This window comes from Pseudophryne corroboree, chromosome 3 (genome assembly GCF_028390025.1).
Source record: "Pseudophryne corroboree isolate aPseCor3 chromosome 3, aPseCor3.hap2, whole genome shotgun sequence".
In the NCBI taxonomy this organism is placed as follows: Eukaryota; Metazoa; Chordata; class Amphibia; order Anura; family Myobatrachidae; genus Pseudophryne; species Pseudophryne corroboree.
In genome coordinates, this window is record NC_086446.1 from 64755032 (window position 1) to 64827120 (window position 72089).

At 45.4% G+C, this 72089-nt stretch overlaps 1 protein-coding gene across 2 annotated transcripts; it reads left to right on the top strand.

Moving 5' to 3' along the window:
• Positions 1-1124: 1124 nt before the first annotated feature.
• On the top strand, positions 1125-59194 carry LOC135054733 (NACHT, LRR and PYD domains-containing protein 3-like). Of its 2 annotated transcripts, none has more exons than XM_063958028.1 (12): positions 1125-1242; positions 11067-11108; positions 12180-12464; positions 13018-13056; positions 21735-23409; positions 26366-26464; positions 27186-27356; positions 43241-43408; positions 45729-45899; positions 48591-48761; positions 51053-51211; positions 57769-59194. In XM_063958028.1, exons 2-12 carry the CDS (start codon positions 11087-11089, stop codon positions 57824-57826), a joined length of 3018 nt encoding a protein of 1005 aa, XP_063814098.1. In that variant the 5' UTR covers positions 1125-1242; positions 11067-11086; the 3' UTR covers positions 57827-59194. The 2 variants fall into 2 exon arrangements, with proteins under 2 accessions (XP_063814098.1, XP_063814097.1); XM_063958027.1 differs by lacking the exon at positions 1125-1242 and adding an exon at positions 1272-1502.
• The last annotated feature ends 12895 nt before the right edge of the window (positions 59195-72089 follow it).

Consider the following 72089-nt stretch of genomic DNA (forward strand, 5'->3'; position numbering starts at 1 on the left):
TAAAGGGGGCGTGGCCATACCCGCTTTCATATACTTTCAATGGAAGGTACTGTACCTGCTAAAAAGGTACAGTTTGAGGGTATGGAGATACAGGTTGAGTCTCCCTTATCCAAAATGCTTGGGACCAGAGGTATTTTGGATATCGGATTTTTCCGTATTTTGGAATAATTGCATACCATAATGAGATATCATGGTGATGGGACCTAAATCTAAGCACAGAATGCATTTATGTTACATATACACCTTATACACACAGCCTGAAGGTCATTTTAGCCAATATTTTTTATAACTTTGTGCATTAAATAAAGTGTGTCTACATTCACACAATTCATTTATGTTTCATATACACCTTATACACACAGCCTGAAGGTCATTTAATACAATATTTTTAATAACTTTGTGTATTAAACAAAGTTTGTGTACATTGAGCCATCAAAAAACAAAGGTTTCACTATCTCACTCTCACTCAAAAAAGTCCGTATTTCGGAATATTCCGTATTTCGGAATATTTGGATATGGGATACTCAACCTGTAGTACCAAGCAATCAGCTCCTGCCAAGTGTAAAGTGACAGGAGGTGTGTGTGTATAGCCCCTATTAGGCTTACCATATTCATACCTCCCAACTTTTCATTTTGGAAAGAGGGACACACGCACGACAAAGCCGCATGCTCCCCCACAAAAGTGGGGGGGCCTAATAAAAAGGGTGCGTGGCTTCGCGGGAGGACCCGCGATCGCGAACTACTCCTCTGTTTTCGTCACTGAGGGGGCATGCCCAGCGCTCTGTGAGCCGCTGGCATGCCCCCTCTCCCTCTGACTCACAGCATCTATTCACCGATGATCTGCTCTGAACTGAGCAGAGCAGCGAGTGTCTGGAGAGCCTCCCAACTGCTCCCAATCACCGCGGGACACTGTGGCCCGCGGGTGGGACAATGAGTCAGTCCACAAAAAATGGGACTGTACCGCGAAAATCGGGACAGTTGGGAGGTATGCCATATTATCCCTTTAAACTGGGACACTCATGAATTACACAGGTTCTGTGGCTGGCTGACTACAAGCCTGCATGTTACCTGGTTTTAATCAGCCACAGAACCTGTGTAATTCATGAGGGTGAGAAAGCTGCCTGACAGACTGTGTGTGTGAGACGCATGCTGCAATGTTACACTGTACAGTGGCTGCAGTTTCCAGGAAGTGGAACACAGACATAACCTACACAGGCTGCAGCTGAGTCACCCAGGGGTACTGTAAGTATAGCAGCTTGGAGTTAGGGAGTGTCAGCCAGTAAGTAGAGGAAGGAGGGGGGAGGTGGTTCAGGCCATACTAGGGTCACAGGCGTAGCAGGAAGCTGAGGGCCTGGCTGCCTTACAGAGGGTGTGCAGTTGCTGTTTGGGCCTGAGCTGCAAATCTAGAGGAAGAGCAATAACATTGCTGTCCCCCTATGCGATGTAACCCACGCAGGGACAGAGAGAGACTACAGTGCAGGAAGGTTACTCCGCTGCAGGAGGTAATATCACACCTGTCACATATTGTATATCTAATACACATCATGCACTGTCAGTTATACACGCAGCTATGTAACAACCGATCCTTATTGTTATTATGCTGTATTACATCACTAATACCTAGTGTTATGAAAGGATTTGACCTTATTTTCTTTAACCCTTCGATGTGATGGCCTCACAGACGTCTGGAGTGTAAACCCTTACGCTATCAGTTACATGCACAAACACAAGCAGTAAAAGTTCACACTGTTTATTTAATAAATTACAGAGTACTATATAGAAAAGAAACATGGGTGTATACAATATGTGCAAGCATATGATTGGATAAATAGAAGTAGCATACGACATTACATGCAGGATATTTTAGTAACACACAGAAGTAACAGTTTTGATCTGGTATGTAATTGTCCTTGAAGATAAGACACACACAAGCCTTATATTATATGAACAGACAAAGGCATCTTGTAGAGAGTGCGTACGTGTCTATTCAAACACATAACAATTCATATAGCATGTTTAACCCTTCATTAGGGAGGTAGAAATATTCACTTTTACACTATACTTATTATAAGGAAATTGATCATATAAAAAGTAATATTTACAAAGCACAGAAGAGGTAACCCTTCAATCCCCTCTTAGAATCATGATTATTATATGACATGATTCTTGAGTGAGGCTCCTTTCTTGTTCCTCCAGTTCTTGAGATATTGGACATAATCGTCGGGTCCTTTACTATCAGAGGAGGTGACAGGACTGGTGGTTATGTCATAATACATCAGGGCCTTATCAATGCCTTTGGAGGTAAGTTTCTTTCCACAGGGAATTACACAATAAACTATAATGCCTACAAGAATTAAAGTTACAAGTATGAATATGCTTATTTGCACAAGAGCCTGTTTCCAATTTTCAAACCACCCAAAATATTGGCTCCATGGGTTATCAATACCTGAATTTTTCTTAAGTTCTATGGATAAGGTTTCTAACTTGTTTATGGCTAAAGTAACCTTACCATTGGGACCAGTGTTGTCAGGAATATATGTACAACAGCCTTCCACCTTACTAATGTAAACACATGTACCGCCTTTTTCTGCTAGGATCATGTCAAGGGCCATTCTATTTTGAAATGTCATTTGGGAAGTGGCTTCTAGCTGTTCAGCTATACCTTTAAGAGCATCTTTGGTATCATTAACAAATCTTTGTTGATTATAATATATATAATTAATCCAGGCTACGTTTTTATTTACAGTTACTATAGGGAACAATGACTCAAAACCCGCAGCCACCTCATCTCTAGCTTTGAACTCATTTGGAACACCTCTTGGGACCCCTATAGCATCAATGTATACGTGGGGGTCAAAGCTACCTCCTGGGAGTGCTCTTTTCTTTCGATTAACAGGAGTATTAGAGGGAGGAGTGGGGTCATCGGTGATCATTAAAAAGGCTGAAAAAACAATTTTCCTGTTCTAGGGGTATATTAAGGGGCACTGTACCTAGGTGGGGCCTAGATTTGCCACAGACATAACAGTTGCTTTTATTGTGTTTGTTAGCACTATACTTCATCCATTCCAACCAAAAATTAATGTCAGAGAAACCAGTTTCAATAGCTAGGGTGTCTTCAAAGGTAGGGTTAGTAATAGCCACCATATCCTTAGAAGTGGCAATATGGGGCTTTAAAGGTTTGTTTTGGGGAGCAATTTTAGGCTGGTATTTTGGGTTTTTATACATGTCCCACAAATAAAACATTTGTCTTGCACTATAGTACCATTCGTCAGTAACACAAATATATACTGTCTCAGACATTCCTGATTTCCTTTTCTGCTGTATGAAATGTTTGTTGTCAGCAAGTTTAGGGAACATGAAATAATCAAGGATGTATGTGGCTACGTGTGTATTGGAGGAATTGTACCACAAGGTGGGGACCCCATCTGTTTGTGTGATGTCGACTTCACATATTGTGAGGTGAATGAGGGCCAGTAGGGCTATCGAGATAGTCCCCAGGATAAAGATAGGGGACAGGTTCCTCATCTTCTTCTGTTCTTCTTTCTTCGCTAGGTGGGAGGTCAGGGCTGTCTGCCCCGGTTCGTACCTCACTGGAATCACTTGCTTCCCTCTCTAGGTCTGGTCTAGGAACCTTTTTTACTCGGGATGCATGGATCCAGGCAGGACTTTCCTCTGTCAGGACTGCTGTCCGGGTAACTGCTACGACCTCTGTCTCTGGACCATAGGTGAAGTCTCCTGGGCTCTTGTTCCTGGGGAGCACCTTCACCACGACTCTGTCTCCGACTTTAAAGGGGTGTGTAGGTTCCTGTGGATTCAAAGGGTTTTTACAAACAACCTCATGTTCAATTTCATTCAGTTTTGTTATCAGGGACCTGACATACTCTTCCCTTATAAGTTCTAGATCTCCTTCCTGTATTACTAGTGGTTTCCTAGCCCAGGGTGTAGGAAAAGGGTCTACCCATTAGTATTTCAAAGGGTGAGTATCCTAGAGTTTTCTGTGGGGTATTCAAGATGCTGGTGTTTAGCTTTATTAGGGTTGTTCCTGAGGCAAGTGATGCATCTGCTAACATACTGGTCCACAAGTGATTTGGCATTAGTAACATAAAAATCATTGGTTAGTAGGAGGAGTGTTGTGGCTTCACCACGGTGACCAACACCACGGCACTGGGCAACGAGCAATTTGTTATCAGGGTAAGTCCAGTCGGAGAGATCAGTATCAGTCGCAGCAGCTTGAAGCTGAGTGAGCAGATGGACGCTGTAAAGGGAGGGACATGCTCCAGTGAGTGCAATGAGTTCTGCAGCTTGCGCGGACTGATAAGGTATTGGTAGGGTTTCCAACACAGTATCAGGGAGGGTGACAATGGCATAGCCAGCCTGGTATGTATTGTCATTGGGCCTACTACATGAGCCGTCAACAAAAACTACGTCTGCGCCTGGTATGGGAACGGGAGACATGTCAAGTCTGGGAGAAGTTTCAGCTTCAATAGAAGCAGCACAGTCATGTAGGTCGGGTGGTTCATCCTCGGGACCTTTCAAGCCTAAAAGGGCATTGAGAATGGGTGCAGGGCCAGAAGAACTAGCAGTGTACTTAATGGTAAGGGTAGGGTTACTCAAAAGGAGTACTTCATATCCACTAAGGCGTTGTGCTGACATGTGCTGTGTGTAAGCCTTTAAGTATTGCCAGGACATCATGTGTGGTGTGGAGTACTGTGATGTGGCCTAAAGTGAGGGTAGTGGCCATTTCTGCAACCATTGCACAGGCTGCCAAAGCCCTGAGGCAGGCAGGCATACCTTGCACAGACACTGGCATGATTTTGGGAAAAAAAAATGCCACGGGGCGCAACTTCCCTCCATGAAACTGTGTGAGCACCCCCGCCATGGTTTTACAATTGTCCCTTGCATATAGATGGAAAGGTAGTACATAATTGGGGAGGCCAAGTGCCGGACTTTTCATCAACATACATTTTAAACTTTCATATGCAGTTAACATTTCTTGTGACCATTGTACAGTTTTAGGTTTGTCCTTCAGTGTGGCTTGTCTCAAAATGTTATCACAATAAGAGCAATCAGATATCCACTGTCTGCAGTAATTTACCATACCCAGGAAGGACAGTAGTTCCCTCTGGGTAGTTGGGGTGACCAGGCCCAATACAGACTGTATGCGTTGTGGACTGACTTTTCCTCTCTCCCTGAGTGAGCACAAAACCTAAGTAATCAACATGCTTTTTACACCATTGCATTTTTATTTTGGACACCTTGTGTCCACATTCACAAAGCCAGTTTAGTAATGAAACACCATCCTCTCGGCAGGCCTCCTCAGTTTTACTACAGAGCAGCAGATCATCTGCATACTGTAGCAGGACTGAACCATGGTGAGGTTGCCAGGGCCTCAATGTGGCCTGGAGACAACAGGTGCGTCAATAATCTGCACCAGGTAAGTTGTTTACCCTCAAAAGAAAAGGCAAAAGTAATTGTGTCTGTGAATCTACAGGTATGCTGAAAAAAAAAGGCATTCTTCAAATCAATTACAGAGAACGCAGCATCTGCAGGGATTGCAGAAATGAGTGAGTTTACATCTGGAACAATTGGTGCAATTGGGACAATTAGCTGATTGATTGCTCTGAGATTCTGTACAAATCTTATACTACCATCAGCTTTGGCAACAGGGTTCACAGGAGTACAGTATGGTGATACAATATGTCTGAGAATACCCTGTTGTAAGAATTGCTGTATCATGGGGCGGAGACCTTCTATCTTTTCTGGTGAGAGGGGATACTGCATAAGTCAGAACACAAAACACTGGTTGTTGCATCGCTGTCCACTAAAAAGGGAATTTTACTTCCATTTATAATAAGTGGCAGCAGAGGTGAATCTTTACTATGACGGGAGAGTTGAATAAAGGCTGGGATACCCTCCTCCGGGCCCCGTCAGTGCACGGGGTCTTTGGAATCTTCCCTGACTGCGGGGTTGGTTCTGTCTGTCAAAGCGTCTGGGGTTCTGATAGTTATGAGTGAGTGGGGAAGTGAGTAAGCTTTCTGAGTTAAGCAAAGGTAAGCCAGCGTCATCTGTCCAGCAGTCCTTAAACCTTTTTCAAAACGCAGTAACAGACTATGAAGGTTTCTGTTTACAAGCTACAGCGACAGGCAAAAAACACAGGCTTTAAAGACTTCCTTTCTTGTGTATAGCTGCGTCCTTTGCAAGCTTTGCGCAAATAAGATATACAGCCATCGAGGGTAATAGTGGGCTTGGGACAGTGTTTTACTATTATCTAAACTCTGGGTTACTGATGCGTTAGGGACAGAGCTAGTGGAAGTTGGAGGCGATCCCATTTAGTGTGAAAGGGTTACTGCTGCCAAGAGATTTGTGTCTCTGAGCGCAGGATACATTGGAATGCAAGGGGGGGAGGCGAGAGGGATTTTCAAAGATTTACAGTTCTCTGCAGTTTCGCTTCTGTGCTAAACTGACATTTTTTTTCTTAAATCTCCATATAGAAAAGGTAATTACTGCCTTCCCGTAGGAATGGGTCCTGTCCTGCTTTCTCTGTCCATCCCGCTAAATTATCCACCCATAGGTTAACTAAATAATACTCTGAGGTAGAGTTACGGGCAACATACATCTTGCATGTCTCACCAGGGAGGGGCGGGGGATATGCAGTTTTTTACTCTGACTAGAGCCCATTGTCAGACAGTAATATAAATCAACAGTACAACTTTTAAAAGAAAATTATCTAAAATATACAACACTCTACTTATACATGCATCAGCTTAACCAGTTAATTAGTCATTGACAATATCACAATATTATCTGTATAATGAGAACATGAAATCTTTTGACGGGTACGCTTACCTTCGTACAAGATGTCAGAAAAATACAGCGTTTTAGACAGGAAGCAAGAAAAGTGTTTGAGCATAGATATCTGGCAGACGAAAACTTACCAGCCGTCTGAACCAAATATAAGAACTTATCTCACTACAACATACAAAAATATATAGGCGATCAAATCGGGGTATTCTCTACGTTACGTATAGACCCCAGGTCTATGTTTTTTTTTTTTTAAGTATCCCAGATACTGACGTCTTTGGAGAATTGCGCTTGGACCCCGGGTCCTTTCTCAGACGTATTCTTTAAGTCCCAGACATTAAAGATTCTATGGTATCCCTGATACCTGTTTTATGTTTTACATAAAACTTCGTAATATTAAGTCCCGGACTTAAATATTACCTTGTCACGTGTTCCCGGAACACTGACACGGATTCAGCTTCAGTGTATGACCGCAATCCTGTATGGCAAAGACAGACAATAAATCCTCTATCTTTATCATTCAGGGACGATCACTGAATCGCGGACGTAGCCCCCAGCTGAAAGGATTTGACCTTATTTTCTTTAACCCTTCGATGTGATGGCCTCACAGACGTCTGGAGTGTAAACCCTTACGCTATCAGTTACATGCACAAACACAAGCAGTAAAAGTTCACACTGTTTATTTAATAAATTACAGAGTACTATATAGAAAAGAAACATGGGTGTATACAATATGTGCAAGCATATGATTGGATAAATAGAAGTAGCATACGACATTACATGCAGGATATTTTAGTAACACACAGAAGTAACAGTTTTGATCTGGTATGTAATTGTCCTTGAAGATAAGACACACACAAGCCTTATATTATATGAACAGACAAAGGCATCTTGTAGAGAGTGCGTACGTGTCTATTCAAACACATAACAATTCATATAGCATGTTTAACCCTTCATTAGGGAGGTAGAAATATTCACTTTTACACTATACTTATTATAAGGAAATTGATCATATAAAAAGTAATATTTACAAAGCACAGAAGAGGTAACCCTTCAGGTTACCACCTCATCCCTTTAATTCTGCACTCAAATTAATAACACAGGTTCTGTGGCTGATTAAAGCCTGGTGAAATGGAGTCTTGAAGTCAGCCAGCCACAGAACCTGTGTAATTAATATGTGTCCAGAATTAAAGGGATGAGGTGGTAACCCTACTAATACCTCCTAATTCTGCCATGTGTATACACAAACACATTCATGTAATAACAGATCCTTATTATTCAGTATATGATATCACTAATACACCTCATTCTGTAATATGTATACATACTGTAAATGCTTCAATGTAATAACTAATCTGTATATTATATCACCAATGTACAGTATATAATGCACATACACAGCAGTGTCATAACTGACCTCCATGACCAGTGGCGTAAGTTCATCACAGTTGCCTGGAGGCAAGATAAATATTGGTGCCCCCATATTTCCTATACAGGTTGAGTATCCCATATCCAAATATTCAGAAATAAGGAATATTCCGAAATATGGACTTTTTTGAGTGAGAGTGAGATAGTGAAACCTTTGTTTTCTGATGGCTCAATGTACACAAACTTTGTTTAATACACAAAGTTATTAAAAATATTGTATTAAATGACCTTCAGGCTGTGTGTATAAGGTGTATATGAAACATAAATGAATTGTGTGAATGTACACACACTTTGTTTAATGCACAAAGTTATAAAAAATATTGGCTAAAATTACCTTCAGGCTGTGTGTATAAGGTGTATATGTAACATAAATGCATTCTGTGCTAAGATTAGGTCCCATCGCCATGATATCTCATTATGGTATGCAATTATTCCAAAATACGGAAAAATCCGATATCCAAAATACCTCTGGTCCCAAGCATTTTGGATAAGGGAGTCTCAACCTGTATTAACAAATATGTGTGTGTGTGTGTGTGTGTGTGTGTGTGTGTGTGTGTGTGTGTGTGTGTGTATATGGTGTGTTCTGAAAAAAAATGTATATACTGTATTTATACATTTAATTGTCTTTTATTTTCAATCACTCATTTCTTAGCAGTCATACCCAGGATTAGAACCCATGACCTTTTACACTAACAGCAGATACTTTACTGATGGAGTTATTTGCTCCTGTACAGGAAGCATGAGAATTCTAACTATATGAAGTTACGTGTAATTGTCAGAGAAGTAACTTCATATAGTTAAATTCTCATATTTCCTATACAGGAGCAAAAAGCTTCATCAGAAAGGTGTCTGCTTCCAGTGTAATAGGTGGTGGTTTCTAATCCTGGGTGTGATACTTGTAAAATGTGTATATTCAGTATAATAAAGAGGGTGTGATTTGTAAGGTGCAGGGACCAGTGAGGAAGTCGGCCACTGAAAAGACAGTGGCAGCTATCAATTAACTTAATTAAATGGTGTCACGGAATGGGAGGAGAGGTGCCCCCCTTCAGAGCAGGAGCCCGGCGGCAGATGACTCCGTTGCCTCCCAGAGGTCTGCCTCTGCTCATTACGTTTTATGTTATAATCTACATCATAAACTTTACACATAGCCATGAAATAACTGATCTCTGATATTATACAGTACTACATCATGTGGGCATCATTTAGGGCAGGCATGTCCAAACTGCAGCCCTCCAGCTGTTGAGAAACTACACATCCCAGCATGCCCTGACACACCTTTAGCATTCTCTGACAGCAAAACTGTGTCAGGACATGCTGGGATATGTGTGTTTACAATCAATGGTGAAATGACAAGTGAATATCGATGGTTGCAGACTATGCAATGAATAACCATTGATTGTTTCACCAACCAATAGTCATCCCTATTCTTTCACTGACTGGACCGTGCACCGATCAGCACTTGGGAGTATCATGGGTGTCAGGGGGGAGGAGCAATGGTCAGTGTCTTGGCAACTTGCTGGAATAAAAAAAGAACCAATGGGTGGTTCTGTACCATCGATGGAGGTAAACAATCTGGTTCTCCCCCATCGATAGCAAAAGTATTTACCATCGGCCACAAACCATTGATTTGGAATCATTGATGGTCGATTGCCATCCTTATTTAGTGGTCTCCATTTAGTTCGGAGTGATGCAGTGCACAAATCACCCGCACTTATGATAGCTCTTAATTTGCATCTTGTAATATGCACCCCTATGGGGTAACTCTTTGAACGTAGTCTCATGCATGCTCCTTTGCCTAGATCAAATCAGGGGTATAAAATAATCGTCACCCTCATTGCTATTTTGGAGTACTGCGTCTACAGCAGGGCCGGTTCCGGGGCTTCTAGCATCATACTTACAAACTTTACGTTACGCGTCTAGTTTCCCTTTGTGGAGAGGACCTTTGCTGTGCGGTGCGCGATGACGTCATTGCGCACCGCACATCATTTCAGTCTGTACAGGGGGCGTAAATGACCACGCCTCCTGTACAAAGCCACGCCCCCTAATGCCTTCGGCCAGCTAGTGCCTGATAACAGAGAACAGGTCGTTCTCATTTGGTCTGTTTATTTGGCCCTCAGGCCAAGGGACCAGTGGTAAGCTTTGGACGTCATATAGCAATTTAACTTTTAAGGGGAATTACCAATAATGACTGAGGGCAAGATTAAGGTTCATGGGGGCCCCGGGAAAAACTAATTTGTGGGACTCCCCTTTTTCATTGTCAATAAGGTATGCTGGCGATGGTATTAAAAAATATAATATACAAATACTCCCAGCACAACAAATGTGTTAAACACACAGTAGTGCCCCCTGTTCACATTATGCCACACAGAACCCCTGTTCAGATACACCAAAGTGCCCCCCCTCACACTTATGTGTGGGGGCTTGGTATGACTTTAAGCTATTCACAAAAATGGCAATACAGTAGGTTAGAAAATATATGTGTGTGTGTGTGTGAGGGGGAGGGGGCACTTTTTAACCCTTCGCTCTGGGAACAGTATTATCTTCAGGCGGCACTGCCGGCACCACAGAGTGCTGGAAAACTAAACGAGAAAAAACCCACGATGAACGAGCGCAGGGACGTGCATTGTTCATCGCTGGTGCCTACACGCTAAACGACATTAACGATCTATCGTTCACTTATGAACGATATCATTCATATCGCCCATGTATGTCATCAAGTGTGTAGGGCCCATAACAAAATATTGTTCCGATGCTTTGAAATCGTGCAATCGTTACAATGTATGGCTAGTTTAACAAGGATTTATCTGGAATAATCTGCTTTTTTTGTCTTCTACTAGGAAACGTTCAATCTCCTGTCATGGAAATGTCATCCATTCTAGGTAAGTAGCATCGGTTCTAACCATTCATTACAGTAAAAGTAAAACTATTTAAATCCATAATGATCAGCAAGTCCATAGAGGAAGCTCAGGGATATAGTGATTTTGTGTAACGTTTGTGGTTTCACTCATTTGCCTCATGGTTTTTTTGCTCACCATCCATAAAGTAGCTTGTCCTCATGCATGTCGTACATTGCACACCAGCCATAGTACAATCAGACCCAGAAAACGTTCTACCTTCATACTGTGATAATTCCCCCCTCCCCGTATATGAGAAGACGTTCTGTAAGTGCCTTTGTATGTGTCCAACTGCAACTTTTTACTTCGTCCTACTTCAGTGCTTTTCAGCATTGCCTTTATATCATCAGGTAGACCAGTTTGTTAATGTTCCCCCTGAGCTAAGCATCAGAGCTCTGATGTGTTCCCCAGACTGTCCGTTACATGCCGTACACCAGGGCAACTTAAATACAGGTTGAGTATCCCATATCCAAATATTCCGAAATACGGAATATTCTGAAATACGGAATTTTTTGAGTGAGAGTGAGATAGTGAAACCTTTGTTTTCTGATGGCTCAATGTACACACACTTTGTTTAATACACACAGTTATTAAAAATATTTTATTAAATGACCTCCAGGCTGTGTGTATAAGGTGTATATGAAACATAAATGAATTGTGTGTATGTACACACACTTTGTTAAATGCACAAAGTTATTAAATATATTGGCTAAAATGACCTTCAGGCTGTGTGTATAAGGTGTATATGTAACATAAATGCATTCTGTGCTTAGACTTAGGTCCCATCGTCATGATATCTCATTATGGTGTGCAAGTATTCCAAAATACGGAAAAATCCCATATCCAAAATACCTCTGGTCCCAAGCATTTTGGATAAGGGATACTCAACCTGTATATGTCTCTGATGATATAAAGTCAGGTCTGAGGCACACAGACGGAAGCCAAGAAGATAAAAGTAATGTACTCCGAGTTGCAGCAGGACATTTATATGGCAATCAATGTAAGTAGAAGGCGTTTCTCAGTAACAGTTATAGGACATTACTCTCTTCTCATTAGGTACAGAGTATTGGGGGAGAAAAACGACTGGAGACGTTCTTTACGAGGCTCTGGAAAAGCTGACCGAACATGAATTAAAACAGTTTAAGGACGTGTTGGCTTGTCTGCCCACCCGAGTCCCCATCCAGCCTGAGCGGCTGCAGAAAGCGGATTTTCTCGGCACAAAATACATTCTGCTTGATGTATTTGGAGAGGAAGCGGCGCTGGATGTTCTCATACGGGTCTTCAGGCTGATCGGTCTTACAGAACGCGCAGAAGATTACCAGCATGAAGCGATCAGTATCGGTAAGCACATGGATAGCAGTAGTCCAATCAAAGGGTTTTGATGTCCTCCTAGAGGTCTTTAAGAAATCCCACCCCACAGCCTGAGGCTTTTACATGGTCACAGAACCTCTAAATGACTTCTGATAGCCGTATAATTTATTGGGGTATATTCAATTGAAGTCAGATCCTGACAGAGTGGATCCGACACGTCTCTATTCAATAGCGGGCCGTTTCCGCCCGTTTCCCTTTCCCATTCCGACCATTCAATTCCACCCTCCTCTATGGGCAGAAATAAATGGTGGAAAACGGGCCGTTTTCGACCGCGGTGAGATTCCGCTCATCCGTGTGTTTTTTCGACTTGTCGGAATTTCCGACAGGGTGGAAGAACGGCAGTTCAATTGTAATGTAGCATATTAGGGTATTGGGAATTACCTCCGTGTCCTGTATAAAACTGGTCACCTGCTGCCTCGTCCTTTTTATCTCCTCAATGAGTTCTATTCCTATCATTATTACTTACACCGGGGTAATTGTTTCCTTTACTAATGATTATACTCTCTCTGTTTTGTCTTTTCAGTGAAAACCCAGAAGTTGTATTTAAGCAAAGCACTCGAAGGCAAGTGAAATATTTTCTTTTACATACTCTGATATGAGGTCCTGTTTATAAGCCTCTGCTGGTTGTCTAAATGGTGACTGCCAGGGATGGACTGGGCTCCTTTTCAACTCTGGCATTTGTGGGGGGCACGGCCACTGCTCACAGGGAATTGTCACAAGTCAGGGCGTCCTGGCTTCATGTCATATCCCCATCTTTCTTTGACACAGCCAAGTCAGGTGGGGGTCAAATAGAGTGCCGCAAGGCTGTGCAGTGCACGGCCACCCCTGGTTTTCTGTGTGGCTTGGCCGACCCAACAGGCCAACGGCCCTTCTGGCATTTGCATCTGCATATCCCCTGGTTGACCTGCCGCATTTCAAGCTAAAGTGACCCCATCTATGCATTTACATCTGTGACCCATTTGTTTTCTCAAGCAACCCTTTATTCTGTTGCTCACTGCAGACTACCATATTTCTGAGAAAAATGTCCCATGTCACCGTCTATGTTAAATAACTGCCTTTTCAGTATAATGTACATAACAAGGACTTTTTTTTTCCTCCCCAAGTTTTTTAAATAGATGGAAGTTAGCATTATAATAAAGAATATTCTCTCTCTTATGTAATATCACCCACTGAGAAAGACCTCACCCTAGAATTCCCATGTGTCCCAGCCCATGCAGTTCCTCTTTCCTGCCTGAGGTGTCACTCTGTGCCCTGGTGCTTCTAGCACACTCTGGTCTGTATCTAAACTGAGATACTGACCAGTGTGTGCTAGAGGCACCAGAGCAGAGAGCGACATCCCAGGCAGGAAAGAGGAACTGCATGGGCTGGGACAGACGTAGGGTGCTAGAATGAACACTACAATAAATGCAAAACATGATGCATTTAGTCTGAAAGCAAACCTGGTTATACTCAAGTACAATACGCACATGCTTGGGTACATGTTATGGTTACACAGCGTGGCATACATCTCAGGAAAGCACTATAGAGTGGTGAAGTCCTCTCTCCAGATTTTTGCATCGGACACATGACTATGCACATCTATGTAACATTCCAACCACTTGCCCACATATGCAGCCCACTGCCACCATGCACAACTAGTGGGTGTGGTATACTTATGATGTTCATCATGTCAGCATGCCAGGCATGTCGGCATTCATCACATGGACACTGATTAAATGTTTGCTATGACTGGAATGCCGACAAGATGTACCTAATGGTCTGGTGTTGACTTAACTGGTACGTTGGTGACATCAGGATGACATCCATCAGATCTTCATAACTATCCCCTCCTGCAGCCTTACCCTCCTTTGCTGGTATGTACTGAATGTCAACATTGTAGACAGTCTGCACATGTTGACATGTTCAATGGCGACATTATGACTAAATCCCAAACTGACACGTGGACAGTTCCCTGCTTACTCCTGCATGCTACGACTGCAGCTAGTAAACAGCTTGGTTATTAATGCCCCTCCCCCCCTCCCCCATCTCTTATTGCCAACAGTAAGCCACATTTGGTCATAGACATGTTCTGTAGAATAGCTGCAGCTTTTACCAACCTTCCAACTCCCATTGCCACCAGGAATTAGTGATGAGCGGATTCGGTTTTACTCGGTTCTCAAAACGGCATCTTATTGGCTCACGGATGTCACGTGTTTTGGATAGCCAATAAGATGCCGTTTTGAGAACCGAGTAAAACCGAATCTGCTCATCACTACCAGGAATCCACCAGTGGACATTGCCACATTCTGTAGAATAGCTGCAGTTTTTACCAACCTTCCAACTTCCATTGCCACCAGCAATCCACCAATGGTAATTGCCACATTCTGTAGAATAGCTGCAGCTTTTACCAACCTTCCAACTCCCATTGCCACCAGGAATCCACCAATGGACATTGCCACATTCTGTAGAATAGCTGCAGCTTCTACTAACCTACCAACTCCCATTGCCACCAGGAATCCAAGGTTGGTCATTGCCACATTCTGCAAAATAACTGCAGCTTTTACCAACCTTCCAATTCCCATTGCCACCAGGAATCCAAGGTTGGTCATTGCCACGTTCTGTAGAATAGCTGCAGCTTTTCCCAAACCATCTATCTCCTATTAATAAACAGAACGCAGTTAGACTCTGTCTAATAGCTGCAGCCAATACATATAACTGCCAGCTAATACTGCCAACAAGGAATACTGATTATTTTCAGGTAGCTTTGTGTTATGCACACCAGTGCCTGCAGGAATGTACTGGTGTCAGAACTGTTATGCACTCCAGTGCCTGCAGGAATGTACTGGTGTTTGAGCTGTTATGCACACCAGTGCCTGCAGGAATGTACTGGTGTCAGAACTGTTATGCACACCAGTGCCTGCAGGAATGTACTGGTGTCTGAACGGATAGGTATGCAAAACAAATGAACTCACAGACAGACTGGGGAATATGACATTACGTACACAGAAGGTGATAGGGTAACAAAATACACACAAAGTGAACAGAGAAGCCCAGAGGCTAAGAAACTGGGTGTCTCCCTAGTATTAGTAATGCTCAGATGGGAAAAGCAAGATGTTGTGTTTTAATACGTAGAGAACCCGAAATGCTGTTGCTAAGGGCAACAGCAAAACCCTAAAGGGTTACCAACGGGTGTGGCAGTAAACTCCTTGGTCAGAGATGGAATGATAGACACAAGGAGAGTCTCCACAATCCTAATTCTCACTTGCAGTGCACAGGTTCAGCTTACTGCCACTAAGCTGACACCTGAACACCTTGCACAGTGAGACAGGATTTAAGTAGGCAAGTCTTAGAATACAGCCGCAAACTTGCTAAGTTCACAAAGTAGTAAAAGAACCCCAGCAAGCTAAACGACTGACTCCAGTCTTACTGCTAGGTCTGGATTGGCAGAGTGTAGTACCAAATCCCCAGGCCTATTTGCAGTAAGCAACACCAAATACAAAGCTACACAGTACTGGCTAACTTTCAGGAACTGACTAACCAACAAAGATTCAGCAGCATCTGCTTAACCTGAGAAGAGGCCTTATAAAGCAGGTGCTGTCCACGCCCCACTCAGACCTCACAGACTGTGAGCACAAAAACCAGCACCGGATCCCCTGCCGTGCACAGAGCCTGTAACCACTGCACAGCAAAAGAGCCAAACCGGAGTATCAGCTGCGCTCAGGTTACTCTGCTAGCACTTGTCTCCCGGTTGCCATGACGACGTGGCAGCACAGGGCAGGAGACCCTAACATTACCCCCCCTCTGACGAGGGGTCAAAGAACCCCTACCACCGGGTTTATCGGGGAACTGCGAGAAGAAAGAGCGTATCAGTCTGGGGGCATGAAGATCACCACTGCGCACCCACGACCGCTCCTCCGGGCCATACCCCTTCCAGTGCACCAAAAATGACAGCCGACCCCGAACCATCTTGGAGTCAAGAATCCTTTCAACAACAAACTCCCTCTGGCCACGTATCAGAAGAGGGGAAGGTCTTCCACTGGAAGAAGGATTACTAATCGCCCGTTTTAAAAGGGAACAATGAAATGTTTTATTGATACCCAAAGAACGGGGCAGATCTAACTGAAATGCCACCGGATTGATAACCCTGGTGATCTTATAAGGGCCGATAAACCGGGGGCCTAACTTATGAGATGGCTGTCTCAACTTCAAATTCTTGGTAGACAACCAGACGAAGTCTCCTAATTTGAAGCTGCAGGGTCTTTTCCGCTTATCAAAAACCCTTTTGGTCACTAATGACACAGACACAAGGGCTTTCTTCACTTTCCGCCAAATACCTCTAAGGACCGAAACCACAGAGGAACCACCAGGCGTGGAGTCCAGGGGGTCAAAAGAATTGGCCTTAGGATGATGCCCATACACCCAAAGGAAGGGAGAGATCCCTGTAGCAGAGTGAGCCGCGTTGTTATAGGCAAACTCCGCCATGGACAGATGAGCAACCCAGTCAGTCTGACACTTGGAGACATAACACCTGAGGAACTGCTCCAAGGACTGGTTCACCCTTTCAGTCTGCCCATTAGACTGCGGATGGTAGCCTGACGACAAGCTGACAGAAATCTGGAGATCGGAACAAAATGCCCTCCAGAATTTGGCCACAAACTGGGATCCGCGGTCAGAGACCACATCAAGTGGCAACCCGTGGAGACGCACAACATGCAGCATAAATAATTCAGACAGGCGTCTGGCCGATGGCAGCCCAACCAGTGGAACGAAGTGCGCCATCTTCGAAAACCTGTCAACGACAACCCAGATGGCTGTCATCCCCGAGGATTTGGGCAAGTCCACCACAAAATTCATTGAAATGTGGGTCCATGGCTTAGATGGGATAGAGAGTGGATGTAATGGGCCAACAGGAACCCCTCTAGGAGTCTTATTTCGGGCACAGATGTCACATGCCCGAACCCACTGATCCACATCCTTAGCCACCGAGGGCCACCACACCGCCCTAGATAGCAACTCCCGAGTTCTGGCAATACCCGGGTGACCTGCCGACTTCTTGGCATGGAATTCCAGGAACACTCGCTGTCTTAACCTAGGAGGCACAAACAAAAGACCTACCGGAAGGTCTGGAGGAGCCTGCTCCTGTGCTCTAAGGACTAATGATAAGAGGTCCTGGGTAATGCCCACTTTAATACATGATGGGGACACAATGGGCAACGGTCTCCTGGATTGGAGCAAAACTCCGCGAGAGCGCATCAGCCTTGATGTTTTTTGACCCAGGGCGATATGTTATCAAAAAATTAAAGCGAGCAAAAAACAAAGCCCATCGTGCCTGCCTGGCATTGAGACGCTTCGCTGACTCTAAATATGCCAGATTCTTATGGTCGGTGAGAATTGAGACCACAAACTTAGCCCCCTCAAGCCAGTGTCTCCACTCCTCGAGTGCATCCTTAATAGCCAACAATTCCCGGTTACCCACGTCATAATTCATCTCGGCAGGCGAAAATTTACGGGAAAAGTAAGCACAGGGATGAAGGCGATTATCAGACACTCCCATCTGAGAAAGCACTGCCCCAACACCCATCTCAGAGGCATCCACCTCCACCACAAAAGGACGCTCTGGATCTGGGTGTCGCAGCACCTTGGCCGATACAAATGCCCTTTTGAGACGGGCAAAAGCCGCTTTAGCCTCACAAGACCAGTGAGCAACATCCGCCCCTTTCTTAGTGTGTGCCACCAAGGGCGCCACTATAGACGAAAATCCAGCGATAAATCGTCTATAAAAATTCGCAAAGCCCAGGAAACGCTGAAGCGCCTTCAAACTAGTGGGCTGCACCCAATCCAGGACTGCCTGTACCTTGGAACCCTCCATTTGGAAACCTTCTGGGGAGATAATATATCCTAGAAATGCGATTTGCTGAACTTCAAATTCGCACTTCTCCAGCTTCGCCCCAAGCCGGTGGTCTCTGAGTTTCTGGAGGACTAAGCGTACATGCTTCCGATGTTCCTCCAGGGAATGGGAGAAGATTAGGATGTCATCTAAGTATACAACTAAGAATCTATCCAAATATTCCCTGAGCACATCATTCATGAAATCCTGGAAGACTGCCGGGGCATTACAGAGCCCAAAAGGCATCACCAAATATTCATAATGCCCTGAGTGGGTATTAAAGGCAGTCTTCCATTCATCCCCCTCTCTTATTCGGATTAGATTGTACGCACCGCGTAGGTCAATCTTAGAAAAAATGGTGGCAGTACGAAGCTGGTCAAACAAGACCGAAATGAGGGGCAGTGGGTATGAGTTTTTAATCGTGATACGGTTCAATTCCCTGAAGTCGATGCAGGGTCGCAACGAACCGTCCTTTTTACCCACGAAGAAGAACCCCGACCCAACTGGAGACTGTGAAGGTCTGATAAATCCCTTAGCCAAGTTCTCCTGAATGTACTCTGCCATAGCCTGAGTCTCAGGACGTGACAGGGAGTACAACCTGCTCTTGGGAAGCTTAGCATTTGGCAACAAATCAATGGCACAGTCATAGGGGCGATGGGGAGGTAGTACCTCTGCAACTTTTTTGGAGAACACGTCCGCAAAATCTGCATAACACCCTGGCAATCCTGGCAAACTTAGCTGCGAGAGCCTGACTGGAAGGCTCAAGCAACTCCTGAAACAATCAGTACCCCAACTAAGAATCTCCCCAGAGACCCAGTCAAATTGAGGATTATGGGCCCTTAACCAGGGTAACCCCAACACCAATGGGGCAAAAGTACAGACAGTCACATAAAAGGACAATTTTTCAGAGTGTGTGGCTCCAATAAACAAAGAAATCTGGCTAGTGCAAGAGGTAATTTTACCTTGGGATAATGGTTCCCCGTTTAACCCACAAATCTCAATTTCCGATGCCAAGGGTACTAAGGGAACAGAGTGTTTCAGGGCAAATTGGCGGTCCATAAAAACCCCGTCGGCCCCACTGTCCACAAAGGCCTCAGTCTTGACAGTTTGACCGAGGATCTTCAAGGTCACCGGAATGATAAAAGTCTTCTTGGGAAATTCTGACTTCTGGCCTGACAGGATATTTCCCATCACCCTCAGGCCCTGAAGTTTTCCGTCTTTTCTGGGCATGATACTACCACATGACCTTTATTCCCACAGTACAAACAGAACCCCTGCTGTCTCCTCCGCGTCTTCTCACGCGAGGAGAGGCGGGTAGCCCCAATCTGCATAGGCTCCTCTGAAAATTCCTCAGAGTCTGAGGTTCCCTTGGGAAAGAAGGAAACCTCAGTCTCCCTTTCAAGCCTACGCTCTCTCAGCCGTCTATCCACCCGGATGGATAACTGCATGAGCTGATCCAAGCTATCAGGCAAGGGATATTGTACCAGTTGGTCCTTTTATCTGGTTAGAAAGACCTCTTCGGTACTGGTGTCTCAGGGCTGGGTCATTCCACTGGGTATCATGGGCCAACCTCCGAAACTCCGTACAGTAAACCTCAACTGGCCTTCGCCCTTGCTTAAGGATCGAAATCTGAGCCTCGGCTGAGGCCGTCTTGTCAGGGTCATCATACAACATGCCCAGTGCCGTAAAAAAAGCATCAACACTTTTAAGCGACGGACAGTCAGGCTGCAACCCATATGCCCAGACCTGTGGGTCTCCTTGTAGCAAGGAAATCACTATGCCCACCCGCTGAATCTCCGACCCAGAAGACTGAGGCCTAAGCCGGAAGTATAGCTTGCAGCTCTCCTTGAAACAAAAGAACTGCGAGCGATCTCCAGAAAAACGATCCGGGAGATTTACTTTCGGCTCCTTAATCCCTGAAGGTGCTGCTGCTGCGGGAGCTCCGCCAGCGGCCTGGGAGGTGTGCATTTTAATGGACAAATCATTAAATTGTCGAGTCAGGACCTGCACCTGATCGACCACCTGTTGCAACGTATTTTGAGGGGTATGCTCCATATTCCCACAAAATTTCAACAGGAGTATTAGGCTGCTGAATATGTTATGCACACCAGTGCCTGCAGGAATGTACTGGTGTCAGAACTGTTATGCACTCCAGTGCCTGCAGGAATGTACTGGTGTTTGAGCTGTTATGCACACCAGTGCCTGCAGGAATGTACTGGTGTCTGAACGGATAGGTATGCAAAACAAATGAACTCACAGACAGACTGGGGAATATGACATTACGTACACAGAAGGTGATAGGGTAACAAAATACACACAAAGTGAACAGAGAAGCCCAGAGGCTAAGAAACTGGGTGTCTCCCTAGTATTAGTAATGCTCAGATGGGAAAAGCAAGATGTTGTGTTTTAATACGTAGAGAACCCGAAATGCTGTTGCTAAGGGCAACAGCAAAACCCTAAAGGGTTACCAACGGGTGTGGCAGTAAACTCCTTGGTCAGAGATGGAATGATAGACACAAGGAGAGTCTCCACAATCCTAATTCTCACTTGCAGTGCACAGGTTCAGCTTACTGCCACTAAGCTGACACCTGAACACCTTGCACAGTGAGACAGGATTTAAGCAGGCAAGTCTTAGAATACAGCCGCAAACTTGCTAAGTTCACAAAGTAGTAAAAGAACCCCAGCAAGCTAAACGACTGACTCCAGTCTTACTGCTAGGTCTGGATTGGCAGAGTGTAGTACCAAATCCCCAGGCCTATTTGCAGTAAGCAACAACAAATACAAAGCTACACAGTACTGGCTAACTTTCAGGAACTGACTAACCAACAAAGATTCAGCAGCATCTGCTTAACCTGAGAAGAGGCCTTATAAAGCAGGTGCTGTCCACGCCCCACTCAGACCTCACAGACTGTGAGCACAAAAACCAGCACCGGATCCCCTGCCGTGCACAGAGCCTGTAACCACTGCACAGCAAAAGACCCGAACCGGAGTATCAGCTGCGCTCAGGTTACTCTGCTAGCACTTGTCTCCCGGTTGCCATGACGACGTGGCAGCACAGGGCAGGAGACCCTAACACTTTGTGAGATGGACGATTAGTAACAGCTGAGACCACGTAGTTTATTGACCACGGAAAGTAATGGAATTCCATTAAGTGTAGGTACCTCTCTCCTGGAATTCTTCTGAATACTTTCCTGTACGTTGAGACCATTTCTTGGTGCAATGTGAAAGCTCTGTGTTCCTGTACTGTCACCCTACCCTCATTGCATCCAAAGCGCTGTGTTACCGTTGTGCCTGATAATTTGCTAAACGCACTTATTTGTGTCACTGGGAGTAGGAACTATTTACTTTGATTATTCGCTTGTCACCCCTTACAGGCTGCAGAGAAAAATACATGGAAGAAATGAGACAGTCGTACTATGCTATTAAACATCACGATAAAAGGATAGGGGAAGATTTCAATCTGAAGAGAAAATACACCAGTATTGTACTAGAGAAGAAGCTGCATAAAATTACAGCCGCAGGCCAGAGGCATCGACGAACTATGGCAAAAGGATCTTCGGATGAGTATTCCCCCACCACCATTCAAGACCTCTTCAGTCCGGATGATGTTGGGATTATTCACAACACTGTGGTGTTACAGGGAACTGCGGGGATGGGAAAAACGATGGCATGCCAAAGGCTCATGCTGGACTGGGCCTCCGGAGATCTATATAAAGACCAGTTTAATTTTGTGTTCTTCATAAGCTGTGAAGAAATCAACACCTTCAAGTCTGAGATAAGCCTTTCAAAATATTTATCCAGATGTTGTTGGCTCTCTGGTCCATACTGTTTGCTGCGCTCAATCTTCATGAATTCTGAAGGAATCCTGGTTATTCTTGATGGTTTCGATGAGGTGAATCTGTCATCCATGAAGAACACAGAGGTTTGCGAAGACCCTTTTCAGGAGGTGTCCAAAGATATCCTCCTGAACAGTTTGTTTAGGAGAACGTTACTTAGGGACTGCTGCCAAATCATCACCACGAGGCCATTCTCATCGATGAAGCTGACTGACTTAGTTTACTCTCCTCAGTATGTGGAAATTCGGGGGTTTACAAAGAATCAGCGAGAAGAATATGTCTACAAATTCTTTAATGCCAGAGACCAGGCGGACCTGGTTTTTAATATGATTAAGGACAACGACACTCTGTTTGATATGTGTTATCTCCCTTTAAGTGCCTGGATTCTATGTACGGTAATGAAACAGTTTCTAAAACTTAGATTACGTCTGCTAGATTCCATGCCTTTCACCTCCATTTACCTTTGGTATCTAAAGGCATTAATAAAGTACCACGGAAGGACCTATGACCAGCCTTTAGAGATCTGTCTAAAGAAGCTGTGTAGTTTGGCCATTGAAGGAGTTTGGAATGGCAGAAATGTGTTTGAAGAATCAGATCTTGCAAGGCATGGGGTTACCATCTCAGTATTTGAGTCTGTAATTCTGAAGGACACAATCTCTCAAAGGGGCACAGAGCCCAGCATCTGTTACAGTTTCATCCCTTTTGGTATACAGGAGGTATTTGCCGCTCTGTACTATGTCCTGGATGAGAAACAGATCAAGTTCGGAAACTGGAAAATGAAAGATCTCTTGGAGGCGTCAGAAGACCGGCCACATCTAAAATCAACTGTACGGCATTTATTTGGTGTTTCAAGTGAAAAACAAATTCAGGAGGCTGAGAGAACTGTTGGATATCCCGTTGCCTTCCGAGAAGAACCTGAGTTGGAGCAATGGGTGATGAGACACCCATCAGACTACCACAATGAAGTATTATGCTGCCTGTACGAGGCAAAGGCTAAGGACTGTGTGCAGAGAATAATGTCACACTCTCAAAACTTGAAACTTGAAGGTTTCCATGGCAAAAATAAGGACCAGGCAACCATCACTTGCCGAGCTTTGGCCTACTGCTTGGAGAACAGTTCAGTGAGGCATACTGTTTTTTTTAAGGATTACATTTTAGGACCAATTTATCGGAATGTTCTATCAAAAGCACTCTCTAGATGTTCAGAACTTCGGTAGGTATCTGGCACATGACTGAGTACAAGGTCTTCCCTTGTGACCTGTGTATGCTATATAAGCAAAGGTTTGAAGCAAATGTAAGTTATTACATGTTGGATACTGTTTAAGTGATATTATGTGAGTCGGTAGCAACGAGCATCTTTTTTGTGACTTTTTCCGTTAAAATACGTCTTATTCATAATGCAGTGCAATAAGACGCACAGGCTGCTCATACTAATTAAAATGATATGTGGCATGCCTATATTCTGTGTACAACTGCATCTGTATCTGCATACTAAATGCTTTTTCAGGAAAACACTGTATTTCGTATGCAGATACAGCTGCGGTCACACACAGAATATAGGCCCTCATTCCGAGATTTTCGCTAGCTGCCGATTTTAGCAGCATTGCACACGCTAAGCCGCCGCCTACTGGGAGTGTATTTTAGCATAGCAGATTTGCTCACGAAAGCTCAGCAAATTTTCTCGTAAGTCTTTCCCCGCAGTTTCTAAGTAGCTCCTGACTTACTCCTCCATTGCGATCAGCTCAGTCCGTTTCGTTCCTGGTTTGACGTCACAAACATGCCCAGCGTTCGCCCAGCCACTCCCCCGTTTCTCCAGACACTCCTGCGTTTTCTGCTGGCACGCCTGCTTTTTTCCGCACACTCCCTTAAATTGGCCAGTTTCCGCCCAGAAACACCCACTTCCTGTCAATCACATTACGATCAGCAGAGCGATGGAAAAGCTTTGTTACGCCGTGAGTAAAATAGCAAAGTTCTGTGTTAAATAACTTGGCGCAGGCGTGCGGCGTACCATGCGCATTTTCCACCAAATCGCTCCGTTGCGAAAATCTGCAACGAACGAACAACTCGGAATGACCCCCATAGGCATGCCGCAAATCACTTTAATCAGCAGAAGCTGCTCATGCGTCCTATTGCATTACATTGCAAATAAGATGCATTTTAATGGCAAAAGAAGCAAAAAAAGATTCTCAGCGCTACTGAGTCACAAATTGGCATGGCACAACTAGAAGGGCTGTTTATTGGGCAAGGAGGCTAGATGTATGAGGACACATCTGTAGGTGATAGAATGTTATATAGTATGTAGTGTCCTGTGTGTTGTTCAGACCCCATAATATCCCATATTGAGTATCCCATATCCATATATTCCGAAATACGGAATATTCCGAAATACGGACTTTTTTGAGTGAGATAGTGAAACCTTTGTATTTTGATGTCTCAATGTACACAAACTTTGTTTAATACACAAAGTTATTAGAAATATTGTATTAAATGACCTTCAGGCTGTGTATAAGGTGTATATGAAACATAAATGAATTGTGTGAATGTACACACACTTTGTTTAATGCACAAAGTTATAAAATATATTGGCTAAAATTATCTTCACGCTGTGTGTATAAGGTGAATATGTAACATAAATGCATTCTGTGCTTAGATTTAGGTCCCATCACCATGATATCTCATTATGGTATGCAATTATTCCAAAATACGGAAAAATCCCATATCCAAAATACCTCTGGTCCCAAGCATTTTGGATAAGGGAGACTCAACCTGTAGTATGTTATACAGACCCCATTTATAAGTATATTACATATGTCCCATTTATCAGTGTTATACAGCCCCCAGTGATAGGATGTTATATAGCCTGTAGTGTCCTGCATGTTATATAGCATCCATTTATAGTATGTTATACAGCCCCCACTTACCACTGTATTACATATGTACCATCTATCGGCATGTTATACAGTCTCCAATGATAAGATGTTCTATAGCCTGTAGTGTCCTGTATGTTATATAGCATCCATTTATAGTATGTTATACAGCCCCCACTTACCACTGTATTACATATGTACCATCTATCGGCATGTTATACAGTCTCCAGTGATAGGATGTTATATAGCCTGTAGTGTCCTGCATGTTATATAGCATCCATTTATAGTATGTTATACAGCCCCCACTTACCACTGTATTACATATGTACCATCTATCGGCATGTTATACAGTCTCCAATGATAAGATGTTCTATAGCCTGTAGTGTCCTGTATGTTATACAGTGCCCATTTATAGTATGCTATACAGTCCCACCATTACTAGTATATTATAAAAGTCCCACCTATCAGCATGTTGCATATACTGTCTCTCCATTTCCCTGCAATTGACATCGTCCTGTTTGGCAGTAGTAGTGTGGCATAGTGGGTTTATTACCAGCATAATAGCAGCAAAGGTCAGCCCGAATGACCAGCACAACAGCCAATGCCAATAGTTATACTGTACAGTAGAGAGAAATAGAAGAGCAATCGGTAAATGCCATGAACACGTCATCCGTGCTCCCCAACATATGTTATGTGTACTAAAAAAATAAAGATAAAATGTTTAAATATCAACTAATAGAATTTTGTGTATTTCACTTAACTGGCTCCAGGACTCAGGGTCGACACCGCTTAGGTCGACACCTGAAAAGGGCGACATGGAAAAAGGTCGACATGCGTTTTTTATATATTTTTGGGGTAGTTTTCACTGTAATGTGACCAGGAACCCCAATTAGTGCACCGTGTCCCCTCACATGGCTCGCTTCGCTCGCCGTGCTTCAGGCAAGGCACAGGTTGCCGTTCCCAATTGCAGTCCACGTGGATCGTAAAGTATAAAAAAGTTACAAAAAATATATTTAAAAAAAAAAACCTCATGCCGACCTATTTGAGGTGTCAACCTAAGGTGTGTCGACCAATTGGTGTCGACCTAAGTGGTGCCGACCTGGATTCCAGATACCCATTTAACTATAACAGGTCAGAATCGTCAATATGTCCCTGGTTTCCAGGTGTACGGTACATGACACCTTGGCTTATGCTTGAAGGATTTTTTTAAGTCATTGCAGTAAATACTGTTTGTTTGTTTGTTTGTTTGTTTGTGGGGGATTTTTTTTCATTGTTGGTTTTTTTTTTGTTTTCCCCTCGCAGCTTTGAGGGATGCAAATTTCCCAAAAAAGAAAAAGCCCCATATTGGGAAGAGTACAGTGTACCGGAGTTCTTTAAGGAAGATCAGATGAGGAAACTAACGTAAGTCGTTTATACTGTGATAAAACACAGGTATCATCATTTTTCAAAGTCTGACTGGTATACTAGGGAAGGATAATATATATCACGGGACACACAACACAGTATGTTCTAAGTTGTATGGGTGCCCAGTGAAGAAGTTTGGATCGGCTCCCTACACCCTAAAATCTAGATATGAATGCCAAGGTACATACACAATAGCCACCACTAAATCCCAGCTCAAAGACTTCTCTTGTGCTGCTCCCCAACGCCCTCAAGTGTTTCAGGTGCAAGTTTAAAACCTAACTTAGTAATATGGCCTGCTCTACCCCTTCCTACCCTACTCCACCTGCGTGCTCTTCCTGCCATGTCCACCTCTAGCACATTAGCTTCTCATGAACAGAGCCACCTCTACCCAAATGTCTCATTGTCATTCAGGGGCGTTTTAAGAGAGTAGAGGGCCCGAGTGCATGGTCCATGGGGACACGGAGGTGTCCTGAGGCCACGTGATTCTTTACTGATTGGTACTCTGAGGATAATGGCTCAGCTACGCACCCAACGACCCTTGTCTGTATTCGGTAAATCGCTATCAATGATCTCAGGCACACAGAGACAGTCTAGCACTGTGCACCAACAATTGTATCTTCTTCAGACATTTTTATTATGTCAGTGATGACGTCATGCTGAGTGTGAGGCTGTAAAACAATAAGTAATGACCTAATGCAGATCCCTCATCTCTTATCAGGTTACAGAGATGTGGTCTGACTTCCTCCAGCTGTGACGATCTCCGCTCTGTGCTGATTACATGTCCCTACCTGATGACACTGGACCTGTCGGAGAATAACCTGGGGGACATTGGAATAAAGCTTCTGTGTGAGGGACTGAGACATCGAGACTGTTATCTACGGGTACTTCGGTAAGGACTGTGTTAGTATTTATATAGCTGTCCCCTCAGTACAAGGTGTAGTGGCGAAACCACAGAAATGGCCTGTAATAGTCTTTTATGTCATCAGAAGGGAGGTTACTACTGGGAAACTCTATGTCCACACTTTTCTCCTTTGGACTGTTACTGTACCCTCCATGCTGACTGTCACGTGAATCCACAAACCGCTATTAGAAGTAGATTTGTGCTGTATGTATGGTTCATCCTATATAATAAAATGCTATCACTTCTCCTCACCCCTGTAATGCCCCCGGTGACAACTAGAGGGTGCTCAACTGAGCTTCATTCAGGGGACAGACACACACATACCTCTATGTACATTGCACCCCCCACCACACACCGCCCCTATATACACTGCAACCCCATACTTTTCCATATACTGCCCCTATATATACACTGCAATCCCATACACCTGCATGTTGTGCCCCCTATATACAGGGCACCCCCTCCTCATATACTGCTCCTGCCATATATCGCATGGAGTAGGACACCCACTCCTCCATATACTGTGCTGCAACCCCAGGTTACTTGCCATCCCGAGACTCGGCAACAAGTAGCAACACTAACCAGGAAATGGATGCAGGAACCACAAAATGGGTGACCGGGAGGAGGAGGGGTCAGTGCTGGGGCTGCAGATGATGCAGGTAAGGAGGAGGCAGATAACCGGCTCATCTGCTTTATATATACTGAGGCCTGTGCATGCCGCTCCCACACCCCACACAGGCCATGCCCAGACCCCTCCGGCCAGCTGCTGGTGGCTACTGGTGTCCTCTACCCCCAGACTGGCCTCTATGGTGTGCAGCCGGCCCTTGTGTCCATCATTTTGATGGGCTTTTAACTAGTACTGTCATATTTGGGGTGAGAAGGTGAACAGAAGATTGAGAATATAGAGAAATATTGAAATAAAATATCTATTGGCAATGGGAAATGCTGGTTTTTATTATACGGTGAGGAAGATAATGCGGAATATTTACTAAGAGGTGTTTTTTTTAAGCCTCTTATCGGCAGCTCTGGCCACAGGATTTAAAAGGGAAATAATACCAATGCGTAACACTGCTGATTTAGGCCCTCATTCCGAGTTGATCACTCGCTAGCTGATTTTAGCAGCATTGCACACGCTAGGCCGCTGCCCTCTGGGAGTGTATGTTAGCTTAGCAGAATTGCGATCGAAAGATTAGCAGAATTGTGAATAGAAAATTCTTAGCAGTTTCTGAGTAGCTCCAGACTTACTCCTACACTGCGATCAGCTCAGCCCGTTTCGTTCCTGGTTTGACGTCACAAACACGCCCTGCATTCAGCCAGCCACTCCCCCGTTTCTCCAGACACTCCCGCGTTTTATCCTGGCACACCTGCGTTTTTCCGCACACTCCCAGAAAACGGCCAGTTTCCGCCCAGAAACACCCACTTCCTGTCAATCACACTCCGATCACTTCAACGATGGAAATTCTTTGTTCGGACGTGAGTAAATCTACTAAGTTTTGAGCTAAAATACTTAGCGCATGCGCACTGCGTACCATGCGCATGCGCATTTCCGCCTTAATCGCTCCGTTGCGAAAATCGGCAACAAGCGAACAACTCGGAATGACCCCCTTAGTTTTTATTATTATTATCATTATTATTATTAGTAGTAGTAGTAGTAGCATCACTATAGCCCTCTGACTAACCGCCATGTAGTAACTATACCCCATTATGGCCGACTGGTAAATGTGCAGACAAATCTGGTATCATTTAATATCATTTATAAAAATAAAATAAAATGGTTCGGCCACACAGACAGCGGGGATAGATGGGGGTGTGCCACGAGGTCATGCCCCCGTGACCCACGGCCATGCCTCTTCAGCCGTGGCCATGCCTCCCTCCGCTGTGGCACCTCCCCCTGTCCCTGGTAACAGTCCAGGTTGTAAGGATGTCCATGCTTAAGCGCAGGTGACTTGATTAGTATATCAGACAGTTTGATTATACCATCTGTGCACAAGCATGGATAGCCTTACACTGCTATGGTGCCTTGAGAACCGACTTGGAAGACCACTACGGACCCACCTACCTGATCAGTGACCTACAGCCTAATAGCTGATATATAGATATACAGTGTATATATATATATATATATATATACTGTGTATATACTGTGTATATACTGTGTATATATATATATATATATATCATTTTATTGTTTATTACCAGTTATATATATAGCGCACACATATGCCGCAGCGCTTTACAGAGAATATTTGGCCATTCACATCAGTCCCTGTGCAGTGGAGCTTACAATCTATGTTTCCTTTCACATGTACACACAGACACGTTCACACTAGGGTTAATTTTTGTTAGAAGACAGTTAACCTACCAGTATATTTTTGGATTTTTGGATATATACAGTATATATATATATATATATATATAACAAGAAGCAGGGTAACAGGAACTCTCAGTATGAGCAACCACCGGTGTGCCTTCCTAATAGGGAATAGATATAATGTAGTCACCTGGTTCAGACTTGGCAAGTCTTCTCCTCATTGCAGGGACCAGGCGGCACTCACCGGATTTATTTCAAAACGGCTTTATAGAAATTCAAAGGCTCAATACAACATATGCAAAAATAAAGTGCAAAGCATTCCGACGTTTCAACGCCACACAGGCGTTTTTATCAAGGTGCACAGTGCTAGAAGAAAAAACGAAACAAAAAACAATAACCACAAGTGTACTTACCTAAATAGATACCTCGTGTAAGGTCTCCCTCCTCCCGCTTCCGGACGCCAACGGCGAGCCGCGTGCGCGCTCCTGGGCTGTTGTCAGCGGCTCCCGCTGATGACGTCATGCCGTTGCCAAGCAACCAAACGCGGCATCCACTCAAACCGCTGCTCCAGGATGCTGAATAATAAGAGGGGGACAATAATAAATACACATAATGAGCAGTAGTGGTGCATACGTGATAAAGAAGAGGTGTAAAATACATAAAGAAATGTAGGTTAAGAACAAATAACACAGGAGAACCAATTAAAAAAATACAGTACCGGCACAGACATCAAACAATACATCTGTAGGTAATGGTGTTACTCTATAAAGAGAAATATTTTTAGTATACTAGGGGAGAGAGAGAAGACACTACCACCCCTAAAAATAGACACAAATAGCGGAGATAGAATAATCAAGTGTGTCACAAATATTTAAATTGAGAAATTCATTTGGATATTAATTATATTAATATATTAATTTCTCAAATATATATATTTCTCTAACGTCCTAGAGGATGCTGGGGACTCCGTAAGGACCATGGGGAATAGACGGGCTCCGCAGGAGATAGGGCACTTTAAGAAAGATTTGGATTCTGGGTATGCACTGGCTCCTCCCTCTATGCCCCTCCTCCAGACCTCAGTTTTACACTCTGCCCAGAGCGAGATGGGTGCATTGCAGGGAGCTCTCCTGAGTTCTCTGCCTAGAAAGCATTTTTGTTTGGATTTTTTCTACATTTTTACAGGGAGCTCTGCTGGCAACAGGCTCCCTGCATCGAGGGACTGAGGAGAGAGGGGCAGACCTTCTTAAATGATAGGCCCTGCTTCCTCGGCTACTGGACACCATTAGCTCCAGAGGGGGTGAACACAGATTCTTACTGGGCGTCCACCCCCAGAGCCGCGCCGCCGTTCTCCTCACAGAGCCAGAAGAAACAAAGTCAGAAGACGTCTCAGGCGGCGGAAGCCTTCAGAGCTTCACTGAGGTAACGCACAGCACTGCAGCTGTGCGTCATTGCTCCCATACACCTCACATACTCCGGTCACTGTACGGGTGCAGGGCACAGGAGGGCAGCAATATAACACCTCTCTTATGGCAAAAGACAATATACATGTACAGGTGGGCACTGTACATGTATATAAAAGAGCCCCCGCCATTTTTCAATAACTTTGAGCGGGACCGAAGCCCGCCGCCGAAGGGGCGGGGCTTCTCCCTCAGCACTCACCGGCGCCATTTTTCTCTTCACAGAACGCTGAGAGGAAGCTCCCCGGACTCTCCCCTGCTTACACACACGGTGAAGGGTTGTTTAAAAGAGAGGGGAAGGGGAGGGGGGCACATAATTGGCGGATAAGATATTATGCTGCTGGGGGAAAAACATTTTGTAGTGGGCTCCAGGGTCATTGCGGTGGGGTGTGTGCTGGCATACTCTCTCTGTCTCTCCAAAGGGCCTTAAAGGGGATACTGTCTTCAGAAAAGAGTTTCCCTGTGTGTGTGAAGTGTGTCGGTACGTGTGTGTCGACATGTTTGAGGAGGAAGGCTCGCTTAATGTGGAGGGGGAGTGTTTGAATGTCAGGTCGCCGTTGGCAACGCCGACACTGGACTGGGTGGATATGCTGAATGTCTTAAATGCAAATGTGAATCTCCTGCATAAAAGGTTATACAAGGCTGAAGCCAGGGATCAGTCAGGTAGCCAGATCGTGCCTGTCCCTGTGGCGCCAGGACCTTCAGGGTCTCAAAAGCGCCCCATATCCCAGGTCGCTGACACAGATACCGACACAGATACTGACTAGTGTCGACTATGAGCATGCAAAATTACAGCCCAAGGTGGCAAAAGGGTATTCGATACATGATTATTGCCATAAAAGAGGTTTTGCATATCACTGAGGAACCCCCTGTCCGTGACACGAGGGTTCACATGTATAAAAGGATAAAGCCTGAGGTCACGTTTCCGTCCCCATTTGAGCTAAGCGAATTGTGCGAAAAGGCTTGGGAGTCTCTGGATAGGAGACTACATGTTCCCAAAAGGATTCTTATGGTGTATCCTTTTCCACAGAAGGATAGGATACGATGGGAATCTTCGCCTAAAGTAGACAAGGCGCTGACACGCTTATCCAAGAAGGTGGAACTGCCTTCTCCGGATACTGCTTCCCTCAAGGATCCTGCTGATCGCAAGCAGGAAATTACCATGAAGCACATTTACACACATTCAGGAACTATCGTTAGACCGGCCATGGCGTCGGCCTGGGTTTGTAGTGCTGTCGTGGCATGGGCAGACTCCTTATCTACGGAGATTGACACCTTAGATAGGGATACCATTCTAATGACCATTGAGCATATCAGAGATGCTGCCTTGTATATGAGGGATGCTCAGAGAGACATTTGTTTACTAACCTCCAGATTAAACGCTATGTCTATTTCTGCTAGGCGACTCTTGTGGACCCGAAAGTGGACGGGAGACGCCGACTCAAAGCGGCATATGTGGAAGGAGGGGAGGAGTTGTTTGGAGAAGGCCTCTCGGACCTTGTCTCTACTGCTACGGCTGGTAAATCGAATTTTTTACCTTATGTTCCCCCGCCACATGCTAAGAAGGTACCGCATTATCAAATGCAGTCCTTTCGTTCCAATAAAAGCAAGAAGGTACGAGGATCGTCCTTTGTTGCCAGAGGTAAAGGCAAGGGAAAAAAGCTGCACACGGCTAGTTCCCGAGAGCAGAAGTCCTCCCCTACTTCCGCAAAGTCCACCACATGACGATGGGGCTTTCCGGAGGGGGGGGGGGGTCAGATCAAGTGGGGACACGTCTTCGTCTTTTCGGCCACGTCTGGGTTCTCTCACAGGTGGATCCCTGGGCAATAGAGATTGTTTCCCAGGGATACAGACTGGAATTCAAAGACATGCCTCCTCGCCGGTTTTTCAAATCGGCTCTGCCAGCTTCCCCGTCGGAGAGGGAGCTGGTGTTAGCTGAAATTCACAAATTGTACATTCAACAGGTGATAGTCGAAGTTCCTCATCTCCAGCAAGGAGAGGGTTATTATTCATCCCTGTTTGTGGTACCGAAACCGGACGGTTCGGTCAGACCCATTTTAAATCTGAAATCCCTGAACCTGGACTTGAAGAGGTTCAAGTTCAAAATGGAATCGCTCAGAGCGGTCATCGCCAGCCTGGAGGGAGGGGATTGGATGGTGTCCATGGACATAAAGGATGCGTACCTTCATGTTCCGATTTTCCCTCCTCACCAGGCGTTCCTGAGATTTGCAGTACAGGACTGTCACTACCAATTTCAGACGTTGCCGTTTGGTCTTTCCACGGCCCCGAGAATTTTCACCAAGGTAATGGCGGAAATGATGGTGCTCCTGCGCAGGCAGGGCGTCACAATTATCCCGTACTTGGACGATCTCCTCATAAAGGTGAGATCTCGGGAGAAGTTGCTGGACAGCGTGTCTCTGTCCGTGAAGACGTTGCAGAGGCACGGCTGGAGTCTCAATTTACCGAAATCCCAGCTAGTCTCTGCAACGCGTCTGACCATTTTGGGCCTGATTCTAGACACAGACCAAAAAAGAGTTTTTCTTCCAGTGGAGAAGGCTCAGGAGCTAGTAGCTCTGGTCAGGAACCTATTGAAGCCAAAAAAGGTTTCAGTACATCATTGCACGAGGGTTCTGGGGAAGATGGTGGCTTCATACGAGGCCATCCCCTTCGGCAGGTTCCATGCAAGGACCTTTCAATGGGACCTATTGGACAGATGGTCCTGGTCCCATCTACACATGCAAAAACGGATCACCCTATCTCCCAGGGCTAGGGTGTCTGTCCTGTGGTGGCTGCGCAGTGCTCACTTCCTGGAGGGTCGCAGGTTCGGCATTCAGGACTGGGTCCGGGTGAACACGGACGCGAGCCTCAGAGGTTGGGGAGCTGTCGCACTAGGAAGAAATTTCCAGGGTCTCTGGTCAAACCTAGAGACTGGTCTCCACATCAGTGTCCTGGAGTGGAGGGCCATATACAACGCCCTACGCCAAGTGGAGGAATGGCTTCGGAACAAACCGGTTCTGATTCAGTCAGACGATGTCACGGCAGTGGCTCATGTAAACCGCCAAGGCGGCACAAGGAGCTGAGTGGCCATGGCAGAGGCGACAGGATTCTACGCTGGGCGGAAGGCCATGTAAGCGCACTATCAGCAGTGTTCATCCCGGGGGTGGACAACTGGGAGGCGGACTTTCTCAGCAGGCACGACCTGCATCCGGGAGAGTGGGGACTTCATCAAAAGTCTTCACACAGATCACGGATCGGTGGGGACTGCCTCAGATAGACATGATGGTGTCCCGCCTCAACAAAAAGCTAAAGTGGTATTGCACCAGGTCAAGAGACCCTCAGGTGGTTGTGGTAGACGCTCTGGTGACACCTTGGGTGTTCAGATCGGTCTATGTGTTTCCTCCTCTACCTCTCATACCCAAGGTATTGAGGATAATAAGAATAAGAAGGGTCAGAACAATCCTCATTGTTCCAGATTGGCCAAGGAGGTCTTGGTATCCGGATAGAAACATAGAAACATAGAATTTGTCGGCAGATAAGAACCACTTGGCCCATCTAGTCTGCCCCTTATTTTTTTATTTTTTGATCACTAACCTTATTTGATCCTTATTTCTTTGTAAGGATATCCTTATGTCTATCCCATGAATGTTTAAATTGCTCTACTGTCTTAGCCTCTACTACCTCTGATGGGAGGCTATTCCACTTGTCCACTACCCTTTCTGTGAAATAATTTTTCCGCAAATTTCCCCTGAACCTCCCCCCCTCCAGTCTCAGTGCATGTCCTCGTGTCCTATTGCTTCTCTTCATTTGGAGAATGTTTCCCTCCTGGACTTTGTTAAAACCCTTCATATATTTGAAAGTTTCTATCATGTCCCCCCTTTCCCTTCTCTGCTCCAAACTATACATATTGAGATTTCTTAGTCTTTCTGGGTATGTTTTGTGATGTAGGCCATGCACCATTTTAGTTGCCCTCCTTTGTACAGTTTCTAATGTATTAATATCCTTTCTCTGACGTCCTAGTGGATGCTGGGAACTCCGTAAGGACCATAAGGAATAGCGGCTCCGCAGGAGACTGGGCACAAAAGTAAAGCTTTAGGACTACCTGGTGTGCACTGGCTCCTCCCCCTATGACCCTCCTCCAAGCCTCAGTTAGATTTTTGTGCCCGGCCGAGAAGGGTGCACACTAGGGGCTCTCCTGAGCTTCTTAGTGAAAGTTTAGTTTTAGGTTTTTTATTTTCAGTGAGACCTGCTGGCAACAGGCTCACTGCATCGAGGGACTAAGGGGAGAAGAAGCGAACCTGCCTGCTTGCAGCCAGCTTGGGCTTCTTGGCTACTGGACATCATTAGCTCCAGAGGGACCGAACACAGGCCCAGCCTCGGAGTCCGGTCCCAGAGCCGCGCCGCCGGCCCCCTTACAGAGCCAGAAGCAAGAAGAGGTCCGGAAAATCGGCGGCAGAAGACATCGGTCTTCACCAAGGTAGCGCACAGCACTGCAGCTGTGCGCCATTGCTCCTCATACACACCTCACACTGCGGTCACTGAGGGTGCAGGGCGCTGGGGGGGGGGGGCGCCCTGAGCAGCAATAAAAACACCTTGGCTGGCAAACATACATCACATATAACCCCCAGGGCTATATGGATGTATTTTAACCCCTGCCAGAATCCATAAAAAGGCAGGAGAAAAGTCCGCGAAAAAGGGGCGGAGCCTATCTCCTCAGCACACTGGCGCCATTTTCTCTCACAGCTCCGTTGGAGGGAAGCTCCCTGGCTCTCCCCTGCAGTTACTACACTACAGAAAGGGGTTAAAAAAGAGAGGGGGGCACTAATTAGGCGCAGTATTAATAAAACAGCAGCTATAAGGGGAAAAACACTTCTATACAGGTTATCCCTGTATAAATATAGCGCTCTGGTGTGTGCAGGCAAACTCTCCCTCTGTCTCCCCAAAGGGCTAGTGGGTCCTGTCCTCTATCAGAGCATTCCCTGTGTGTGTGCTGTGTGTCGGTACGATTGTGTCGACATGTATGAGGAGGAAAATGGTGTGGAGGCGGAGCAATTGCCTGTAATGGAGATGTCACCCCCTAGGGAGTCGACACCTGAGTGTCTGAGCTTATGGAAGGAATTACGTGACAGTGTCAGCTCTTTACAAAAGATTGATGACATGAGACAGCCGGCTACTCAGCCTGTGCCTGTCCAGGTGTCTCAAAAGCCATCAGGGGCTCTAAAACGCCCGTTACCTCAGATGGCAGATACAGACGCCGACACGGATACTGACTCCAGTGTCGACGATTAAGAGACGAATGTGACTTCCAGTAGGGCCACACGTTACATGATTGAGGCTATGGAAAATGTTTTACATATTTCTGATAATACCAGTACCACTAAAAAGGGTATTATGTTGGGTGAGAAAAAACTGCCTGTAGTTTTTCCTGCATCTGAGGAATTAAATGAAGTGTGTGATGATGCGTGGGTTTCCCCTGATAAAAACTGTTAATTCCTAAAAAGTTATTAGCATCATACCCCTTCCCGCCAGAGGATAGGGCACGTTGGGAAACACCCCTTAGGCTGGATAAAGCGCTCACACGCTTGTCTAAACAGGTGGCACTACCGTCCCCGGATACGGCCGCCCTTAAGGAACCTGCTGACAGAAAGCAGGAAAATATCCTAAAATGTATATACACTCACACGGGTGTGATACTGCGACCAGCAATCGCCTCAGCCTGGATGTGCAGTGCTGGGGTGGCTTGGTCGGGTTCCCTGACCGACAATATTGATACCCTAGATAGGGACAGTATATTACGGACTATAGAGCATTTAAAAGATGCATTTCTATATATGCGTGATGCACAGAGGGATATTTGCCGACTGGCATCAAGAGTAAGTGCGCTGTCCATTTCTGCCAGAAGAGGGTTATGGACAAGACAGTGGTCAGGTGATGCTGATTCCAAAAGGCATATGGAAGTATCGCCTTATAAAAGGGAGGAGTTATTTGGGGTAGGTCTAACAGACCTGGTGGCCACGGCAACGGCTGGGAAATCCACATTTTTACCCCAGGTAGCCTCTCAACATAAGAAGACGCCGTATTATCAGGCGCAGTCCTTTCGGCCCCATAAGGGCAAGCGGGCAAAAGGCTCCTCATTTCTGCCCCGTGGCAGAGGGAGAGGAAAAAGGCTGCAGCAAACAGCCAGTTCCCAGGAACAGAAGCCCTCTCCCGTTTCTGCCAAGTCCTCAGCATGACGCTGGGGCTTTACAAGCGGACTCAGGCACGGTGGGGGCCCGTCTCAAAAATTTCAGCGTGCAGTGGGCTCACTCACAGGTGGACCCCTGGATCCTTCAGGTGGTATCTCAGGGGTACAAATTGGAATTCGAGATGTCTCCCCTTCGCCGTTTCCTAAAGTCTGCTTTACCGACGTCTCCCTCCGACAGGGAGGCGGTATTGGAAGCCATTCACAAGCTGTATTCCCAGCAGGTGATAATCAAGGTACCCCTCCTACAACAGGGAAAGGGGTATTATTCCACGCTATTTGTGGTACCGAAGCCGGACGGCTCGGTGAGACCTATTTAAAATCTAAAATCCTTGAACACTTACATACAAAGGTTCAAATTCAAGATGGAGTCACTCAGAGCGGTGATTGCGAACCTGGAAGAAGGGGATTATATGGTGTCTCGGGACATCAAGGATGCTTATCTCCATGTCCCAATTTACCCTTCACACCAAGGGTACCTCAGGTTTGTGGTACAGAACGGTCACTATCAGTTTCAGACGCTGCCGTTTGGTTTGTCCACGGCACCCCGGGTCTTTACCAAAGTAATGGCCGAAATGATGATACTCCTTCGAAGGAAGGGAGTTTTAGTTATCCCTTACTTGGACGATCTCCTGATAAGGGCAAGATCCAGGGAACAGTTGGTAGTCGGGGTAGCACTATCTCAGGTAGTGTTGCGGCAGCACGGTTGGATTCTCAATATTCCAAAATCGCAGCTGATACACGTCTTCTATTCCTAGGGATGATCCTGGACACAGTCCAGAAAAAGGTGTTTCTCCCGGAGGAGAAAGCCAGGGAGTTATCCGAACTAGTCAGAAACCTCCTAAAACCAGGTCAAGTGTCAGTGCATCAGTGCACAAGGGTCCTGGGAAAAATGGTGGCTTCCTACGAAGCAATTCCATTCGGCAGATTCCACGCAAGAATGCTGGACAAATGGTCCGGATCGCATCTTCAGATGCATCAGCGGATAACCCTGTCACCAAAGACAAGGGTGTCTCTCCTGTGGTGGTTGCAGAGTGCTCATCTTCTAGAGGGCCGCAGATTCGGCATTCAGGACTGGGTCCTGGTGACCACGGATGCCAGCCTGCGAGGCTGGGGAGCAGTCACACAGGAAAGAAATTTCCAGGGCTTGTGGTCAAGCCTGGAGACATCACTTCACATACATATCTTGGAGCTAAGGGCCATTTACAATGCCCTAAGCCAAGCAAGACCTCTGCTTCAGGGTCTGCCGGTGCTGATCCAGTCGGACAACATCACGGCAGTCGCCCACGTAAACAGACAGGGCGGCACAAGAAGCAGGAGGGCAATGGCAGAAGCTGCAAGGATTTTTCGCTGGGCGGAAAATCATGTGATAGCATTGTCAGCAGTGTTAATTCCGGGAGCAGACTTCCTCAGCAGGCACGACCTCCACCCGGGAGAGTGGGGACTTCACCCAGAAGTCTTCCACATGATTGTAAACCGTTGGGAAAAACCAAAGGTGGACATGATGGCGTCCCGCCTAAAAAAAAAAAAAAAATTGGACAGGTATTGCGCAAGGTCAAGGGACCCTCAGGCAATAGCTGTGGACGCTCTGGTAACACCGTGGGTGTACCAGTCAGTGTAGGTGTTCCCTCCTCTTCCTCTCATACCAAAAGTACTGAGAATTATAAGACGGAGGGGAGTAAGAACTATACTCGTGGTTCCGGATTGGCCAAGAAGGTCTTGGTACCCGGAATTTCAGGAGATGCTCACGGAGGATCCGTGGCCTATACCTCTGAGAAGGGACCTGCTCCAGCAAGGACCCTGTCTATTCCAAGACTTACCGCAGCTGCGTTTGACGGCAGGGCGGTTGAACGCCGGATCCTGAAGGAAAAAGGCATTCCGGATGAAGTCATCCCTACCCTGATCAAAGCCAGGAAGGATGTAACCGCAAAGCATTATCACCGCATTTGGCGAAAATATGTTGCGCGGTGCGAGGCCAGTAAGGCCCCGATGGAGGAATTTCAACTAGGTCGATTCCTGCATTTCCTGCAAACAGGAGTGTCTATGGGCCTAAAATTGGGGTCCATTAAGGTTCAAATTTCGGCCCTGTCAATTTTCTTCCAGAAAGAACTAGCTTCAGTTCCTGAAGTTCAGACGTTTGTAAAAGGGGTACTGCATATACAGCCTCCTTTTGTGCCTCCAGTGGCACCTTGGGATCTCAATGTAGTTTTGGGGTTCCTAAAGTCACATTGGTTTGAACCACTTGAATCTGTGGAGTTAAAATATCTCACATGGAAAGTGGTCATGCTGTTGGCCCTGGCCTCGGCCAGGCGCGTGTCAGAATTGTTGGCTTTATCCTGTAAAAGCCCTTATCTGATCTTCCATTCAGACAGGGCGGAATTGAGGACTCGTCCTCATTTTCTCCCTAAGGTGGTTTCAGCGTTTCATCTGAACCAACCTATTGTGGTACCTGCGGCTACTAGTGACTTGGAGGACTCCAAGTTGTTGGACGTAGTCAGGGCCCTGAAAATATATGTTTCCAGGACGGCTGGAGTCAGAAAATCTGACTCGCTGTTTATCCTGTATGCAGCCAACAAGCTGGGTGCTCCTGCTTCTAATAAGACTATTGCTCGTTGGATTTGTAATACAATTCAGCTTGCACATTCTGTGGCAGGCCTGCCACAGCCAAAATCTATAAAAGCCCATTTCACAAGAAAGGTGGGCTCATCTTGGGCGGCTGCCCGAGGGGTCTCGGCTTTACAACTTTGCCGAGCAGCTACTTGGTCAGGAGCAAACACGTTTGCTAAATTCTACAAATTTGATACCCTGGCTGAGGAGGACCTGGAGTTCTCTCATTCGGTGCTGCAGAGTCATCCGCACTCTCCCGCCCGTTTGGGAGCTTTGGTATAATCCCCATGGTCCTTACGGAGTTCCCAGCATCCACTAGGACGTCAGAGAAAATAAGAATTTACTTACCGATAATTCTATTTCTCGTAGTCCGTAGTGGATGCTGGGCGCCCATCCCAAGTGCGGATTGTCTGCAATACTTGTACATAGTTATTGTTAACTAAATCGGGTTATTGTTGTTGTGAGCCATCTATCCAGAGGCTCCTCTGTTATCATGCTGTTAACTGGGTTCAGATCACAAGTTGTACGGTGTGATTGGTGTGGCTGGTATGAGTCTTACCCGGGATTCATAAATCCTTCCTTATTGTGTACGCTCGTCCGGGCACAGTATCCTAACTGAGGCTTGGAGGAGGGTCATAGGGGGAGGAGCCAGTGCACACCAGGTAGTCCTAAAGCTTTACTTTTGTGCCCAGTCTCCTGCGGAGCCGCTATTCCCCATGGTCCTTACGGAGTTCCCAGCATCCACTACGGACTACGAGAAATAGAATTATCGGTAAGTAAATTCTTATTTTTGAAGATATGGCCTCCAGAACTGAATACAGTATTCTAGATGAGGCCGTACCAATGACCTATACAGTGGCATTATTACTTCTTTCTTTCTGCTGCTGATTCCTCTCCCAATGCAGCCAATCATCTGACTAGCCTTCCTCATTGCCTTGTTACATTGCTTACCTGCTTTTAAGTCATCTGAAATAGTGAGTCCTAGATCCCTTTCCTCCTCAGTAGTTTCCAGTATAGTGCCATTAATACTGTATTTAGCTTTAGGATTTTTGAGACCCAAGTGCATGATTTTGCGTTTTTTGGCATTAAACTGTAATTGCCAGACTCTTGACCATTCCTCTAGTCTACCTAGATCCTCAATCATTTGTTTTACCCCACCTGGTGTGTCTACCCTGTTGCATACCTTTGTGTCATCTGCAAAAAGGCATACTTTCCCTTTAATGCCATTTGCAATGTCACCAATAAAGATATTAAAAAGCACTGGTCCAAGTACAGATCCCTGGGGTATTCCACTGGTAACATTTCCCTCCTGTGAATGCACTCCATTTACCACAACTCTCTGTTTTCTATCCTGCAACCAAGATCTTATCCATTCAATAATCCTAATATCCAATCCCAAACTTTCAAGTTTATTTAGCAGTCTGCGATGTGGAACTGCGATGTGGAACGGATCTGCAAGAGTTGCTCACAGAAGATCCTTGGCCTCTTCCTCTAAGGCAGGACCTGCTGCAGCAGGGGCCCTGTCTGTTCCAAGACTTACCGCGGTTGCGTTTGACGGCATAGCGGTTGAACGACGGATCCTAGCGGAAAAAGGGATTCCGTAGGAGGTCATTCCTACCCTGATCAAGGCTAGGAAGGACGTGACGTCGAAACATTATCACCGTATATGGCGAAAATATATTTCTTAGTGTGAGGCCAGAGCTGCTCCTACGGAGGAGTTTAAGTTGGGCCGTCTGCTTCACTTCCTTCAAACGGGAGTGAATTTGGGCCTAAAATTAAGGTCCATAAAGGTTCAAATTTCGGCCTTATCCATTTTCTTTCAAAGAGAATTGGCTTCTCTTCCTGAAGTACAGACTTTTGTGAAGGGTGTGCTGCATATTCAGCCTCCCTTTGTACCTCCGGTGGTGCCTTGGGACCTTAACGTGTAATTAAGTTTCCTCAAGTCACCTTGGTTTGAACCACTCAAAACAGTAGAGTTGAAATACCTCACTTGGAAAGTGGTCATGTTGTTGGCCTTAGCTTCTGCAAGGCGGGTTTCGGAATTGGCGGCTTTATCATATAAAAGCCCATACCTGATTTTTCACGTGGATAGGGCAGAGTTGAGGACTCGTCCTCAATTTCTGCCCAAGGTGGTCTCATCTTTTCATATGAACCAACCTATTGTCGTGCCTGTGGCTACACGGGAGCTGGAGGATTCCGAGTCCCTGGATGTGGTCAGGGCTTTGAAGATTTATGTGACCAGAACGGCTAGGATCAGGAAGACCGAAGCTCTGATTGTTCTGTATGTGGCCAACAAGGTTGGGGCTCCTGCTTCAAAGCAGACTATTGCTCGCTGGATCTGTAACACGATTCAGCAGGCGCATTCTTCGGCAGGATTGCCATTGCCTAAATCGGTTAAGGCCCATTCCACTAGGAAGGTGGGCTCTTCTTGGGCGGCTGCCCGAGGGGTCTCGACACTACAACTGTGTCGAGCTGCTACTTGGTCGGGGACAAACACCTTTGCAAAGTTCTATAAGTTTGATACCCTGGCTAAGGAGGACCTCCTGTTTGCTCAATCGGTGCTGTAGAGTCATCCGCACTCTCCCGCCCGTTTGGGAGCTTTGGTATAATCCCCATGGTCCTTACGGAGTCCCCAGCATCCTCTAGGACGTTAGAGTAGACAAGATTTTACTTACCGGTAAATCTATTTCTCGTAGTCCGTAGAGGATGCTGGGCGCCCGTCCCAAGTGCGGACTTCTTCTGCAAGACTTGTATATAGTTATTTCTTACATAAGGGTTATGTTATAGTTCATACTGTTAACTGGGTAGTTTATCACAAGTTATACGGTGTGATTGGTGTGGCTGGTATGAATCTTGCCCTTAGATTTACAAAAATCCTTTCCTCGTACTGTTCATCTCCTCTGGGCACAGTTTCTCTAACTGAGGTCTGGAGGAGGGACATAGAGGGAGGAGCCAGTGCACACCCAGAATCCAAAGCTTTCTTAAAGTGCCCTATCTCCTGCGGAGCCCGTCTATTCCCCATGGTCCTTACGGAGCCCCCAGCATCCTCTACGGACTACGGGAAATAGATTTACCGGTAAGTAAAATCTTATTTTATATATATGTGTGTGTCTGTGTATATATATATATATATATATATATATATATATATACTAACAATGCTATCTAATTTTACCATTTTATTCTGCCAGTGATGACATCATGCTGCCTATGAAAATAATAAGAAATTACCTAATGCAGATCCCTCATCTCTCATCAGGTTACAGGCCTGTGGTCTCACCTCCTCCTGCTGTGACTATCTCCGCTCTATTATTACTACACACCGTTTTCTGATCACACTGGACCTGTCAAGGAATAATTTGCGGGACTCAGGAGTAAAAGTGCTTTGTGGACTAGGATGTCAGCCTTCTACCCTACAGGAACTCATGTAAGAAAGTCTTGAATTGCTGTCTGCCATATTCCTCCCTATTTCTCAAGATCATTTTAGAATACACTTAATGATAGGCTTGCCAAAATATCCTTTCAATCTGGGACACCTTTGATTAACACAGGTCCTGTGGCTGAATAAAACCAGGTAAAATGCAGATTTGATTTTAGCCAGCCACAGAACCTGTGTAAATCATTGGTGTTATATTAAAGGGATATTATGGCAAGCAGGGGCGCCACAACATTTTGGGTTGAGAGGACCAAAGATATAGGGCCAAATGTAACAGAGTGAGAGTTTCAGAAAGTGAGAGATTTGGTAAGGTTTTTTTTAAAGTGGCAATCATTTACACAGCAAGATCAACCTGGTTTTGCAGTGTAAATGATTGCCACTTTTAAAAAGAAGCTGAAAAACCTTACCAAATCTCTCACTTTTTGAAACTCTCACTCTATTACATTTGGCCCATAATTACATTTTGGGATATATGTCTATCTATTCTTTCTTTTCTTTCTTTTCTTTCTTTCTTTTCTTTCTTTCTTTCTTTTCTTTCTTTCTTTCTTTTGTCTTTTCTTTTCTTTTCTTTTCTTTCTTTCTTTCTTTTTTCTTTTCTTTTCTTTTCTTTCTTTCTTTCTTTCTTTCTTTCTTTCTTTCTTTCTTTTCTTTCTTTCTTTCTTTCTTTCTTTCTTTCTTTCTTTCTTTCTTTCTTTCTTTCTTTCTTTCTTTCTTTTCTCTTTCTTTTATAGCATTACAAGCCTCTGAGTGATAGGTAAAGAGAGCTTGCCAGGTCTTCATCACAGCTAGAGAAGGCAAAGCATTGTGTTCTGTGGGAAGTCATGTAGTCTTTTGCTCAAAGTGGGGGCTGTGGTCCTACTTCAGTCTCTTTGAAACAACACAGGTTTTAATATTCCATCAGAGTTTAAAGTCTTGAAACACCCGACTCAAGGTAGATCGTTTCAAGAAGGAGTACGTGAAGTCTCTCATACACAGCATAGATAAGAAAGATTTCCATTGTTTGCGGACATCAAGGACATGTATTTACACACCTCCATAAGAGTCATCCATTTGGTCTGGCGCCAGCTCCATGAGTGTTCATAAAGACCATGGTCATGATGGTGTCTCTTGTATTGTCCTGTGGGGTGGCTGTCCTTCCACTCCTGGAAGTCAGTTCCCTGTCTTTGCTATAGACCCATCTCCTGGAAACAGTGCAGCTGCTGGAATCCCATGGTTAGATTATCACTTACAAGAATTCAAAGTTTTCTCCTAGTCAACTAAGGGTTTTCCTGGGACTTCCTTTCAACTGTCTTTGCTGAAAGACCAGATCCTTTCATTGCAGAGTTTGGTGAAATCTCTGCTGATGGATGTCTGTTATTTTTACATAAAGCTTCTGGGGAAGATGGCCTTAAGCTTTGAGGTGGTCCAGTATGCACATATGATAGGTGATAAGTCTTGTAGTTCACCTTTTTCTCATACTTCTTCAGGATGTGGCTGTCCTTTGGACCATGCCTTCATTTCAGCTCAAAGCAATCTCCTGGTTTCACATTAATCAGGCCGTCAAAGGTCTACATAAAAAAAAATTGCTGTCTTTGTTCCTTGATTTGGTTACTCCTTTGCAGCCTTCTGTTCAGAGGAAAAGTGATGTCTGCAAAATGGATGATCTCTTGGTTGTCTATGGTGCACAGAAAGGAGACTGGACAGCTACCAAGCCATCCATTTGAGCTGTAAAAAGTGGCTGTAAAAGTGGTGGGGGCGAAAGAGACATTTAGGGGAGATTTGATGTCATATGGACACTGGCCTTGCAAGGTTCATATGAGGTATGTCTGATGGACATGTGAGCAAGTGGCATGTTGGGATCATGTAGGGAGGTATGTGGGTTGTGAGGGTTTTGGAACATTTTATGGAATTTCTGTGCATTTTGTGGCTAGTGGGGATCTGGGGGATTATGGGGCAAAAGGGAGTTCTATTGGGTATGTGGTGGAATTTTAGAACAAGGGAGGGACTATATGATGGCATGAGTGTTGTAATGGTGCCAGGGCAATTTAATGGCTGTTTTTTTAACGATTGAAATTGAAGGCAGTGCGTAGTCCTTTCAAAGGTTGGAGGACTGCAAATTGCCCCTGAATTATATCTGGTTACCCATCAGTTTTGAGGTAACACAAAGCATCTACACCAAGGAAATCCCCCGATCTACACAATCACCTCTTCAAATGTTCAATCAGAAAATCAATAACAACATTATCAGTAACACACAGCTATGGCCTCAAAGCTGCTCTATGCACCGACATACTGTAGTGTTATTTAATCTGGATCCCTCGTCTTTCATCAGGTTACAGGACTGTAATCTGACCTCATCTTGCTGTGACGATCTCTGCTCTGTACTTACTACAAACCGCTCTCTGATGACGCTGGACTTGTCTGATAATCATCTGCAGGACGCTGGAGTAAAACTTCTGTGTGATGGACTGAGACACCCAGCCTGTACCCTGCAGGAACTTCGGTAAGGACTCTTAGTATTTATAGAACTGTCCTGTCAGTGCAAGTTTTCAGACCTTTGATAGAGGTAAACCACCAACTAATCAGCTCATAGCTGTCATTTTTAAACACAACCTGGAACTTGACAGTTAGGAGCTGATTGGTATTTCTCCACTTTCTGTTTCCAAAGTTTGACACTTCTCCCCATATATATTTAAGTTACTGTTTTACCATTTATTGTGAAATTACAAATTTTTTATAGTATATATTAATTGTTTAGTATTCCAAGTTCATTTATAACTCCCAGACAGCCTTCACTCTCATTAGGTATATGGAGACATAATGGAGAAGATAGTTTGTTAGTAAATGTGTAATTTAGCGTAGGGATGCCAATCAACCATCAATGGTTACAAACTACTGATGGTTTAATGTCGGAATTAGTTTTGTCACCATTAGCTGATAATCAGTGGTTACCCATTATCTTCCTTCTCCCCCCCCCCTCTCTTTCTGCCAAAATGTTAGTGCCGGGAGATGGAGCCTCCGACTTAAAGTCCCACCCCCACGTTCTGATTGGCCAGTCAGTGAAAGATCAGGTATGATCATCGGTGGGTGAAACCATCGATGGTCCTCCATTGCATAGTTTAGTACCATTGATGGTCATTGAATGTTTCACCATCAATGTTAACCATCGATGGTGAACGTACCGATGGCAATCCCTAATTTAGCCCCTGAAGCCCACCATTCATTTAGATCGCTTTTAAATCAATTAAATGTCCCCGTAGATGTCTGGATTGCTAAATGTCCAGGCAAAAAATGTAAATCCTCCTATAGCAGGGGTGTTCAACATGCAGCGCTAAAGCTGCTGTAGAACTACACATACCAGCATGTCTGTAACAGTGTTGCTTTAGGACATGCTAAAACTGTGGCAGGGAATGTTGGGATGTGTAGTTCTACAGCAGCTGGAGGGCCTACTCTTGATACTCCTGCTCTGTAATTAATCTAGTACTGTCTTTTATGTTTGTGGTTTGATTAACTTAAAGTAATTTTTTAGATAAGATTTATTTGATTGTAAATTGTACGACCATAAAGTGACTACAGGTCATGGAATGTCATTGTAGCTGATGTATTAAGCCTGGAGAAGGCATAAGGAAGTGATAAAGCAGTGATAAGTGCAAGGTGATAACCAGTGGTCAAAGTGGAAATTTTTAAGTGGGGGTATGGAAAAGTGAAGGTTGCAATTATGCGCGCCGAAGGTGCGCGTGCTCTGGGATAAAGGAGGCGTGGCCACTCAAAATGGGGCGTGTCCTTCAGTGTAGTAGGATCCCTTATACTTTAGTGCTGGTGCCCCTTTCACCTTATAGCACATGGTATGAGCTGAAATTCACATTTATAGCACACCGTATGATCCGATATTCACATTATAGCACACGGTATGAGCCGAAATTCACATTATAGCACACAGAATGAGCCGAATTTCACATTATAGCACATGGTATGAGCCGAAATGCACATTATAGCACACAATATGACACGAATTTCACATTATAGCACACAGTATGAGCCGAAATTCACATTATAGCACACAGTATGAGCCGAAATTCACATTATAGCACACAGTATGAGCCGAAATTCACATTATAGCACACAGTATGAGCCGAAATTCACATTATAGCACACAGTATGAGCCGAAATTCACATTATAGCAAACGGTGTGAGGTGAATTTCACATTATAGCACACGGAATGAGTCGAAATTCATATTATAGCACATGGTATGAGCTGAAATTCACTATATGCCACACTGAATGACTCAAAATTCACACAGAATGAACCAAAAATTCACATTACGCCACACGAAATGAGCCAAAATTCACAATATGCCACACGAAATGAGCCAAAATTCACAATATGCCACATGGAATGAGCCAAAATTCACAATATGCCACACAGTATGATCCACAATTCAGGGACAGGGAGAGAGAGTGACAGAGAGAGTGACAGCAGGGACAGGGCGAGTGACAGCAGGGACAGGGCGAGTGACAGCAGGGACAGGGAGTGTGACAACAGTGACAGCACGCACAGGAAGAGTGACAGCAGGGGAACATTACCTGAGATGAGCAGTGGAAGGGACTGTGGTCGTCAAGTCGGACGAGCCCATGGGTAGCAGTGGTGGCGGCGGTGAGAAAGAGGCTCACAGGTCCAGCGCTCTACACAGCCGCCGCCGGGCAGGAACGGGAGCAGCATCCTTAGTGCAGCAGGCTGGCCACTTCCCTCGCCTCCTGCTGCACACACTTTAATTTAATTAAGAAAAAAAGACTTCTGGGTCAGTGGAAGAAGTTCTTCCGGTATGCCATACCGCCGCATACCGGCCCACTTCGTCCATTGGTGATAACGCACCAGCCAGTCAGCTCCTAAGTGTCATTTTTCAAATCCGTAATGAATGATTGGTGCAGTATCACCTTGTGCTTATCACTGGTTTATCACTTCTTTATCCCTTCTCCAGGCTCTGAGGCTGCATGGTCTTTTGCTGATCAATACCCTAAGGAGACATTATACGGCTACACATCCACCTCCTCTCCGCTATAACCAGGAAATCAATAACAGCATTATCAGTGACTACACCTACAGCCTAATAGCTCACAGTGATGACATCATGCTGATTGTGACGCTGTATATGATAAGAAATTACCTAACGCAGATCCCTCATCTCTCATCAGGTTACAGATGTGTGGTCTGACCTCCTCCTGCTGTGAGGATCTCCACTCTGTTATTAGTAAACACCAATCGCTGACCACCCTGGACCTGACCAGAAATAACCTGCAGGACCGTGGAGTAAAACTTCTCTGTGAGGGACTCGGACATCCAGACTGTACCCTGAAGGAGCTGTGGTAAGAACTATCTCAGTGTTTCTATAACTGGCTTCTCAGTACAAGTCCTAGAGCCCAAAAGGCAAAATCACAGAAAAATGAGGTACTGGAGTTTCCTTTTATGTAGAGATGTTGGTTTGGTTGTCCAGAAATCCGAATCTACACAAATTTTGTGGATCCGTACTGAACCAAAACCCAGTCCAGATCTCCCGAGAAGATCTGATCTGAACAGAGTTCCGTTTCTGATCTACCTCTGGTTGGGAATTCAGATTTTAATCTGAATTTCAGGTTTTGGATTGCAAAAATTACACGATTTTAGTTGTTTTATCGATTTTTAGCAATGATCATTGATTTTTAAGCGAACAAAAAAAAAAACTGAATCTGAACCAAAACGCTTGAGGGTGATTTTATCAACTGCTGATTATAATACTTTTTTAAAATTAATAGCTAGTGGTTTTTTTACATATGTATTACTAGTATAATTATAAATCCAGATAGTTTAAACACTCTCAATAAATATTTGAAGACATGACACCTGTATTTCTCATATATAACAACATTTAGAAACAACATTAATACAATAAGGGTCATTAACGAAGTGAAAAATTGCATCATACTAGCGGCATTTGTGGGGCTTATAAATACACATCCGATAGCAGGAGTTGGATAGATTGCGGTGTTTGTTGCTAATGTGTTTAACACGTGCACTTATATTAATAAATATATGTGTGTGTGTGTGTGTGTGTGTGTGTGTGTGTGTGTGTGTGTGTGTATTTATGTATTTATGTGTGTGTGTGTGTATTTATGTATATATATATATATATGTGTGTGTGTGTGTGTGTGTGTGTGTGTGTGTGTGTGTGTGTGTGTGTGTGTGTGTAAAAAAGTGTCAAAAAGGCGCCTCCTAGTGCATTAAATGTGATTTTTCAAGGTGACATATAAAAGGTATTCATCCACACGTACCCAAATTAAAGGGGTGGTCCTCTGTATGCCGGCAGTCGGGCTCCCGGCGATCAGTATACCGGCGCCGGGAGCCCGACAGCCGGCATACCGACACTTAATTTCCCTCGTGGGGGTCCACGACCCCCATAGAGGGAGAATAAAATAGTGTAGCGCGCCACCGTGCCCGTAGCGTGGCGAGCGCAGCGAGCCCGCAAGGGGCTCATTTGCGCTCGCCACACTGTCGGTAAGCCGGCGGTCGGGCTCCCGGCGCCGGTATGCTGGTCGCCGGGAGCCCGACCGCCGGCCAGCCTTGTGAACCCAAATTAAAGCACAGTGTATACTATTTAGGCTAAAAGCTTTTGTGAATAATAAATCCAGGAACTGGTTCTCAGCTTACACCATCCTCTCAGGATTTAATTTTGCAGTGAATAATATATAGTTGAAAAAGAAAAAAAATATATATAGTGCGATATGTTTTTAAGAAATGTATTACACACATACACAAAAAAATAAGGTAAGCGTACAAGATAAAATGTCCACAGATTTTTGATCAGTGCAATAAAAGCTTATCTGTGCTCAAGGAAAGACACCAGCATATGGCTCCTGAAGCAGTAGTACCACACAACCTCAACGCGTTTCGTCCTTCTCATCTTTACCAGGACTTCATCAGCCGGACTTTCCAGTTTTTTCTGGAAGCACGCGTTTCGGGACATATTATATCTGATGCAATAAAAATCTTCCAGTGCTTACAAATGCCACATGTAATAAATATGCATTCAGTAGTAAGTCATTCAATATCGGCGATTAATATGATAAACAGGGAGCCAATACATTCCTTCACTCCTTGCGTCAAGGCAATGATAAAGTTCCTTTTCCTCCCTCCTTGTGTCAATGGTCTAGAATCACTCAGGGCTTCCGCCCCATTTAACATGAAATGTAAAGACAGGGAAAAGCACATGGCATAATACATCAAACAAAAAAGGTCCCTCTTTTTTTTTTTTTATAAAACCCTAAATGACGAAGGTAATATAATTACCAGACAGTAATTAGAAACTGACAAATCTCAATTCCACAAATGACCACTGATACACGGATTCTAAAAATATCTGATAGTAAAAAAAAAAAGATTTTAAACCATAGCACCCAGTGTCGTGAACCCTAGGGGCTGTTGTGTTGTACTTTCACCTCAGTTGTGAATCTATAATTTCTGCGCTTTTTTCGAAAATGTATTGTGTGACGTGCTTGCATTCTGTGTGCAATAATGTTTATATCTCTGCTTTAAGTTCGATATATGCTTTTATTTAATTGTAAAGTGAAGCGCGATAAAACTGGCAGCTAAAATATACACCGACACTTCTATCTCTGAACAGGTTATGGAGATGTCAGCTGACCTCTTCCTGCTATGACGATCTCCACTCTGTTCTTACCACAAACCGCTCTCTCATCATCCTGGACCTGAGGGGGAATAATCTGCAGCACTGTGGAGAGAGACTTCGTCAGGTTGCGAAGCAGCCTCTGCAGCTTCTGGTGTAAGATTAAGGCGTAGAATGTTTTGAATGAAAAAATTTATTTACAATTGCACTGAATGCGGTTGATTTTGGCTGCATCTATGTAGTGTTAATTTTAGTGCCCTGCACCTATCACAAATGCATGTTCCTCTTTCCTGGCTGGGGTGTTGCTTTGGTGCTTCTAGCACAATCTGGTCTTTGTCCCAGCACTGAGCTACAGACCAGAGTGTGCTAGTAGCACCTGAGCAAAAAGCTTTCGTAAATCTAGAGCCAGTTTGTTCACCCTACTAAGGCTGCTGTAGTCACCATACAGAACATACATTTCTCTGACGTCCTAGTGGATGCTGGGGACTCTGTAAGGACCAAGGGGAATAGACGGGCTCCGCAGGAGACTGGGCACTCTAAAGAAAGATTTAGGACTATCTGGTGTGCACTGGCTCCTCCCCCTATGACCCTCCTCCAAGCCTCAGTTAGATTTCTGTGCCCGGCCGAGCTGGTTGCACACTAGGGGCTCTCCTGAGCTCCTAGGAAGAAAGTATAGTTTAGGTTTTTTATTTTACAGTGAGACCTGCTGGCAACAGGCTCACTGCAGCGAGGGACTAAGGGGAGAAGAAGGGAACCTACCTAACTGGTGGTAGCTTGGGCTTCTTAGGCTACTGGACACCATTAGCTCCAGAGGGATCGAACACAGGACCCGACCTCGTCGTCCGTTCCCGGAGCCGCGCCGCCGTCCCCCTTACAGAGCCAGAAGCAAGAAGGTCCGGAAAATCGGCGGCTGAAGACTTCTGTCTTCTCCAAGGTAGCGCACAGCACTGCAGCTGTGCGCCATTGCTCCTCATGCACACCACACACTGCGGTCACTGATGGGTGCAGGGCGCTGGGGTAGAGGGCGCCCTGAGCAGCAATAATATACACCTTGGCTGGCAAAATAACACCATATATAGCCCCAGGGGCTATATAGGTGTAAATTAACCCCTGCCAGACGTTTTAAAATAGCGGGAGAAAGCCCGCCGAAAAAGGGGCGGAGCCATCTCCCTCAGCACACTGGCGCCATTTTCCCTCACAGCTCCGCTGGAAGGATCGCTCCCTGGCTCTCCCCTGCAGTCCTGCACTACAGAAAGGGTAAAAAAGAGAGGAGGGGCACAATTTAGGCGCAGTATATAATATATATAGGCAGCTATAGGGGAAAACACTCTTTATAGGTGATATCCCTGTGATATATAGCGCCCTGGTGTGTGCTGGCATACTCTCCCTCTGTCTCCCCAAAGGGCTTTGTGGGGTCCTGTCCTCTGTCAGAGCATTCCCTGTGTGTGTGCTGTGTGTCGGTACTGCTGTGTCGACATGTATGATGAGGATAATGATGTGGAGGCAGAGCAAATGCCTGTGAATGTGATGTCACCCCCTGCGGGGTCGACACCTGTGTGGATGGACTTATGGAAGGAATTACGTGACAGTGTCAGCTCCTTACATAAAAGGTTTGACGACATAGGACAGCCGGCTACTCAGCTTGTGCCTGTTCCAGCGTCTCAAATGTCATCAGGGGCTGTAAAACGCCCGCTACCTCAGATGACAGATACTGATGTCGACACGGATACTGACTCCAGTGTCGACGATGATGAGACTAGTGTACCCTCCAATAGGTCCACCCGTTACATGATTGAGGCAATGAAAAATGTATTACACATTTCTGATGATACCCCAGGTACCACAAAAAAGGGTATTATGTTTGGTGAGAAAAAACTACCAGTAGTTTTTCCTGCATCTGAGGAATTAAATGAGGTGTGTGAGGAAGCGTGGACTTCCCCAGATAAGAAATTAATAATTTCTAAACGGTTATTGGCAGCGTACCCTTTCCCGCCAGAGGATAGGTCACGTTGGGAAACGCCCCCTAGGGTAGATAAAGCGCTGACATGCTTATCAAAAAAGGTGGCACTACCGTCTCTGGATACGGCCGCCCTAAAAGAACCTGCTGATAGAAAGCAGGAACATACCCTTAAAGCTATATACACACACACCGGCATTATATTGAGACCCGCTATTGCATCGGCTTGGATGTGCAGTGCTGCAGCTGCGTGGTCAGATTCTCTGTCGGAAAACATTGATACCATGGATAGGGACAATATTTTGCTGACGATAGAGCATATAAAAGACGCCGTCTTATACATGCGTGATGCACAGAGGGATATTTGCCGGCTGGCATCAAAAATAAGCGCTATGTCCATTGCCGCCAGAATGGGGTTATGGACTCGGCAATGGTCAGGTGATGCAGACTCAAAGCGGCACATGGAAGTTTTACCCTATAAAGGGGTGGAACTTTTTGGGGATGGTCTTTCAGACCTCGTTTCCACAGCTACTGCTGGGAAATCAACCTTTTTGCCACAGGCTACCCCACAGCAAAAGAAAGCACCGTATTATCAGGTACAGTCCTTTCGGCCCCAGAAAAATAAGAGGGCTAGAGGCTCATCCTTTCTGCCGAGGGGCAGAGGTAGGGGGAAAAAGCTGCAACACACAGCTAGTTCCCAAGAGCAGAAGTCCTCCCCTGCATCCGGTAAGTCCACAGCATGACGCTGGGGCTGCTCAGGCGGACCCGGGAACGGTGGGGGCCCGTCTCAGGAATTTCAGCGCTCAGTGGGCTCTCTCACAGGTGGATCCCTGGGTCCTTCAAGTAGTATCTCAGGGGTACAGGCTGGAATTCGAGACGTCTCCCCCCCGCCGTTTCCTAAAATCTGCCCTACCGGCAACTCCTTCTGCCAGGGAGGCAGTGTTGGTGGCTATTCAAAAACTGTATTCACAGCAAGTGATTGTCAAAGTACCCCTCCTTCAACAAGGACAGGGTTACTATTCCACAATGTTTGTGGTACCGAAACCGGATGGTTCGGTGAGACCCATCTTAAATTTAAAGGCCTTGAACACTTATATCAAAAGGTTCAAGTTCAAGATGGAATCACTCAGGGCGGTTATTGCGAGCCTGGACGAGGGGGATTACATGGTCTCCCTGGACATCAAGGATGCGTACCTGCATGTCCCCATTTACCCCCCGCACCAGGAGTACCTCAGATTTGTGGTACAGGACTGTCACTATCAGTTCCAGACGCTGCCGTTTGGGTTATCCACGGCACCGAGGGTCTTTACCAAGGTAATGGCCGAAATGATGATGCTCCTTCGCAAGAAGGGAGTTTTTATTATCCCGTACTTGGGCAATCTCCTGATTAAAGGCGAGGTCCAAAGAACAGTTGGTAGTGGGGGTAGCACTTTCTCGGGAAGTGCTACAACAGCACGGTTGGATTCTCAATATTCCAAAGTCACAGCTGGTCCCGACGACACGTCTTCTGTTCCTGGGAATGATTCTGGACACAGACCAGAAAAGAGTGTTTCTTCCAGTGGAAAAAGCCGAGGAGTTGTCATCTCTAGTCAGAGACATCCTAAAACCAGGACAGGTGTCGGTACATCAATGCACACGAGTCCTGGGAAAAATGGTAGCTTCGTACGAAGCAATTCCATTCGGAAGGTTCCACGCAAGGACGTTCCAGTGGGACCTGTTGGACAAATGGTCCGGGTCCCACCTCCAGATGCAACAGCGGATAACCCTGTCGACAAGAACCAGGGTATCGCTGTTGTGGTGGCTGCAAGGGCCGCAGATTCGGAATACAGGACTGGGTCCTGGTGACCACGGATGCCAGCCTTCGGGGCTGGGGTGCAGTCACAAAGGGAAGAAATTTCCAAGGACTGTGGTCAAATCAGGAGATTTCTCTTCACATAAATATCCTGGAGCTAAGGGCCTTTTACAATGCCCTAAGCCAGGCAAGGCCCCTGCTTCAGAACCAGCCAGTACTGATACAATCAGACAATATCACGGCGGTCGCCCATGTAAACAGGCAGGGCGGCACAAGAAGCAGGGTGGCGATGGCAGAAGCCACAAGGATTCTCCGATGGGCAGAGAATCATGTGTTAGCACTGACAGCAGTGTTCATTCCGGGAGTGGACAACTGGGAAGCAGACTTCCTCAGCAGGCACGACCTCCACCCGGGAGAATGGGGACTTTATCCAGAAGTCTTCCAAATGCTGGTAAACCGGTGGGAAAGACCACAGGTGGACATGATGGCATCCCGCCTCAACAAAAAGCTGAAAAGATATTGCGCCAGGTCAAGGGACCCTCAGGCGATAGCTGTGGACGCTCTAGTGACACCATGGGTGTATCAATCGGTTTATGTGTTTCCTCCTCTGCCTCTCATTCCCAAGGTACTGAGAATAATAAGAAGGCGAGGGGTGAAAACTATACTCGTGGTTCCGGATTGGCCAAGAAGAGCTTGGTACCCGGAACTTCAAGAGATGCTTGCAGAGGACCCTTGGCCTCTGCCGCTCAGACGAGACCTGCTGCAGCAGGGACCCTGTCTATTCCAAGACTTACCGCGGCTATGTTTGACGGCATGGCGGTTGAACACCGGATCCTAAAGGAAAAGGGTATTCTGGAGGAAGTCATCCCTACCCTGATCAAAGCTAGGAAGGATGTCACCACAAAACATTATCACCGCATTTGGCGGAAATATGTTGCTTGGTGTGAGGCAAAGAAGGCCCCGACGGAGGAATTTCAACTGGGTCGATTCCTGCACTTCCTGCAAGCAGGGGTGACGTTGGGCCTCAAATTGGGGTCCATCAAGGTCCAGATTTCGGCTCTGTCGATTTTCTTCCAGAAAGAACTGGCTTCACTGCCTGAAGTTCAGACTTTTGTCAAAGGAGTTCTGCATATTCAGCCTCCTTTTGTGCCCCCAGTGGCACCTTGGGATCTCAATGTGGTTTTGGAATTCCTGAAATCCCATTGGTTCGAACCACTTAAGACTGTGGATTTAAAATATCTCACGTGGAAAGTGGTCATACTGTTGGCCCTGGCTTCGGCCAGGCGGGTTTCAGAATTGGCGGCTTTGTCTTGCAAAAGCCCTTATCTGATTTTCCATATGGATAGGGCAGAATTGAGGACTCGTCCTCAGTTTCTCCCGAAGGTGGTCTCAGTTTTTCACTTGAACCAACCTATTGTGGTGCCTGCGGCTACGAGGGACTTGGAGGATTCCAAGTTGCTGGATGTAGTCAGGGCCCTGAAAATTTATGTTTCCAGGACGGCTGGAGTCAGAAAGACTGCCTCGCTGTTTATCCTGTATGCACCCAACAAGCTGGGTGCTCCTGCTTCTAAGCAGTCTACCGCGCGCTGGATTTGTAGCACTATTCAGTTGGCGCATTCTGCGGTGGGATTACCGCAGCCTAAATCAATAAAAGCCCATTCCACGAGGAAGGTGGGCTCATCTTGGGCGGCTGCCCGAGGGGTCTCGGCTTTACAACTTTGCCGAGCTGCTACTTGGTCAGGGGCAAACACGTTTGCAAAATTCTACAAAGTTGATACCCTGGCTGAGGAGGACCTGGAGTTCTCTCATTCGGTGCTGCAGAGTCATCCGCACTCTCCCGCCCGTTTGGGAGCTTTGGTATAATCCCCAAGGTCCTTACGGAGTCCCCAGCATCCACTAGGACGTCAGAGAAAATAAGAATTTACTCACTGGTAATTCTATTTCTCGTAGTCCGTAGTGGATGCTGGGCGCCCATCCCAAGTGCGGATTGTCTGCAATACTTGTACATAGTTATTGTTACAAAAATCGTGTTGGTTTTGCGAGCCATCTGTTCAGAGGCTCCATTGTTATCATACTGTTAACCGGGGTTCCTATCACGTGTTATATGGTGTGATTGGTGTGGCTGGTATGAGTCTTACCCGGGATTCAAAATCCTTCCTTATTGTGTCAGCTCTTCCGGGCACAGTTCCTAACTGAGGCTTGGAGGAGGGTAATAGGGGGAGGAGCCAGTGCACACCAGATAGTCCTAAATCTTTGTTTAGAGTGCCCAGTCTCCTGCGGAGCCCGTCTATTCCCCTTGGTCCTTACGGAGTCCCCAGCATCCACTACGGACTACGAGAAATAGAATTACCGGTGTGTAAATTCTTATTTTTCCCCTCTAGCTTCCCACAGATTATGTCCTATGGTCCAGTAAGGTGTAATGGAGTCCCTCCTCTCTTTAATGTCATGTGTCTTGATTATCCAGGTGTACATGGATAGAAATTTCAGACCTATAATCCTATTAGGATTGGAGGAGCGGCTCACCACTATAGTATCACTATATGCAGGGGAGGGGCCTGTCAGTGGTCTACTTGTAGGCCCTCTCCTCTCTAGCCTGCGGCACAGGTAAGGAGACTCTGGCACTGTGCCAGAGTGTACTGTGCATCCTCGGGTCTCCAAGAACATGGGGTCTGTGCCATGTTCTGGTGATTTTTCTACTGCGTTTGTACAACTTGCCGGGAATGTGTCCACCACGCCATTTTCCTGGTGATTTGTCCAGCGCTGCTGCTGCCAAAATAGGACACAGGAGAGGTAAGTAATTTAACATGGGTGCAGGGTGTGGCCCCCCTGGTCATTGTGCTTGATACACCCTGATCCCATTAGAAATGTGCATAACTTTATGCTCCTAATTGAATGCAACTAACCTTGTTTAAGAAACTTTTTTTGCAGACGAGATTCATGTACTAATTGATCTTCTTCCCGCAGATCCACCTGCGCTTTTCGGAAATGGCGTCTGGATAAAATTGCAGAACAGCCCATATGACTCAGAGATTGATTGGCAGCGTACGCCCTATATAACATATGGAGGGCGATACAACCGGCAGAGAGGACTACACGCTTCTCTCTTCGCACCTCCACACTAAGCCACGTGTTAATCGAATCGCTACGGCAGTTTATCGATTTACCTTCCAAGCTAGTCCAGCTTGTGCTGATATTCATGTTCCATACCAGCTCTCCTGATACCCTTAACCACTTGCCTGGCATGGTGGCATCAGATGCAACCACAGTAGGCTGTGCTTTCCCTGATATGGTCGCATCTGATGCAACCTGTCAGGAAGCCCACTGTATGGCTGCAAGAAGAGAATCTTCCTGCAGTTGCCGGGTCCCTCTGCTACCTAATTCCCCCCTCCCCCTCTCCTAGTGCCTTGTGTTCTGCTGATCACTCATCAGTCAGCCCAGCATCACCCTCACCACCACCACCACCCCCACCCAGCGACTGCAGACGTTAGCAGCCACTGTGGAAATGTGAAAAAGCAGCCCCTTACCTTTCCTCCGAGAGAAGCAGGGGCCAAAAAAGTGGAGTTGCGATGGTCACAATATTCCGGCTGTGGATGGTTCCAATATTTCTGCAATGGATGATGTTACAGATGTTCTAATTTTTTTTTTAGCAAAATGTTTTTAATTTTTATATAAAATTATATTGGATATATTTTAAATAAGTGTTCTTAACCTGATTTCAATCATAAAAACAACAATTTTTGAAACTTTTTGGGAAAAAAATATTAGCCAGTTCAGTGGTTAATTCTGTGGTAGGAGGAGCTGCCCTTCAGGCATCAAACAAGCAAGTATGGAGACACCAGAGGACAAGATTGCAACTTTGGAAGTGCAGAATAAGTCTCAATAAAAGACCAGGGTCTCTCACTCTCCCTAGGGCAATGGGAGACTATATTTATCAATCCCCCAAGTGTCTTAATCATATAGAATTTACATACAAATTAATTTCTTGTTTCTTCTTCACAATGATAAAACTTTATAATATGTCCCCAATGTATCCAGGCATAGGCCAGTGATGAAAATATTTTTCATATTGGTGCTGCCAAGTTTGAAGATCATTTTTGAAAATGGGTTACCATTAACTGAGCGGCTATGAATCTGGGAACCCCCCATCCCCCAAGTTATTTATTACAATTAAATCTAAGATCCAAATGATCCATAAGGTGGAGTCCATTGGTATGAAGTACACAGCAAGCTCCTGTAATCCCTTGGTCACAAAGATGGAATGGAAGAGGGACATTTCCTATCAGATGTTGCACAAGGTTGTGTCTTCTGTATAAACTTGCACAAATTGTTCTACCTTTTTGCACTTTTTTAGAATTAAACCCTTTGGCTGGTGTGTGGCTTTGATTTCCTACTTGATGTTGGCAACTCTGCAAAGTTATTTGATGACCCTACTCAGAGCCGTCTTAACAGCAGTGTAGGCCCCTGGGCACAGCAATGCACTGGGGCCCCTACCCACGCATCAGGGGTGGGGGTGCTATCAGTGGCAGCTTTGATGTCCCGCGGGGGGTAGGGGGGTTCTATCTTTCGTTCAGCATGTAGGACCTGGAGAAATAATTTCTGCTTATTACTCCTTTACTGCACAAATGGTGCGGGAAGGAGAATGCTAAACTGTAGAAGGGGACATTGTTCTGAATGAAGGGGCCTTGATACATGACTTCCAGGGTGGTAGGGGGTGTTTAATACACAGCGATGGGGTGGATAGTGGAGTGGGCTTAATATTCATCATTTTCCGGGGGTCAGGGGAGCTTGCTTACTGCAGATATCTCCAGTTCCTGGAAATAGATTTCTTAGCTTTTCTGGGATAAAAAAAAACTAGAGAGTCACACCTTTCAGGAGGTACTGGGGACTTGGGGATCAGACTTCAGTAGCCAGAGCAATCCACCAACAAAAATATAAAACTGCATATTAGGCGTGTGGAGCTGTAGCAGGGACCAGATGCTTGAAGGCTGATATCTCTGGTTATGGAAATAGTAGAGACAAGCTGCCAATGTCCTCTGAAAGGGGACAGTCCCAGCTTTTGGAGTATACCCTCAGAAAAACTCTAAGTTAGACAGAATCCGAGATATCTAGCTGGGAAGAACAATTAACAGACTTGTATGGGGACTACTGCTTTGAAGTCGAATATCTCCGGTTCCCCAGGGCCGATTTTTAAAAATCTGGTACCTCTGGAAAGAGGGGACCCTCAGCTATAAGCCTAGGGCCCTTTTACTCCTGGGGCCCTTGGGCAAGAGCCCATTGAGCCCATACGAAAAGACGGCCCTGACCCTACTCCCCCATTCCACTACCCAAATTCCAATTTTCTTTCTATACTCCATTTTCAATCCAACTGAATTTTTTTTAATGTAAAAATATAATAAAAATTGGAAGTTGCTCACTACACGCTGCTTTTGTTCCTGTGGAATTTTAGTTTGTAACACTCGTCTGTGATTACACAAAAAGTTAATTTTATCGGATGGGTTCTTTTTATACAAATACGTATTTCATGGAAACACAAGGCTTCTGGGTAAAGATATCGGGCCAAATGTAATAGAGTGAGAGTTTCAGAAAGTGAGCGATTTGGTAAGGTTTTGCAGTTTTTTTTAAAGTGGCAATCATTTACACTTCAAAACCAGGTTGATCTTGCTGTGTAAATGATTGCCACTTTAAAAAAAAACCCACCAAATCTCTCACTTTTTGAAACTCTCACTCTATTACATTTGGCCCCTCAAGTGAAAGGTAAAAAACATATGATGCTAACAGAAACAAATGCATATGCATCTTGGTTAAATGTAATATATATATATATAGTCCATTTCTTAAAATATGTGTCTTTATTGCATTACTAATGGGAGAAAAGTACAATGCACAGATACCCTGATTACTGGTGCTGGCATTGCATGTACTTCTGTGTGAAACTCTTTTTTTTACCTCAGATTAGTAGTGTTGACTCTTTGCTGTTTTAGCAGGTCGGCCCGCCCTGCCCAATTTTATTAAGGCAAAACCCGCCCTGCCCTTTCTGCAGCACCCTGCTCAACAGCCTGTCCGCTTCCTGCTCTCCCAGCGTGTATAGATGCCGTCCGCATGCGCACATCATCCATTCACCCAATGGGAGAGCACTTGGGGGAAGCCCAGCACCTCCGTAGGTGCTAGGCCCGCCCCCTTTAGTGACTCCGCCGGCCGCCCACGCTCCCTTTTGTGACGCCGCCAGCTGCCCACGCCCCCTTTAGTGATCCCGCAAGCCGCCCACGCCCCCTTTAGTGACGCCGCCAGCCGCCCACGCCCCCTTAAGTGACACCGTCAGATGCGTGCAGAAGTGCCCCCACAGACCGGCGCCGTGCCCTCAAAAATTCCTAGGGGGAACACTAGATTAGTGACTGAGTGATCCACACATGCCTCGCACCACGTATCATTATGCTTAATCCGCTCCCTTATACCAATTCCTTTCCAATAAAAGTATTGATTGGGTGTGGCTGGTGCACTGTAAGTGACTTTGTATGTGGTGTCAATGCAAGTAATACGCAAAATCTGGGAAACCGCATGAAAGTACAGGGATCACTACCCGTGGCAGAGCATCTCGTTGCTGCAGGCAGCTTCTCCATCTTTCTCGAAAGTTTTATGCATCTGCCCCACAATCTTGAATTCGTTAGTGCGCGTTTTATGTTTGCGTGCTCACCAGTGTAATAATACGGCCACAAAGTTGGCAGGTACACAGTACAAGCTTCCCTAGTGGTGCTGCCGCTGCTTTGCTGCCATTTAGATTCAGTGCCTCATGTTTTGCGTGGTTCAAAAACAGGGAAGCCATAAGATATATTCTGCATGGTGGGTAACAAGCGCCACCTCTAGCGCTAATAGTCCGTCCTCTGTTCATGGTGGGCATTGATGAGCACACCTACAAGCATCGGAAGTACAGTAATGAGAACATGATTCTTACTGACTGAATCACAGTGACCACTTGGAATCCATTTTTAACCCGTATGGTTTTCTTTACCATACCACCTCATTGGTGCTACCTTTGGGCATACACCCAGAAGTTGCAGCTGTTGATTACTACTAACATTACTGGAAATTAATATTCGTTTTTTCTTTTGGCAAATGTTCAACAGTATAATTTGCTCCACATATCTTAATGTAACCCTGATTTAGGGTTTAAACAACACTTATACTGAGGTAGTTATAATATGGTGACTAAAATGGAGTATAAGCATATATATTATTCAAATAAAAGTTAATGGATGTTGTAATACTGTATGCATGTTTTGAGGTCAATAATACAGTTCACATATATGTAATTGTATGTACATTGATGTAAATGTAGTGGTGAATACAATTAAGGCTTATTTTATGGTTTCACAGTGTATCTAAAGGGTTAATGTCCTTGTGCTCCTAACTGTCAATCACCTAGTGGGGTGATTGCCAGTGGGCGGGGCATCACCTCAGAGTGGGTCATGTGACTACTAGAGAGGGGTGGAGAGGTGCTGTGAGTGTAGCTGGGGGAGAGACTGCATATCCCTTGGTGAGAGGACATAGTTTTTTGCTGCTCCGGCCGTCGCCCGCATTAGAGCTGAGCGGTATACATTGCGGCGGCCGGAGGGGGCTTAGTGTGTGTAGCCAGAACTGGGCTTCCTTACTGTAAAGGTGGTGACAGCAGCATTGAGACTCAGCACTATTCATAGAACCCGGCATCAGGGCTAGTCAACTCACCCAGCAGTATTGGAAAGGCGCATCTATGACGGAGACAGAGAGGGTTCCTTCCTACCTATTACCGGCACAGACTCTGACAGCCACAACAAAGAAGCCAGGACCAGCAGCAGAGGCTCCATTCTGTGTGGCTGTAAGTGTAAGGGAGGAGTCGGGGGAGCATCCTGCTGCAGCATCACTAGATCGTAGAAGTGTGAGTGCATAATCCAGCCATTTATATTACCCCTACACTAAGCACAGCAAGCCATAGGTGACTATGGTACATAGTCAATTTCATATTGGGACTAAGGACTCCAGGGCTAGCCCGCAATAATGGCTATTAAGCAGGAGGACAGTAATGGGTCACAGTAGTCAGAGTGACCTATAATTACAGTTCCATGTATGGCTTAATCATAGTGCTAAGGAGAAGGTAGAAAGCACTGGGTATATATATATGTAACAGGAGGAGTGGAGTGAAACTTGAACTGTTTAACGCTTCATAAATAGTTTTAAAGCTCCCCCATATATCAGCATCACATCAGTCAAAGGAGAGCCAGAGACATTGTTCCGCAGCGCTAAATAGAAAGTAACACCCTAAAGCTGCCACCTAATGTGTGTATTTATGCCCCTGAATTAGCAGAATTAGAGTCAAGGACATTAAAGGTAGCCATACTACATGACATTGGATGAATGTTAAAGCCTCTTAGCCACAAAGGATTAGAATATCATCCCGATTCAAGGACTAGCTTGTGGCACTTTAATACAACTGTGTTATATGTATATTCGTGAACCCGTAAGAAGGACTGACACGTAAGAGACTATTAGTTTTAAAGTTAAAGGATTTGAGCTCGCTGTGACTATGATAAGAGAAACCATCTCTTGCAGATATATTTAATATAGACTCATCCTAAGAGACAACAATAATTTGAGGCATACAGGAATCGAAAAGCTATATATGCTCTGAAATATAGAAAGCATCAGCTACTTCAAATGGACACAAGGACGCAGCATAACAAAGGTTTATCATACCAGCTTCTTAGGAGTTTAGTTTAATACTGGACAACTACGGTAACATTTTTACTGAGGAAAGGATACAGATTCCTTGGTAATCAACTGTTGATGTTACTATCTATGAGCTAAATAGATACTTTCTGTTATCTGCCAATGAGGAACTATAAGTAACCTTATAGGAGAAAGTAATCGCTACCATAAGTAGACTGAGCCAAACATCTTTCTCTTTAACTGAAGGGAGAACTGATAGTTGATACTAAAACATAGTGTCAGACATTCTGTATTAACTGCTGTTATTTTTAGGAAGTTTATGGGCCCTTATAGTGCACTAACATATTAAGAGTACCCGGGTCACTCTAACACCTAAGGGTGTCTTGAAAAGAAAAAGGATTTGTAGTATTGCATGCAGGTACTGTGTATAGGCCTAATTGACCGGGGGTTAGCATGGATTAATGACTTAAAGGGGAATGTGTAATTGATGAAATGTTAATGTATACTTAATCCATTTGGTACTGGTCATTAAAGTGTTATACTTTCCATGTGTGTCTGGTCCGTCTGGAAGTTGATCTGAAGATCCAGGAAGAAAGAGACAGGTATATTAGATAATATATATATGATATAAGGGAATCATCCCCTAAGGATAGAGATCAGGCTTACTCAAGCAAGCCTTAACGGTAGTTAAATACTACACATAGCTTGAGTGGAGGCACAACTATTAGGTAACCATCCCTTAATAGAATACATAGACAGCTCTCGTTCAAGGTATTGAGGGTAGGGTTACATTAACTTATGACGGGATACGGGCAGGAAAGTTATATGGCCCAGCAGGTGACACTGCACCATAGGTGGAGACAGAGGCATCACCGGATGTGGTGACACCCTGTGCGCACTCTATTATTTACACCCCTGCTCAGCCCGCCGGAGCCATAGGGCCTGAAAAGGGGTGTGGCCTAATTTTAAGGGGCATTGACCTCACAGATGTCTTCCTCTTCGCTCTGGGGGCGTGTACATCTTCCTCGAAGATGTTGGTTGCCTCCGGAGACTGGGCAGCGTGCAGTGTCAGCTCTTATCTGTGACAGGAGCCGAGTGCTGCAGGAGATTATCACACTGCAGCACTCGGCTCCTGTCACTGCAGAAGAGCTGGCGCTTTGGTGTCACCCCTTCCGAGGGTGACACCTAGGTGGGGGCCGCACCCCCTGCAGCAGCCTTCTGATGCCACTGGGTGGAGATGACCTAATCGTGAGCTGCACTCAGAAAAATGATTAGTGGCAGTTTATAGCCAAAACAAAAATAGATCTGTGACTTAGAATATCTAAGCATCCAAGATACCTCAGTTGCTCCACGTGTAGGAGTCTTCTTGCTCTCGGAGGCCAACTCAACAAGGTATTGTCAACTAAAGACAGAAAAGGATAACATTGTGTGATAGAAGGACTGGTAAAGCAATAAATGGGAGGTAAGTTTGTTTTTAGGTTTCTGGCCTATGTATTTTAAAACCCCAGGAAGATATTTGCGGTTGCTCTGCTGAGAGCTTTTGGTAAGAGCCGGATAAGGGTTCCTGGGGTGTGAATGTGAGAGAGAAGAGAGGACTCTATCCATAAGGCTTATTTTGGGTCATTAGACCTTCAGCCTGAGAACAGGATATTTAGGGGTATATGCAATTGCGGTCGAATTCCCGAAATTGTCAAAAAACTGGACTTTTTCGCCAAAAAAAAAAAAAATCGACAATGCAATTCAGTACTTTCCGTCAAAAAAACGGACTTTCAAAATTCGACTTTTTGAAATTCGACATTTGTCAAATTCAACATTTCTGCAATGGTACAAATGCTGCAATTCGACAAAAGTATATTCAATTGAAGTCTGGAAATTCGACAACAGTTCTTTTAGACAGTAAATTCGTCATTTTCAATCTGCCACACTTTGGTGGGGGAATCTAATAAAAAAATGTTAAAACATGTTTTTTTTGGTGTTTTTTTTATTGGTAATATCATATCTATTTATATTAGAAGGGATTAGGTACTTGGTTTATCTTTCTTGGAGGCACAAGTATTATTTATATATTTAAAAAAATATATATATATTTTTTAGATGGAATGGTAAAATCCCGGAAAAAAATGGTGTGGGGTCCCCCCTCCAAAGCATAACCAGCCTCGGGCTCTTCGAGCTGGTCCTGGTTCTAAAAATCCGGGGGAAAAATGGACAGGGGATCCCCCGTATTTTTAAAACCAGCACCGGGCCCTGCGCCTGGTGCTGGTGCAAAAAATACGGGGGACAAAAAGAGTAGGGGTCCCCCGTATTTTTTACACCAGCATCGGGCTCCACTAGCTGGACAGAATGCCACAGCCGGGGGTCACTTTTATACAGTGCCCTGCGGCCGTGGCATTAAATATCCAACTAGTCACCCCTGGCCGGGGTACCCTGGGGGAGTGGGGACCCCTTCAATCAAGGGGTCCCCCCCCCCAGCCACCCAAGGGCCAGGGGTGAAGCCCGAGGCTGTCCCCCCCATCCAAGGGCTGCGGATGGGCGGCTGATAGCCTTGAGAAAATGGCAAGAATATTGTTTTTTTCCTGTAGTACTACAAGTCCCAGCAAGCCTCCCCCGCAAGCTGGTACTTGGAGAACCACAAATACCAGCATGCGGGAGAAAAACAGGTCCGCTGGTACCTGTAGTACTACTGGGAAAAAAATACCCAAATAAAAACAGGAGACACACACCTTGAGAGTAAAACTTTATTTCACACCTGCCGACACACACATACTTACCTATGTTGACCCGCCGACTGCCACGTCTCCTGATCCGACGATCCGGGGTACCTGTGAATAAAATTATACTCACCTCAATCCAGTGTCCAGATATAAATCCTCGTACTTGGCAAAAAAACAAAACGAACACCCGACCAAGCCGGACTGAAAGGGGTCCCATGTTTACACATGGGACCCCTTTCCCCGAATGCAGAGACCCCCCCGTGACTGCTTGAATCAGGCCCTATGTACGGAGTAAGTATGGTAACCAAAACATAGATACCTTTAACATTGTTTAAGCAACAATGATTACTGTGAATCACTTGACTAACAAGAGGTGCGGTCCGTTCTACAATTACATTATCAGCCACAACACACACTATGGTTATGTATCACATTTTACACACATTAAAATGTATGTATACTTACAGATGTGTCCTCTTACGTCTTTGCTCATAGCATTCAAGCCTTCCAATCCCGGTATGTCATGGCAAGGTGTCCCGTAGAGAATACTCGCCATGCAATGCACAGTTTAACCTCTGGGTGTCAAATGCTCCACGAACTAAAGTATCAGTACTGAAAACAACATTGTGTCAGTGGACGGTGAACCCTGATAAGCCAGCCAATCACATTGAGGCAGTGTAACCAGTCACTGGGCTCAGCTCCTCCTCCCAAGCTTCATGTCTATGCTACTGCATGCCACTGAGCTGCATTGGACTTGACCTTGTAGTGTACCTTACTGTAGAAACAATGCAAACTGGCACGCATACTGTAAGTTTGGTGGTTCAAAGACGCACGCTCAGCATTCACAACCGTGTTCAATTCATGTTCATTATGCTCGTGTACTCTGCTGAACTCTAGTCACCACCTCTAGTCTAGTCACCATCATTATTCACTTCTATTCAATACCACCACATGCTATTGACTCTGTATTGTACACACTGTACGACGTGTACAGAGAGAGTTATATTTGGGTGGGTTATTTTGTTTCTGTGCAGGGTAAATACTGGCTGCTTTATTTTTATACTGTAATTTAGATTTCCGTTTGAACACACCCCACCCAAATCTAACTCTTTCTGCACATGTTATATCTGCCCCCCCCCCCTGCAGTGCACATGGGCCCTCATTCCGAGTCGTTCGCTCTGTAAATTTCTTTGCATCGCAGCGTTTTTCTGCTTAGTACGCATGCGCAATGTTCGCACTGCGACTGCGCCAAGTAATTTTGCTAAGAAGATAGTATTTTTACTCACGGCTTTTTCTTCGCTCCGGCGATCGTAGTGTGATTGACAGGAAATGGGTGTTTCTGGGCGGAAACACAGCGTTTTATGGGCGTGTGGGGAAAAACGCTACCGTTTCCGGAAAAAACGCAGGAGTGGCTGGAGAAACGGGGGAGTGTCTGGGCGAACGCTGGGTGTGTTTGTGGCGTCAAACCAGGAACGACAAGCACTGAACTGATCGCAGATGCCGAGTAAGTCTGAAGCTACTCTGAAACTGCTAAGAAGTTTGTAATCGCAATATTGCGAATACATCGTTCGCAATTTTAAGAAGCTAAGATTCACTCCCAGTAGGCGGCGGCTTAGCGTGTGTAACTCTGCTAAAATCGCCTTGCGAGCGAACAACTCGGAATGAGGGCCATGGTTTTGCCCAACTGCTAACAAATTTGCTGCTGCGATCAGATCTGAATTAGGCCTATCGTACTGAACACGTACAGTATGCATGTTATTTGGAGTATGATGCACGCAGGCTTGTCTTGCTATCTGGGTCCCTTCCCCCCAAACCAATGCCAGCAGGCGTCATTCATCACTAATCTCATAGGGGGTGGAGGCGGGGAAGCTGCCTGCAGTATGAAAGTGTTACACACCGATTATGGTCCTAATACTGTAGATAACTTTGCATGCTGAACCACTGCCCATAGCAGCCTCTCCAACATATGGTAACTGATGTATACATCCACTATTGTTCATGTACTGCGTGGAACTCCCTGCATGCTTCAGCACCTCCCCCCTACTATTGAATCCCACTGAACTCACTGTATGGCTCACCACCGCCCCCCACCATCATTCACTTCTATTCAATGCCACCTCATGCTGAGCCCACTATTCACATTATATTCTACACCTTACGTGGCGTAAAGTTCATGTTTAACCTCACATACTCAACTGGGGGCATAACTACAGGGGGCATAACTACTGGGGACATAACTACAGGGGGCATATCTACTAGGGGCATAACTACAGGGGACATATCTACTGGGGTCATAACTACTAGAGCATTACTACTGGGGGCAATACTACACGGGGGCCTTATTAATGAGGGCATTGCATAGGGGGCACTTAATAAGGGGCATCACTCCTGGGGACATAAGGGGCACTGTATAAGGGGCACCACTACTATGGGCTCTACATAAGGAGCACTACAACTGTGGGCACTACCACTACAGTAGGCTTTGCATAAGGGGCACTATTACTGAGGGCATTGTCTAAAGGGCACTACTGCTGTGGGCATTATGCGTATTTGGGGCGCTACTACTGTGTATAAGGGGGCTTTGTGTATAAGGGGCACTAATGTGTGTCATAACACGAATAGGGGACACTACTACAGTATGTGGAGTAATGTGAATAAGATTGTGCTACTCTTTCGGGGAAGGTGGTTTTCCCAATCCTATTTTGCCTCGGTAACTTGTAAAAACCGCAGGGTAGCCATTTTAATACATTGCAGTATTCCGTTTGTCCACATGAAAACAGTGGTAGACCCCAAATGGCGCTTCCTTATTGTAATAGGCACCCTCCGCTCAATGACCCTCACATTAGTGTCAGTTTACGCTTCTAACCAGGACCAATCCCTGTTCTTTGACTCTGTCTAAGCGAATGGACAGAGAAGCACAAGGTCATATCATCATGGGTGGCAAGTGAAAATTCCAGGCGCTATGATTTAAACAAATGCGTAAGCAGCTCTCTCAGGGGCAATTGGTATTTCGCCCCTGAAATAGAAACAGACAGACCAAAAAAATGAGAAAGCGCTATTCACATTTGATGTGGATTTTATTTGTCCTTAAAAATCAATTTTCACTAAAAAGCACATAATATGTATTCAATTTAAATGCCGGCCGGCAATGCACAAACAGTAAATATAAAAATATTACAATAAACTCAGTAATAATAATCTAGATATGTCCTTTCACCTGTATATTATAAGTACAATGACTCTGATTTACAATCTGTCTATATTATGACAGAGATTCACATGCATACAATGTATCCACCTTAGGATCTTCTCATGTTAGTATGTTGTTACTATTATAGCCAGGCAATTGTTGGACTTGTGCCTCTGTATCAATATTAAACCATGCTGGTATCCATGAATCCCGGGTTAATGGAGTGCATGTATTTCACAGTGGATTTTTGTGATAAAATTTGTTTAAAGATGTTAATTACAGTTCATAAATAAAGTTAATACATGTATGGTGATTTTGCCGCTGTATAAATAATATTAAATGAAAGTACCGTACAGATGCCTCTGTTCAAACGCACTGATTAAATTGCTGCTCCTGGCTGATGTTCCGCAATTGCCTTTAGTTGGAGTTAAACGGCTTTTATCCGCGGTGTGTTCTCTTTTTCCTCCCGGCCGGTAAAAACTATCCCCGGCCTTATCCGGAGTCCGAGAGCGGGTGATGTTGAAGATTTCTGCTCTCCACAAGGGCTGTGCTCAGTTTTTCCTCCCGGCCGGTAAGCACTCCCCTCGGCCTTATCCGGAGTCCGTGAGCGGATGGTGGTAAAGGATTCTCCTCTCCACAAGGACTGTGCTCAGCTGGCTGGCTGGTAAACTCGGTCTACAATGCAATGTGACCGGAGATGCTGACATACGCGTTTCTCCGCCTACTTGCAGGTATCGGCGGCTTCCTCAGTGTCATGACATCTTCCTCATGACACTGAGGAAGCCGCAGATACCTGCAAGTAGGCGGAGAAACGCGTATGTCAGCATCTCCGGTCACATTGCATTGTAGACCGAGTTTACCAGCCAGCCAGCTGAGCACAGTCCTTGTGGAGAGGAGAATCCTTTACCACCATCCGCTCACGGACTCCGGATAAGGCCGAGGGGAGTGCTTACCGGCCGGGAGGAAAAACTGAGCACAGCCCTTGTGGAGAGCAGAAATCTTCAACATCACCCGCTCTCGGACTCCGGATAAGGCCGGGGATAGTTTTTACCGGCCGGGAGGAAAAAGAGAACACACCGCGGATAAAAGCCGTTTAACTCCAACTAAAGGCAATTGCGGAACATCAGCCAGGAGCAGCAATTTAATCAGTGCGTTTGAACAGAGGCATCTGTACGGTACTTTCATTTAATATTATTTATACAGCGGCAAAATCACCATACATGTATTAACTTTATTTATGAACTGTAATTAACATCTTTAAACAAATTTATCACAAAAATCCACTGTGAAATACATGCACTCCATTAACCCGGGATTCATGGATACCAGCATGGTTTAATATTGATACAGAGGCACAAGTCCAACAATTGCCTGGCTATAATAGTAACAACATACTAACATGAGAAGATCCTAAGGTGGATACATTGTATGCATGTGAATCTCTGTCATAATATAGACAGATTGTAAATCAGAGTCATTGTACTTATAATATACAGGTGAAAGGACATATCTAGATTATTATTACTGAGTTTATTGTAATATTTTTATATTTACTGTTTGTGCATTGCCGGCCGGCATTTAAATTGAATACATATTATGTGCTTTTTAGTGAAAATTGATTTTTAAGGACAAATAAAATCCACATCAAATGTGAATAGCGCTTTCTCATTTTTTTGGTCTGTCCATCATGGGTGGCGATTTTAACACTATTTCTCTAACGTCCTAGTGGATGCTGGGAACTCCGTAAGGACCATGGGGAATAGCGGGCTCCGAAGGAGGCTGGGCACTCTAGAAAGATCTTAGACTACCTGGTGTGCACTGGCTCCTCCCACCATGACCCTCCTCCAAGCCTCAGTTAGATTTCGTGCCCGGCCGAGGTTGGATGCACACTAGGGGCTCTCCTGAGCTCTTAGAAAGTTATAGTCTTAGAATTTTTTTTTTTTTCAGTGAGACCTGCTGGCAACAGGCTCACTGCAGCGAGGGACTAAGGGGAGAAGAAGCGAACTCGCCTGCTTGCAGCCGGATTGGGCTTCTTAGGCTACTGGACACCATTAGCTCCAGAGGGATCGACCGCAGGCCCAGCCTTGATGTTCGGTCCCGGAGCCGCGCCGCCGTCCCCCTTACAGAGCCAGAAGCAGGAAGATGGTCCGGAAAATCGGCGGCATGAAGACGTCCTGTCTTCACCAAGGTAGCGCACAGCACTGCAGCTGTGCGCCATTGCTCCTCATACACACTTCACACTCCGGTCACTGAGGGTGCAGAGCGCTGGGGGGGGCGCTCTGAGGCAGCAATAAAAACACCTTGGCTGGCTAAAATACCTCAATATATAGCCCCTGGGGCTATATATGAGGTAAATACCCCTGCCAGAATCCCAAAATAAGCGGGAGAATAGGCCGCGAAAAAGGGGCGGAGCCTATCTCCTCAGCACACTGGCGCCATTTTTCCCTCACAGCTCGGCTGGAAGGAAGCTCCCTGGCTCTTCCCTGCATTTCTACAATACAGTAAGAGGGAAAGAGAGAGGGGGGGCACTAAATTGGCATTGTATACAGTATAAGCAGCTATTAGGGACATAACTCAGTTAGTCCCTGTATATATATAGCGCTCTGGTGTGTGCTGGCATACTCTTACTCTGTCCCCCCAAAGGGCTTTTGTGGGTCCTGTCCTCTATTTGAGCATTCCCTGTGTGT

What these genes read in the sequence shown, in the direction of transcription:
- LOC135054733 (XM_063958028.1), top strand. Translation starts at nt 11,087, where the DNA reads ATGGAAATGTCATCCATTCTAG. An exon ending in TCTAGATGTTCAGAACTTCG is followed by an intron (nt 23,410 to 26,365) that starts GTAGGTATCTGG and finishes TTCCCCTCGCAG; the next exon opens with CTTTGAGGGATGCAAATTTC. An exon ending in TGTTATCTACGGGTACTTCG is followed by an intron (nt 27,357 to 43,240) that starts GTAAGGACTGTG and finishes ATCTCTCATCAG; the next exon opens with GTTACAGGCCTGTGGTCTCA.